We start from the raw sequence: 72089 nt of genomic DNA on the forward strand, positions 1-72089 counted from the left end.
ATACAAAAAACTGAAAAGGAGAAAAAACTTTCTAACTCATGAGGTCAACGCTACTCTGATACCAAAACTAAGGAAAGCTATTACAAGAAAAAGAAACTGCAGACCAGTATCTCTTATGGAGACAAATGAAATATTCTCTATCAATTTTTAGCAGAGAAAATCCAACAATGTATAAAAATGAGGATATGTAACAACAAAGTCTGGTTTATTTCAGGCATGCAGGTTGGTTTAACACTCAATAAAAAATCTATTTAATTCTTCATATTAACTATATATATATATATAATTGTATACAATATATGAACCTATATGACAATCTCAAGAAGCTCAGAAAAAGCATTTGTCAAAATCTAACCTCTATTCCTGATTAAAAAAAACTTTCAAGAAACTAGAATACTAAGCAAATTATTCAACCTGATATTTATCTATAGATTCAATGCACTCCCAATCAAAATCCTAACAGGCATTTTGAGGAGTTAAACTCTGATTCCAAATTCAAATGGAAAATTCAAGGGGCTTAAAATAGCCCAAAGAAATTTGAAAAAGTAAAACATTGGAGCACTAAAGAATACCTGGTTTCAAGACTTTTATGAAGTTAAAATAATAAAAACACTAATATTGGTGAAGCAATAGACGAATTTATAAATGTAACAAAATAAAGAGGCCAGAAATAAATGCACTTACATAAAGAAAACTCATGGTCAACAAAGAGATGAAGTATTTCAGTACACAAAGGTTGAAGTTTTTAAACAAATGATACTTGAAATAATGAATTCCATAGACAAAAAAATCACTCCATGATTCACACTCCTTAACAAAAATCAATTCAAAATGACTTTAGACTTAAACATAAAACCTAAACTATAAAATGGCTAAAGGACATTTGTGACTTTGGTTTAGGTAAAGTTCTTAAACATGACACCAAAAGCATGATAATTTTTTTAAAAACTTGATAAATTGAACTTTGCAAAAATTAAAAATTTCTACTTTTCAAAACATACTGGTAATAGAAGGAATATATAAGCCACAGACTGAAAGAAAATATTTTTAAAACATAATCTGACAAAATACTTGTATCCAATATGCTTTTCAAATTCTCAAACTTCAACATAAGAAAACAAAACCCCAATTAGAAATGCATAAAAGATCTGAAGAGCTATTTCACACAAAAAAAGACATATGGTAAATAGAGATTTCAAAAGATGTCAATATGATGAATCCTTAGCAGAATGCAAACTATAACCACAATGAGATACCACTAAACTTCTACTAGAGTTAGAGTAAAATTTTTAAAATCTAAGTATTGTGAGAAATTAGCCACTGAAACTTTACTTTGTTCCATTTCTTTCCCCACTTTGTTGAAGGCAGAATTCTCGATCCCACCGTACCAGCGCCAGGACCATCCATCTCTGGGAGTCAGAGCTCTCTTTTCCCGTTGTCAACAGAGCTCTCCAGGTGTCTCCTCAAACATCGCCTCGGGGAAGAACCTTTATAAAATCATAATATCTACTCCTTTCCTGGCTCTTATTTCTCCTTTCCCTACTTTATCCCCATTGTACTTACCATCACCTAAACTACTATCAATGTTATTTATTTTGTTTATTGCTAACATCAACTCTGTGATGGCAGTGAATTTTGTCTTTATTCACTGCTATAGCTCCAGAGACTAGAACGCAATAAAAACCTATTGAGTAAATAAAATGAACACAATATATAAAAAACAAAACACATTCTCACATGTCACAATCCTCCTGGAAAAGCAAATGATTAATATCTCTTGTTAGAAAGCAAAGAAAATCCAGCTGCCTTTGTTTCCCCAGAACAGCTTCCTGCTCTGACCAGCTGAATGTTCCCTCCATAGAACTGAGAAATGCCTTCCCTTTTGCAGCCCTTCTCTCAATAGGTACAATTCTAGTTTCTTTTGTTATATGGATAATTCCAGATGATTATCTTGACACTGGGTGGTTAGAGTTCCCAGAATTCTAATTTTTCCAAGTCATACCAGTTCTGGAAAGGAGTTCTCTGGCAAGTCTTACCTGAGTACCCATTCAGACCGCAACTTTACTCTATGGACCTGGGGTTGGATTAAATTATCTGCTCTACCAACTGGAAGTGTGAATTATTATTACTTTTTAAATTCTAAACTTTCTTCCCATGTTTGTCTATTTGCTACGAGGTACAATAATGACCACTCAGGTTTTTAACTATGTATCTGTGGTCAGTTACAGGACATACTGTTCATCATTACCTTCCATTTCCCTTCAATTAAGGGGAGGCTATGACTTCAAAGAGTGGAATGAAATAGAGTCTGTCCCTAGATCCCAAAAAAAGTGGACATTAACAGCTAATGTACATTTTTATGATCCTTGTGAGCCACGGAAAATTAAAAAAAGGAAATTACAACCCCCTTGGTGAAACAATGGGGAACCATATACTCCAAGAGCAGGGTAGAAATATTATTAATGGAGGAAAAGTAATTTCTAAATATGAGCTAACTGTATGCTGTCTATTAAAATTGGAATGCTTGTCCTTGGAAAAGTGGTGATTATTGAAGAAATTATGTATTAAGTAATAGTAAAAAGACCAACAGGCTACAGTTTCTACTGGAAGGAACACTAAAAGGGAGACTAAGTTGAAAGAAAAGTATTTCTCTAATTTGTGACAGTGAAAATAGAAGTCTACCACCTGTTTGTTCCCTGTTATCCCCACCCTACCCCAATTACTTCTGAAACTAAGAACCAGTGAACATTAGTGCTCAGTTTATCTTGAGATGATGCAACCTAGAGTAGAAGCTAGTACAGGGGGAAGGTAGAAGAAACAAGGAAGCAAGCTCTCTAGCTCTTAGAAAGGGTTTGAGTTCAGAGATAGGGGCTTGATATAAGGGTAATCTATGGTTTCTTAGGAAACCCATGCCAACAAAAGTTAAGAAATCCAGGTCAAGAGTGGGCCATGATGGCCCAACAGGCAGGGTTCTCACCTACCACGCTGGAGACCCGGGTTTGATTCCTGGTGCCTAACCATGCAAAAAACGAAATACATGTCCACAGAGATACATCTTCCTGTAGTCTAAGTAAAAACTAAATTAGGTGTAACTTCAGTTTTTAACTTCTTAGGATATAATTTCCTTCAGAAAATTTTCCTAAGCCTTCTGCAAAGAATGTGGAATGAATAAGTGGATCAAAGCAAAGAAACCTGGGAAACTGGAACAAATAAACCTTTTGGATAAATGCTAATTATCTGAATGTTAAAAGCAATATTTAGTCAAAGTCAAAGCTGAAACTGAATATTTCCATCACAGAATGAATTCTTCAGATATGCAAAGCTAAAGTGCATCCCCAAATTTTAAAATAGTATTGTATCATTATTATTCTTAAAAGGGTGGTATCAATCTAAGATTGTTTTATTAATATCATTATTACTATTGCACTAAAATACACACAAAAATATTTCTCAGAACTACCATTTGCTAATTCTTTATACACTACACGGAATATTTGTAAAACTAAACAGATGCTCACTTTAACTGAGATCAGTGGAGGAGCAAGACAGGTTTCAGTTCAGCTAAACCTCTACAAGTCACAATCAAAGGTGATGCCGCCAAAATTTTAAGTTTTCCTTTTTCTCTAAAGTCAACCAAATAAGGTAAAGACAATTCCTCTTTAACTCCTAAATCGAATTAGTTTGTTTGATGGTGATACTGCAATTTCATTAAAGCAATCCACAAACTTGAAAAAGACGCTGAGTATATCACCCTGAGTTCAAGAAAAAGACAAGGCTGTACAATTTCACCACTCTTACTAACACTGTACTGAAAGTCTAGCTAGAGAAATCAGTCAAGAAGAAATAAAACTCCTCCAAATTGAAAAAAAAAAAGAAATAAAACTCTCCCAGATTGCAGATGGCATGATCCTATATGTAGAAACTTCTAAAAAATCCACAACAGAGTTAATACACAAGTTCAGCAAAGTAGTGGGGTACAAGAGTCAAATGCAAAAATTAATGGTGTTTCAATACATCAGTAGGTAATGAACAATCTGAAGAGGAAATGAGGGGAAAAATTCATGTACAATAGCAATTGAAAGAACCACATATCTGGGAATGAATTTAACCAAGGATATAAAGGACTTTTACATGGAAAATACAAAACATTGCTTAATGTAATTAAAGAGGATCTAAATAAATGGAAGGATATTCTGTGTTCATGGACTAGATAACTAAACATTGTTAAGATGCCAAATCTACCCAAAACAATTTACAGATTCAACACAACCCCATTCAAATTTCCAATAGACTTCTTTGTGAAAATGGAAAAATCAATCATCAAATTCATATGAAAGAGTAAGGAACCCAAACTAGGCAAAACCATCAAGAAAAAGGAAAACAAAGTTAAGGACTCATACTTTCCCATTTTGAAAGCTATTACAAAGCTGCAGTAAACAAAAGGGTGGTACTGGCACAAGGACAGACATACAGACTCCAGACATATAGAATTCAGGACAACGGAATCAAATTGAGGGTTCAGAAATAAACTCTCAGATCTATGGCCAACTGATTTTTTAAAATGGTGCCAAATCCACTCAATGGTAAAAGAATAGTGATTAAAATTATTGATGGTCTATGTCTTACAACAAAATAACAAATTCAATGTTCAGTAAAATATTTCTATAGCATTTAAAAGTTTTACATGAATTAAAAATCAATATAGGATGCACATTAAAATCTATATATTATGAACATAAGATGGTGATTTTCAAAGTTCCTAATGTCTTAACAAAATGCTATCTTTCTTTAATGGACCTACAAGTATGATATTGGCATTTCACTTAGCAAATTCATTATTTTCAATATGTTCCAAATTGGCATAACAAAGTTCAACGAAAGATTATTAGGAATAAAATATGAATACATGTAATTTATTTCTGCCTAATATTGAATTAAGAAAAACAGTTTATTATTAAGTTAAAGGGGCAGTGCACTGAACAGATTTTACTGAAAAAAATAAAACCCACCTGTATTAGGGGAAAGTTCCTGTTCTGCATGTTTGAATAATTTAACATTTAAAATTCACTTTTAAAATAACCATTAAAAAATTTCCAAAGTAACATTAAAAATGCTTTATGCTTAATATATAGGTAATGAACACAATGAAATATACTCTATTCTTTAAAATAGCACAATTTCTGTTTTATGGGGAACAATGATTTTAAAAGTTAGTTATTAAAATGACTTCTTAAACATCAAAGCTTTTTTTTTATAAGCAACAAGAGATCTAATGATTTGCTATTTCCATCATTATAAAGCATTCAAGATTTGCTAGCACACACAGGAGACAGTTTTAAGTTCATTGGGTTCTGGTTTTCTCTGAATTTAGTATTGCCAGAAGATAAATGGACACCTAAATTGGTAGCTTAGTAAACATACTAGTTTAAACACAGAAATTTAAGCAATAATCCACTTCACATTCTCAGTGTTTTAATATACTTCCATATAATATATTCAAACCAAAGTTAATTCACTATAAATTTAATATAATAAAACTAAGAGCAAAAAGAAAAATAAAATAAAAACTTCTAATTAAAAAGTGAACTGTGGAGCGGACAATGGTGGCTCAGTGGCAGAGTTCTCATCTGCCATGCCAGAGAGCCAGGTTCCATTCCAAGTGCCTGCCCATGAGAAAAAAAAAAAGTGAACTGTAAACACCATATGTGGACTGAAATAAATTCCATTACTAATAATAGAAAGCATTCCCTACTATCATAGACTACAAATCTATTTTCATTCAATTTAATATTAATAATATGATACCTCTATGAGAAAATTTGTTTTCTCTCAACTACCAGTTTGCCCAACTAAATCTCTCAATTTAACTTAGTAATATGCCTCCAAGCACATGCTAACCCCTAGGAAACATCACCAGTATCTGAAAAGTTTAACTCCTATTTGGCCCACAAAGATGTTCCTTGTTAATAGCAAAGAGATGTTTCTAACTCCTAAATTAAAGTCAGAGAGTTCCAGAAAAAAGTTATATCTTTTACCTGGAAACTAGACTCCTTTTTGGATTAAACTCTTAAAAGGTGGGAGATCCTGCCACACAGTGATATATCTTAGCTGAATTCTGAGAAAAACTTTAAAAGTCAGATTTTAACAAAATACTTTCAATAGCAGATTTTGACCAACTGTGAATTAAGCAATTTATTGTCAAATCAACAGAAACTGTGGTGGTGCTCATCTACTTTCCTTCCGAAGCATTGTCAATAGGGTAACTATATTATTGCCTGTACTAATGTCATTTCTGCAACCTGTCCATTCTGGTTAGAATTCCAGTCTGGATTACCAATTCTACTAACCAGATGTTACCTCTAGCCAGTCTATTTATTCTCATTATCCCAGTGACAAACCCTCTTCCCTCCCCCTGACCCTACTTTCCTATTCCATGTGCGTATCTCAAATTTAAATACTTTCTTAACTATTTCAAGCAGCTAAACAGATTATTTTTCAGTCACACCACCTGAGATTATGTATGTTCCTTACTTAAGGAGTATTGTGCCTCTGGTCTTCTTTTTATGACCCCATTAGACTACTACCTTTTTACATGGCACTAAATAATGTTACTGGATCCAACTGACCTCTCTAGCATGACAACATCCCGAGTTGTTAAAGGAATCACCACATTTAAAATCTCAGCAATGTACATTAAATTTAAGTCATTGATTCTCAAAAGTTTTTAGAAGATACTCTTTAACATTTTTTTTGGGGGGGGGTGCATGGTACTCTTTAACTTTTGACACTAGTGAAATATATCAAGCAATAACCCAGAGCCAAAAGTCAGCATATTTGCTATTAATTCTATTTACTAAAAATTGCTATTAATTCTGTTTGCCTCTGGCTTTCGGCCTTCCAAGTACATGGTGGAAGTTTACATCCCTTCATCTCTGAAGTTAGGCATGGCCATATGACCTTTCTTTGGCTAGTAATATGTTAGCGGAAATGTCAATTACAGGCAGTAGCTTAAACAGCGAGTGCACATTCAGCACTCTTTCTTCCTACTACCAGATGATCACAAAAGAATGGATAAAGATTCTCAGTCAACTCGGTAACAGAGCCACTGCTGACCCACACTGCACATGAAGTATGAATAAGAAATAACCTTTTTTTTTAGAATTACACTACTGAGATTTTATGGGTGTTCAATACTACTAAAGGGACCCTCAAGGAGAGAGTTAGTTACATTTGTGTATTTGATAGGCTCTATAACCTAATCAATACCTATGCAATACTTTTAGCATGAAGCAATGAGACAACATTCCATGTTATCTCTATTTAATTTTACACAGAAAGAAATAGGTGATTTCTCCTTGTTTTTTTATGAAAGAAATTATGTAAACTTACTCTCCCACTATTCTCTTCTAAAATACAGGAGATCAAGGACAGCCATTAGATCAAGACCATTCTATGATATCCATAAAGACTGCAACTCTCAACGGACAAAATTAAACGTTAGGAAACATCAGTCAATTTAGATTTCTAACCACACAGTTAAAATTATCTATTAACTATCTATAAATTAATTCATCTGTATATTAAATATATATTCATTTAAAGATTAAAAGTGAAGATTTTATTAGAAGCATTCTGCTCTACTTAAAATCAAATAGCATGGATATGATTCTTATATAAAGAGTGTTTAAATCCAGGGTACAGGGGTAAAACTGCTATTGCATGCTATGAGCTATGTCCAAAAGGAAACCATCAGCACTACCACAGCAACAGCAGAGGTAGATAATGGGGGGAGGGACAAGAGTAAAGAGGAGGTTTAGATTTCCTATTTGGCATGGGTAGTTGTTTATTCATTTTCTTTCTCTTGGGAACAATCAAATTATCTAAAATTGAGAATGTTGATGGACTGTGGACTTTGGGACCCATACATGATGCGTGATTAATGCATGTGGCTGAAGGATGCACTGATGGAGAAGTAGATTGGCAAATGATGGTCTGTACTTATAAATGAAAGTTGTGCTGCTACAAAAAGGAACAAAGTCGTGAGGCATGCAACGATGTGAATGAACATGTGGGACATTTGCTGAGACAAAATAAGCCAGAAACAAAAGAACAAGAATGGTATGGTCACCTTTAGAAAATGTTTATAAGAAAACAGGGGCCTAGATTGTAAGCTTTTAGAGCAGATACATTAAGTGTGGAGCGGTGATTATTATTTCTGGATTTTGAGAGGTTGTTTTATGTACTTAATGTGATATTTAGAGATAAGAATGAAGCTGGACAGGTTGGGGTTAAAGTAATTCAGAACATAGGGGTAAGGAAGTCAGTGTCTATATTTTAGAACTACACATAATCTTTGAGACCATTGGAAGAAAGGTTTATTTGGTCTGGAATTGAAATTTTCGGTTTGAAATATGAGAGGATCATATGGTAGCCCATGACAAACTCTGGGATCTGTCCTGTAATAAATTGTTGAAGAGTGCTTTGAAAACTATTGTTTTTTATTTCTTTGCTTTGTATATATGTTATACTTTTAAAAAAGCTAAAAAAAAAAAAAAACAAATAGCATGACCATAATGACTACTAATAAAATACCAACATACTTTATTTATTCACATATTTTATGTTAAATAATTAACACTCTCATGAATAAACCATCCAATGTTCATATTTCTTATAACAATTGTTGCCTTTGACTAAATACAGTTCTATGAAAATCTCTTCCAAAGTATATTTACATTAAATCTGTACTCATGACTTGTTAAAGATACTGAAAACATCAACACAGGATGTTTTATCTTTTTTTTTTAAATGAAGAACATATTTGACCAGATAGAATGAGAGGGACACCAGCCGGAGGAGCATATTCAGTTTCATAGCTGTGCTCATTGAAGTAATACAATGAACTGCATTACTGTTATTTCTATTATATTCTTCAAACTTGGTTCAATTTTTTTTTCATAAATATCATTCAATACTTTCATTTAAATGGACTTACAGTGTACCTTCTCAAATGTACTCAAATTCATTTGTCTCTATGCATCTACACGTCATGGATATGTAGGTGTTTTTCACAGTAGATGTTTTTCACAGTCTCTGACTTTTGATTATTTGAGCTGCCATAATAAGGGGGAGGGATGACTACATGGTGAATATTGGGGAAATAGTTCATCATTTAGCATTGTAAAAATTTCACTCTCTCAATCAAATTTGAAGCAGGACACTGTCCTACTATGGCTAACATCATTTTCCAAATAACATCCCTAAAATTTTACTGACTAACTGTCTCTTTCTTGTTTTAAGATTTCTTACATACCTTTAAAGGCTCACAGCCACTAAAAATTGAGTGTGTTCGAATGGATTAGTCAAAACCAGAGCTATGATTTATGGAGGGGTTTTTGTTTTTGAGGTAGTATTTCTCAGTACTTTTTATCTGTAGTATTTCATCTTCATAACAATTCACTTAGAAAGTTAATACTATTCTTTCCATTTTACTGATGACAAAACTAAAAATTGGTTGGGCTACGTAACTTGCCCAAGATCATAAGAAGAAGCAAAAAGAAGAGCAAGGACTTTAATCCAGGGCTGATGCCAAAGCTAACCTTCATAGCCATTATTCATTCATTCATTCATTCAATATATATGAAGCATCTACCATATACTTGTCTGTTCTAGTTGTTGTAGACACAGGGATAAGGAAGACAGATAAGAAGTCTGGTCTCATGGAACTTACAAGTTGGTGAAGAAAGGTGGGAGAGACATTATAAATAAATATATGTGCTTGCAAATTAAAAAAATAAGAAAAATTTAAGAGAATATTGGGGTCCACTTCAAATAGGCTGGTGAGTGAAAGCCTTTCTGTAAAACTAGCATTAAAATTGACATGTATAATCTTTTTTTTTCTGTTATCTTTTTATTTTTCTGTTGTTTCTTTCTTTTTCTGAATTGATGCAAATGTTCTAAGAAATGATGAATATGCAGCTATGTGTTGCTATTGAGAATTACTGATTATACATGTAGAATGGAATGATATGTTAATTTTTTGTTTGTTCTTAATTTTTTTAATTAATAAATAAATAATTTTTTTAAAAATTGACGTGGAAATGAAAAGGATCTGACATTTGAAAATCAGACAATGAGCATTCTTGTGCAAATTTCTAATGCAGAAATCAACACGGTTTGCTCAAGGACCCAAAAGAAGAGCATACTGGGCAGCTATGGGGAGGGGTAGTGGAAGAAGGCAGAGGCTAATGTAAGGAGTTTCATTTAATTCTAAGTGCAATGGGAAACTACTGGTAGTTTTAAGCAGGATGGTGTCAAAGCAGAACATAGGAAGGCAGACTTTGAAGTAGGCAGGTGTGCTAGTAGTGCAATCGTACATGACTACAACAGGCAAACAGCTTGAACTAAGACTTTAGCAGTGGAGTTTCAATGAAGCAGACATATTTGCAATGTGTAGGTAGAATCAGTACACTTATTGTATTGATTTTCCTTTAATTGAACACCATAAAGATCATTATAGGAGACCAGCAACACACTCGTCAAGCATGAAACATTTCACTTCTAGTTACATATGAATAACTGGAATCCTATTGAGTTTATGTTAGAAATTATATATTTAAAGAAAGAAGCTATGTAAATTTATTATGATAATTTTGTCCTGTAAGAGTCATCCCATATTCTTTCCTTAGCATCCCAATTTTGTCATATCAAACTTGTAGAGAGAAAATTCAAGGAATATAAAATTCGAAAGTCCTCAAGTACAGTAGGACGAAAAAATTCTTTTGAAAGCCTATAACAGATCCTCCTCTTAATAAACATTACTTCTTATTAGTTTCTTGCCTCAGTTGTGGTGCACTGCTTTACTTAAAGAGCTTGATAAGCAAACAAAACAAATCTTCTTGAGAATCACTTGTTGAAGTACATTTCATAAAAGATGAATATCTTGAAAACCTCACTACAATAACATAAGTAATTATGTTGCAGAATATTGACCTCTTATTCTTGAATATTTTCAGAGGTCCCATTTTCTGTTACAGGATCTTAATGAGTTACAGTGAAGTTAATCCCAAACTAAGGAAGAAACTGACTGCAAAATATACTCTTTTAAGCAGGGAATCAAGTGTTTATATAAGTACTAGGAAAATACGTGCATAGAAAAAAAGTTCCGAGTTTTCTAACTAAGAAGGATATCTCAAAATTGTTTTTACAAGAAAATAAGATTAGTGAAGTTCATAGAAAAACAATTTCTATGTGAGGTTCTTGCATTTTTTTTTCATTATTACTATATTGGTAACATGGTGATAAAATTACTCTCACCAAATCCCAAGTTCCTTTGAAGTTGAGTGCTTAAGGCCATATTCTTCCAGTTTTCTCCATTTATTCGGTTAACTTGAGCTGCTTTATGGCAAGTTATCTTATAGAACTTCTGAACAGAGATATTCCCTGCACATATTCCTGAAGTTTAAAAATGCACGAAAATACTTTTGATCTTGTGATCTGAGTCTGCAGCTTATAAACATATATTCATGGCTTTATTTTTTATTGTTTTACTATTCATCTCTTTGCTACTGAAAACTGTAGTACTTAGACATAGCCAAATAATTTGACAAAATTTGTTCTAGTAGACACTTAAATATTTATTTGGCTCTTTGTTGCTTGACATGGCAGCAGAAAGCACTCATTTTTTTTTTTTAGCTTCTTTTATTGTGTAGTATAACATATATATACAAAGTAAAGAAATAGAAAAGCAATAGTTTTCAAAGCACTCTTTAATATATATAGTTACAGGATAGATCCCAGAGTTTGTCATGGGCTACCATATGATCCACTCATTTTTTTCTTCTAGCTGCTCCAGAATATAGGAGGCTAAAGAGCTTAAATCTTTTTTATCATCACAATCTACTTTCTTCCTTTTCTTTTTTGTAAAAAATAACATACATACAAAAAAGCTATAAATTTCAAAGCACAGCACCACAATTAGTTGTAGAACATATTTCAGAGTTTAACATGGGTTACAATTTCACAATTTTAGGTTTTTACTTCTAGCTGCTCTAAAATACTAGAGGCTAAGAGAGATTCAATTTAATGATTCAGCATTCATATTCATTTGTTAAATCCTATCTTCTCTGTATAACTGCACCATCACCTCTGTTCTTTCCATCCCTCTCTTTAGGGGTGTTTGAGCTATGGCAATTTTAAATTTTTCATATTGGAAGGGTCTGTCACTAATATGGGGTAGGGAGATGGAATTATCTGATGTTCTGGAGTGGCTGGGCTAGGTTTCAAGACTTAATCTAGACAGGGACCCATCTGGAGGTTGTAGGTTTCTGGAAAGTTACTCTAGTGCATGGAATCCTTGTGGAATCTTATATATTGCCCTAGGTGTTCTTTAGGATTGGCTGGAATGGTCCTGGTTGGGGGTTGGCAGGTTATGATAGGTAGAAAGTTCTAACTGAAGCTTGCATAAGAGCAACCTCCAGAGTAGCCTCTCGACTCTATTTCAACTTTCTCAGCCAATGATACTTTATTAGTTACACTTCTTTTCCCCCTTTTGGTCAGGATGCAATTGTTGATCCCACCATGCCAGATGCGGATTCATTCCTGGGAGTCATCTCCATGTCGCCAGGGAGACTTTCACCCTTGGATGTCATGTCCCACATAGTGAGGGAGGGCAATGATTCCATTTGCAGAGTTGGGCTTAGAGAGACTGAGGCCACATCTGAGCAACAGAGGTCCTCCAGTAGTAACTCTTTGGTATGTCTATAGGTAGTCTAAGCTTCTCTGCTACCTATATAAGCTTCACAAGAGTAAGCCTCATGATCGAGGGCATGGCCTATTGATTTGGGTATTCCTAAAGTTTGACACAGTATCAGGGGATTTCCTGACGGTAAGGTTTAATAGTTATATATTCTTTCTCCCCTCCCTTGGGGGACTTTGCCAAGACCTTTTGATTATCTGCTTAATATACTCTAGGATATATCCAGGCATTACAATAATCTATACAGGATTAAAGGACCTCTTTCTTATTCTGTGCTCCCTGTGTTTCAATTGTTCAAATGAGCTATACAGATAGGTTGAGTTGGATTATGCACTACCAAAAATTTCAGTTCCAGATCAAATATACCTGTCTTCCATTGTCTCAAAGAGTATGCATGGTTCTAAAACATAGATGTTATCTTCCTTATCCCTATGTTCTGAATTACTTTAACCCCAACCTGTTCGGCATTGTTCTTATCTCTAAATATCAGGTTATATACATAAAACAACCTGAAAATCCAGGAATAATAATCACCGCTCCAGACTCAATATGTCTGCTCTAAAAGCTTACAATCTAGGCCCCTGCTTTCTTATAAGAATTTGCTAAAGGTGACCATATCATTCTTGTTCTTTTGTTTCTGGCTTATTTTGTCTTATCACATGTCCCACATGTTCATTCACATCACTGCATGCCTCATGACTTTCTTTTTGTAGCAGCACAGTCTTCGTTCATAAGTATACACCATTGTTTGACAATCTACTTCTTCAGCCACTCTGCATTCATTGAGCATCATGGAGACAGCCCAAAATCCACAGTCCATCAACATTCTTAATTTTAGATAATTTGATTGTTACCATGTGAAACAAAACCAATAAACACACCCTCACCAAATAGGAAATCTAAACTTCCTCTTAACTCTTGTCCCTCCCCCCATTATTTAACTCTGCTGTTGCTGTGGTAGTGCTGATGGTTTCCTTTTGAACAAAGCTCATACCATGCAATAGCAGGTTTCTCCCTTTACCCTGGACTTAAACACTATTTATACAAGAATCAGATATTTGAGGTAATTCTTGCCAAAACTAATTCATATTTCTAGTGTTAATCAGTGGGACACGTAGGTCTATACAACCCCTTTCAATCTTGTTCATCTTCAATATGGTAATATTACTTATAGATCCACTAGAAAACCACCTTCACTCCTATCTATTCCATTAATTGTAGTTCAACCTCATTAGCTCACGGTTCACTCATCTCTAGCTTCTATATATCTCTAAGTCCCCTATATTCTATATTATAAGCCTGTGATAATAGCTTTATGCTATTCATAAAAGTGAAATCATACAGTATCTATCCTTTTGTTGTCTGCCTCATTTCACTCAGCATTATGTTCTCAAGGATCATCCATCCTGTCATGTGCTACAGGATGTCATTTTGTCTTACTTCTGCATAATATCCCATCATATGTATATATCACACTTTGCTGATCGATTTGTCTTTTGATGGGCATTTGGTTTGTTTCCATCTTTTGGCGATTGTGAATAATGCTGCTATGAACATCGGTGTGCAAATGTCTATTTTTGTCATTGCTTTCAGCTCTTCTGGGTATATACCAAACTAGTGCTATTGCTGGGTCATAGGGCAACTCGATATTTAGTTTCCTAAGGAACCATCAAACAGTCTTCCATAGTGGCTGCACCACTATACATTTCCACCAGCAGTGCATAAGTGTCCTAGTTTCTCCATATTCTCTCCAACATTTATAGTTTCCTGTTCATTTAATAGCAGCCATTCTTAAAGGTGTGAGGTGGTATCTCATTTTACTCTTGATCTGCTTTTCTCTTATAGCTAATGAAACTGACATCTATTCATGTGCTTTTGAGCCATCTGTATTTGCTCTTCAGATATTCATATCTTTAACCCACTGAATAATTGGGTTGAAAGCACACATTTTTAAAATGTCTCCATGTCTTGCACTATATGACACTGAGCTCTAATGAAACAATTTTACAACTCATGATAGAAGAGGTGAAGATGCCAGATGTATAGGTGCCTAAGTAGTCCCTTAAATCACAGCCATAGCTATAAATGAAAAGGAATGAGAGTACTAACTCAATGCCTGGTGAACTCTGTTAGTCTGCAGTAGGTAGTAATTAATCTCATACATCTTATATGCGTCAACACAGCATTTTCCATCAAGCTAGGTACAGAATCCACTTCTCTCTATTCTAACTGCTACCACCACCATCAGACCAGCATCATCTTTCACCATGATTAATATCATAGCCTCCAAATTGGTTTCTGTGCATGTAAACACTTCTATGTTCAACTTGCCTGACAATCTATCATTGCAAGCATCTCCTCTGGCATTACTGTAAAAGTTGGCCACAGCTTTGCTCACACACTTACGTAAAATGAAACTCGGGGCCATATATTTGGCTGCCATTTATTTTTCACTCAACAAAACTTGTTTCCAAATTTTCCTCCAAATTATTTTGTGCATTAATTTTAGTTCTACTCAGTAGAGCAACCCACATTAAAGTTGCTTTTACTATTTTACATTTGTGGAAACACTCCTTCCTAGTATCTCTTTCATGTTTTAATTCCCCTAGCTGTTACTCAGATGCCCTGGTGTTCAAACCCATTCACTATTCTTTTCCATTCTGTAAACACATTACACTTGTCAATATCTCAACTAACAAATGACAACTAAAGAGACAAATTCCAGAATGGTGGTGTGAAGAGCTGTACTGGTTTGAAAGGATGTATGTACCCTAAAAAAGCCATGTTTTAATCCTAATCCCATTTTGTAAAGGCAGCCGTTTCTTCTAATCCCTATTCAATACTGTTTATTTGAAATTATAATTAGATCATCTCCCTGGAGATGTCACTCAATCAAGAGCGATTGTTAAACTGGATTAGGTAGAGATCTGTCTCCACCCATTCGGGTGGGTCCTGATTAGTTTACTGGAATCCTATAAAAAAGGATACATTTTGGAGCATGTGAGAGATTCAGAGAGAGCAGAGAAGAATGACATAGCCACGAGAAGCAGAAAGGCCATCAGCCAGCAACTTTTGGAAATGAAGAAGGAAAATGCCTCATGGGGAGCTTCATGAAACAGGAAGCCAGGAGAGAAAGCTAGCAGATGATGCCATGTTCACCATGTGCCCTTCCAACTGAGAGAGAAACCCTGTGTTCACCACATGCCTTCTCACTTGAGAGAGAAACCCTGAACTTCACTGGCCTTCTTGAGCCAAGGTATCTTTCCCTGGATGCCTTTGATGGGACAGTTCTATAGACTTGTTTAATTGGGACATTTTCTCAGCCTTAGAATTGTAAACTGGCAACTTGTTAAATTCCCCTTTTCAAAAGCCATTCCATTTCTGGTATATTGCATTCCAGCAGCTAACAAACTAGAACAAGACCTCTGCAAATCATCCCCCCAACAAGACAACCGTAACTACTGAAAATCATATATAAATTAAAAAAAAATAATAAACTAAAGCTTCTAAATTGTCTTAAGGGCAAGGAGTACATTAAGATAGTGTGCAGGCCATGGTGGCTCAGGAGGCAAGAATGCTTGCCTGCCATGCCAGAGGACCTGCGTTTGATTTCCGGTGCCTGCCCATGTTAAAAAAAAAAAAAAAATAGATCCATTCAAGAAAATCTACTAAAACTCATATAAGCCATAATCTACTCCCTCCTCCTCTCCTCAGCTCAGCATGATGAAAAGTTTATCTCAGAGAAGATTCATCAATGGTCAACAGTGAGGACTGATTCAGATCAAATATGATACAACCTCCTTCTAACAGATCATCCTGAAACTCTCCCTCTTCTCAAACTAACCTTAACAAACCAGTGTGATGCAGCTTTGGAAGCCCAAAGGACAAAGACACAGAAATAATTAAATTGTTACTTTCTGAAGTTATTGCCTTTTTTCCTCCGTTTTGAAAGCTTTCCTCCCAAACATGTAAGAATCTCTTTTCCTTTGCAGTTTTCAAAAGAAAATTTACTGCACATCTGATGACTTTATTATTTTCAGCACTGAATTATTTCTCATTGCAGAATGAAAAATTCATGGTTTGCAAATTCTTTCTACAGAAAGGGAAAAAAAAGAGTTCCTTCTTACCCTAGGTCTACCTCAGGAGTGGCAGGCAGAGAACACTTTGATCACCCTCACTCAAGTTCACTAGTAGGGGAGAAGTTCCACACTGAGAAAGGAAAATCAAGAAGACCAGCACCCTGCTTCTAAAGCTTAGGTATCTTTTTGGGGGGTGGGCAGGCACCAGGAATTGAACCTGGGTCTCTGACATGGCAGGCATGAACTCTGGCTGGTGAGCCACCAAGGCCTACCCTAAAGCCTAGGGATCATTTTGAAAGAAGTGGGGCCACTGTCCCCATCCCAGCTAGCTCTGGAGCTGTGGCATAGCGCTTCTGCCCAGGAGAAAAGACAGATTCCTCCTTAGCTCTTTCCAAGGGTACTGGCTTTTATTCACAATGCTGAATTCATTCAGAATGACTTGCTATAGTTTCACACACTTGGCTACTTTCTCTTTAATATAATAGGATTGGTCAAGAAAATATCAGCGGCCCTTTAAGCTATTTATCATTCAGAGCAGTTAGGAGGATCCAATGAGATAATTACTATAATAATAGTAGTAGAATGAATAATTGATATTTTTTGAGTTCTGACTACTTGCCAAGTACTTCCTCATCTAATCCTGTTTCCTCAAACAAGGAAATAAAGGCACAGAAAGGTTAAGTAGCTTGTTCAAGTTCAAAGTGCAAGGGATAATTCCAGAGTCCAAGCAGTTTGATGAGCAATACACTATGCTTCTTCCTACAAGTACCATTCTTGAAAAGTTTTTGTAAACTATTTGTAAGCAATCATTCTTGTATAGATTACTACATACAATATCTGTGAAGATCTACAGAAGGGTGAAGGTCATGTTTTACACTTGACAAAGAAACCGTGTGGGTGATGCGGAAAGCGCATGGGCAGAAAGATTAGGTTTGAATCCCAGATCTGCCACTTATCAGCCATGTCACTTTTAACCAGTTACTTAACCTTTCTGAACCATGTTTCCTAAGCCAAAAAGTGAAAATTATGATATATACCTGTCAGACTTACAAGAAAGTTAAGAAAATGGAAATCATTTTCCTAGATATTAAGAATTCTCTATGTTCCAATCTCCCTATTATGCACCAGTAACATCAGTAGTATCTGGATAGCTATTGCCTTCACAGTTTTCCCGTCAGATTAAATTGGTGGAAATATACATGTATTTCACATGCTAATATGATGAGAAATGGTTAACATGGAAGCTTTGACTCTTACAAAGACAAGCACTTTTAAATTCAACTAATTAAGATTACCTTTCATTTCTTTTAAAGACATCTAAGGAAATAAAAAGTAAACATCCCTGCTGATAATAAATGCTAATTCTGAATACTCTTCAAATCACGGTATATGCAGTTTAACGGGACTTTAGAAACTGTCTGGTAACACCCTTTCCTTATGGATGATAAAAGTGACTGTGATACAGGGAAACTGACATACAAGATCAAATATATGATTAGCTCCTGGTAGAGCAAGTACTGATTCCTAGGTCATTTCTCTTTCCTCTACATCGAGAGGTCTCCTGTGGTTTTCCCAGGATCACAGGTTTAACAGTTTCCTGGAGCAATTATTTGGTTTGGAAAGAGCTCTTATTTCATTTTTGAAGAGTTTTACAAGTAGTTGTCTTCCTAACCAGCTTCCCATTTCAGCCAAAGTGCAACTTAATCTAAAACTTACTCTTTTTTTAAAATCTGCAATTTCATTTTCCAGAAGATTTTTTAAGAAGTCCTCACCACTCTGCAGTCAAAAATCTCATTGCTCAAAAAATACACATTTTCCTAATTGAAATACATAATATGTTTTAATCTAACAAACCAAGATCTATTGTATCTCAAATGATACAGTACAGATGAACAATTTTATATGTATGCACCGTAAATACTGCTTGAAAAAAGAGCAGGTCCCAAATACTTATCTAAAATGCTCTGTAAACTCACTATTTGTCTTAGTTTGCCATTCTGTTAAAATAAACATTACACACTAGGTCGGCTTAAGCAATAGAAAATTACTAGTTCACCATTTTGAGGCTAGAAGCGGTACAAAATCGAAGTATCAGCAAGGCATTCCTTTCACCCCAAAGTCTGTAACATTCTGGTACTGGGTGCAGTGATCCTTGGGGCCCCTTAACTTGTTTCCCTGGCTCATGTCACATGGTAATGTCCTCTCCTTCCATTTCCATGTTTTGTTGACTTCCAGCCCCCAGCTCCTCCCTGTGGCTTTCTCTATGCCTGAATTCCTTCAGCTTATAAAGGTTTTCAGGTATCTTGATTAAGGTCTACCCTTCTTCAGTTGAGTCATGCCTTAACTAAAATAACATCTTTCATTAGCCTCAAGATATTTATTGATCTCTTGAAATTTCTTCCTTGAGCCACTGATTGCTTAAGAGTGTGCTGTTCAGCCTCCATTTATTTGTGAATTTTCCAGCCTTGTACCTGCTATTGATTTCCAACTTCATGCCACTACGATCTGAGAAAATGTTTTGTATAATTTCAATTTTTAAAAAATTTTTAAGACCTGTTTTGTAACCCAGTTTATAGTCTACCCTTGAGAATGATCCATGAGCACTTGGGAAAAATATGTACCCTGCTGTTATAGGGTGTAATGTTCTGTAAATATCTGTTAAATCTAGTTTATTTTTCATATTATTCAAAATCTTTGTTTCATTATTGATCCTCTGTCTAGATGTTTATCCATTGATGAGAGCAGGGAATTGAAGTCTCCAACTACTATGGTAGAGGTGTCTATTTCTCCCTTCAGTGCTGTCAGCACTTGCCTTATTTTGGAGTACTATGGTTCAGTGTATAAATATTTATGATTGTTATGTGTCCCTGTTGAATTGCTCCTTTTATTAAAATAATGTCCTTCTTTCTCTCTTTTAATTGTTTTACACTCAAGTCTAATTTGTTGGATATTAATATAGCTACCCCTGCACTTTTCTGATTGTGGTTTGAATGAAATACCTTTTTCCAAACTCTCACTTTGAATCTATATTTCTCCTTGAGTCTAAGTTGAGTCTCCTGTAGACAGCATATAGATATATCTCATTTTTCTATCCATTATAACAGCCCATAGGTTTTGAATTGGGGAGTTTAAAACATTAACTGTTAATGTTACTTCTATAAAGGCAGTTGTTTTTTCAACCATTTTGTCCTTTGGATTTTATGTGCCTGTGATGGTAAAGTTCTGGTGTCAACGTGGACAGGTAATGTGCCCAGTGGTCAGGTCAGGCAAACACTGGCCTGACTGTTGCTGCAAGGGTATTTCATGGCTGGTTGATGACCCAGAAAGCTGGTTTATTAAATCATCCGTAAGTCGACTGCAGGTGTGGCTGATTACACCTGCAATCAAAAAACGGCATGTCTCCTGCAAATGAGATAATCCAATTGGCTAAACACCATTAAGGGGAAAGAGAGACTTTTTCACTGTTTGTACAGCCAGTGAGCCTCTCTTGTGCAGTTCATTAAGACCCTTCATTCAAGCTGTGAGCTTCACAGCCTGCCCTATCGACTTTGGACACTTCAATTGCCATAGCTTCATGAGACACCTTTATAAATTTCATATTTACAGATATCTCCTGTTGGTTCTGTTATTCAACAGAACTCTCTTTTTACCCTTACTGATAACCTTCATTTCTACACTCTTCTCCACTCCTCTCTCCTGATTTTTCCTATATGCCTGTAGCACTCCCTTTAGTGTATCTTGTTGTTTACAAATTCTCGCAATGTCTATCTGCAAATGCTTTAAAATCTCCCTCATTTTTGAAGGACACTGTTGCTGGATACAAAATTCTCCATTGGCAGGTTTTCTCTTTCAGTATGTTAAATACATCATACCACTGTCTTACACCTCCATGGTTTCTGCTGAGGAATCTTACTGAGCTTCCCTTGCATGTAATGGATCATTTTTTCCTGCTGCTAAATTTCCCTCTTCGTCTTTGGCATTTCACAATCTGACTAGTATGTGTATTGGTGTAGGTCTTCTTGATCTATTCTGTTTAGGGTATGCTGTGTTTCTTGGACCTATAATTTTGCATCTTTCATAAGAATTATGAAGTACTCACCGATTATACTCAATTATACCTTGTGCCCTTCTCTTCTCCTTCTGAGACCCCCACAATATGTACATTCATATGCTTCATGTTGCCATTCAGTTCCCTGAGGCCCTGCTTATATTTTTCCATCCTCCTCTGTATCTGTTGCTTGTGTGTAGAATTTCAGATGCCCTGTCCTCTAGTTCACTAATCCTTTCTTCTGCCTCTTCAAATCTGCTGTTGTATGTCTCCACTTAGTTTCTCTTCTATTGTCCTTTCATTCCCATAATTTCTGCCATATGTTTTTGCAAGCTTTCGAGTTCTTCTTTATGGTCATTCAGTGTCTTCTTCATATGCTTCATCTCTTTTGCCATATTTTCCTTCAACTCACTGAATTGATTTAGAAAAATTTTTAAACATCTTTAATTAGTTGTTTCAACTCTTCTATCTCATTTGAAATGTTAGTTTTTCTGTTGACTGGGCCATACCTTCATAACTCCTAGTATGACTTGTGATATTTTCCTGGTGTTTAAGCATCTGATTTTCTTGATTAGTTTATTCTGAGGTCATTATCTTTCTTTTGCCTAGGGTTTTCATATTGGTTGTCTTGTATAACTGTTCTTTGACATTCAATTCAACTATTCTAGATGTCTAGCACAGCTTCTGTTTCACTGATCAGAATTTTTCAGCTCTTATTTTTTCAATTTTTGTCTTTCCTATATGGAAGTTTCTGAGATTCCCTTTTGTGTGTGCAGTTATTTAATCCCCCAGGAAAAAGCTCTTTCTTTCCTCTTTCTCCTCAGGGACTGTTGATCTGCTGTTGGTTTTGTTTTGCTTCTATATGTTTTTAACTCCTTTCAATACCCTTTACTAACTTTCACCTGGAGATATGGTTCTGGAAGGAAGGACTCCGCAGCTAAAACTGAACTCTGTCAGATTTTTCCAGATAAGACAGGCCCAGGACTCAAGAGGAGGGTAAGCAGTATCAAAGTTTCCTGGAGTGAAACCCAAGAGTGTGCCAGTATTTCCAGTGAAGCCTGTTAATACTGTGCTTTTCTTGTCCTTCCCAGTAGATGGTGCTTGTCAGCCCACTTCTCCCCACAGGTGTAAAGTGGTACTGTGCCTTTAATTATCAGCAGATCTTGTCTCTGCTAGGGGTGTGACTGAGAAGCTGAGGCTGAAGGCAGGCTTAAACTGTTTCTGATTTCCAGCTCTTGGGATCTGAAGTCTCCAAATAATAGTCACCATCTATGCTTGGCCTTGCCCCCTCCTCTTTTTGTGTTTGGGGCTGGGAAGAGCACTCTTCAGCCCCCTGTTCCAGCAAACTGGAAAAGTACTGGACCCTCAAGCAACCCCCCTTCCCCTCTTCCAAAAATGTGTTTGAGACAGGCTGGGCTCAGCTTTTTGTAAGCTGAAACTGCTGTTGATATCCCAGTCCTGGGGTCTAAATCTCTGAATAAGAGCCATCACTTTTGCTGCACCCTACACTCCCCCTCCCCCACCACCATTTTGGGGGGAAGAAAATTCCTTAGGGATCTATCTCCTCTAACTGATTAGTTACTTCCTCTCTTAGTTATTCCTTAATTCCACCCTTGCCTGGAGCAGGGCCGAAAATTTAGGATGCCTCCTGAGTTCTTTAGTGGGCTGCTAAAGAGAGAGAGAGAAAAATATGTTCCTAGAGCTGGTCCCCAGCCACCCAAGTTCTCCAATCAAGAGTGGGAGTTGGTACTTGGCTCTCTGTGCTCCTTTTCTTGGTGCACAGCACTTTTCCAGTATTCTGAGCCTAGCCAACTCCACAAACCTGTTTTTACTGTGTGTGTGTTTTTTTTTAATTTTTTGTACTTATTAGCCCCGCCTCCTCCCTACTGGAGGTGGGGCTAATATAGATCTCCAGGTTTCTTTCTTTCTTGTCTGATTGTAGATTCAACTGTATTCAGAGTTGGTATTCAACAGTCCAAATTTGTTAATCAAAACGGGAACTGGAGCTCGGTTGAGTTCCTCTGTCTTGTTACTACTACAGATAGCTTCTGTTTCCCACCAGGGAGAGAGAACTGAGTCAGCCATCTGGGCCAATGGGGGAGGGGGGGCAGCCTCCAAGCATGGAGGAATTTATTTACAATTCTGTGCTGTAATCTATCAATCTTTGTGCTTTCCACCCATTCCAGGATGGTGTAAGAGGTGCATCTGTCTGGTCATGGAAGTCCCCCAAACAGCTGTTCCAGATAGTTCCTGGCTATTAACTAGCTGCCCTAGAGAACAAACTAAATCCCACACCTCCCTATGCCACCATCTTGCCCCACCGTGCTGAGCTTCCTAACACCTTGGGACATCAGAGTTTTCCCAGCCACAAAAATAGGATACTATGTAAAATACCTAGGTGTACAAAACAAGTGATGAATAAGTACTTAGTGTAGTGGCATTACCACCCACACACAGCTCTCTTGTGGGGATTATAGGAAAAAATCAGGAACGTACTTATTATCTGGCACACAGTTGGCACAAACAATTGTTTCAGTGTTTGCATTAACTTAGTCATTAAGTTGCAAAAGCTGTTTACTAAAACTATGGCTGCTTGCTGAGTTCAGAATTATTGAGCGATATAAATATCTCAGTTGCATTACAAACTTTTTAGAGCGGTGTCATAAGGAATTTGCTGAATAAAATGACCCTTCAGATATCAAGAAGACCCTTATTTCTCTCCCAGCAGAAACAAGATTCAACTATGTTGATTCAGGTCGTCAAACAGGACTTCTAAATTGTGCATTTCACCAACTTAGAGTAGAGTCAGGTTAAGTAAATGTAAACTGACTCATTATACACAAAGGAAATGCTATTCATTATTTTTGGTATGCATCAGTACGAGTTTGATTATACTCGATTCCAAATGTTTTCTTTTTTTTTTCCTTTTTGAAGATAGAATTTCAAAAAACATGACTTGATGATTCTGGGCAATGGGGAAATAGTTCCAAGCAACAAAATTCTAATAAAATTATCTGATTTGGAGTAAATACTATTTTGAAAACAACAAAGGAATTGACATTCTTACATGTTTGGGAAGAAATGTGTGCTTTTATTTCTTTCAAAACAGAAAAAAAAAGACAATACTGAAGAAAATGATCTATTTCCATTCTTGTCCTTTGGACTTCCAGAACCATATCAAATCAGTTTTTAAGGTTTGTTTGGGAAGAGGGAGACTTGCAGGATGATCTGTTGGAAGGAGATTCTATCATATTTGTTCTGAATCAGTCCTTTGCACTATTAGAGATTAGTCTTCTGTTGCATTACACTGTCAAATCATTTTCTCAAGGCTCATAAACCATTATGTACCGATTACCTAAGGAATAAAACACCTCTTTCTGTTTCATTTAGTTGGGGATGGATGGATTCTAGTTGTCGGAGAAGATTTTTGACCATTCACAGATATTGGAAGTTGTAGTTTGCTCCACACCCATTTTTTCTCCATTTCTTCTCATATTGTAAGAGGCTGGAATAACTTCTACTATGCCTATCATCCACAAAGTCTGAAGGCATCTCACACAAGTAATGCTCCCAATTTAGGGACAGAAATGCTCCATTCCAATTTTTTCCGTTCCAGAAGGAAATTCCTCTTTTATGTCTACTAATTGTGATATAAATAACTCAATATATCAGTAACTCCAAAGGAACAGTTTGATTAGGTGGTCATAAAGAAATCTTGCTGGAAAGTAAGGTCATGAATAGGGTATGAGGGTTAGGAGCTGGCAAGGATATTGAACTGTGCATCAGACTCAGAAAAAGAGGCTCAGGTTCCGCTCTCAGCCCTGGTCCAGATCTGCTATGATCGCAAGTGAGTTATTTACTTCTGTGTGTCTATGGGTTCTCATCTGATGATTCTCATTTTTTTCTGTTCAGATCTTAGAAATATAAGGAGAATCAATGAGGTCTTGCCAGCACTTCATGTGATTTTTTAATTTACTAATCTAAATGAAGGTTGTATACGTTATGATGCAGTCATGAAATGGAATACAATAGGATAAATACATTCCAAGACCCTGAAAATCATGAATAACAAACCCCATTATATAATAAGTATTTCTTATACAAATACACTGTTCTAGTTTGCTAGCTGCCAGAATGCAATATACCAGAAACGGAATGGCTTCTAAAAAGGGGAATTTAATAGGTTGTTATATACAGTTCTAAGGCTGAGAAAATGTCCCAGTTAAAGCAACTCTATAGAAATGTCCAATCTAAGGCATCCAGGGAAAGATATCTTGATTCAAGAAGGCCAATTAAGTTCAGGGTTTCTCTCTCAAGTGAGAAGGCACATGGCAAACACAGAATTTCTCTCATCTGGAAAGGCACATGATGAACACAGTCAAGGCTCCTCTCTCATCTGGAAAGGCACGTGGCAAACACAGCATCACCTGCTGGCTTCTTCTCCTGGCTTCCTGTTTCATGAAGATCCCTCCCCAGGAGGCATTTTCCTTCTTCATCTCCAAAGGTCACTGGCTGGTGGACTCTGCTTCTCATGGCTATGTTGTTCTGCTCTGCTCTCTCTGAATCTTTTTCATTCTCCAAAATGTTTCCTCTTTTATAGGACTCCAGAAACTTATCAAGACCCACCCAAATGGGTAGAGACATGTCGTCACCTAATCCAGTTTAACAACCACTCTTGATTAAATCACATCTCCAGGGAGATGATCTGATTACAGTTTCAAACAGACAGTATTGAATAGGGATTATTCTGCCTTTAGGAAATGGGATTTAGATTAAAACAAGACTTTTCTAGGGTCCATACATCCTTTCAAACCAGCACACTTCACCCTCTGGACCCTATAAAAGACATGTTCTCCCCATATACAAAATACATTCATTTCATAACAGTATCACAAACCCTTAAACCATTTCAGTAGCAATGTACATGAAAAACAAAGTTAGAAATGTACAAAACTCCTATCAATGTTAGTTACAGACATGGTCTGTTCTAAGGCAAAATTATCCTCTGGCTTTGGACCTTTGAAAACTCGTAACAAGTTATTTGCTGCCAATATACAAAGAAGGAACAGTCATAGGATACATATACCTATTTCTATAGGAAGGAACACAGGGATCATTGGACCCATACAGTTTTGAAAACCCATAAGACAAAGTCCATTAGGTTTCAAAGTCTGAGAATCATTTATCTTCGGGCCTTTAGAAAGTGGCAATCCTACCTTTTCCAAGGGCCTATGCAGAGGCCTGCCTGTCTCCAAATGCAATCTTGAGGGATATTTGGGAGACCAGCTTTTTCTCGACTCCACCCTCTCCAAGCATCGGGGCTGTACCCGGGCTCTCTGCCATCTCCAGGGGACCCACTCAACCCCTCCATGTGGTGGCAGCCAGGCTCTCCCCAAACCCCAAGGAATGTGCTTCACCCTCTCCAAGGCCTGAGGCTGCATGACTCTTTCACTGCAATGAGGTGGAAGGCCCATCCTCTGCCTTTGGGGCAAACTCACCCCATCCACAGGCTTGGGTGGGTCTGCTCTCCTGGCCCGAGGCTTCTTGACTTCAGACCCCAGCCTCCATGGTTTTGCCTCTGAAGTTATTTTTCCTCCAATATGTCCCTTCTCTGAAGCCCCCAGTCCAGACTGGCAGCATCTCTGTTTACACAGGTCCCACAGCACTCTCACTGGCTTTCTATGCAGTAGCCTTGGGTCATGCCCATAAGACATAAGGAGTTTCCACAAATACTTCCTGGATAACTCCATGTTCAAGCCTGGCTTTCTCTGAAGTATCTGGCTGTTTCCACATTTAGTTAAATCCTCACATGGGGCACTTTTCTCTAGGGTCTCCCTTCCTGGAAAACCCAGAATTTTCCAGAATATCAATTTCTAGTTTCTTTGTACCCAGAACTGAACAAGAGTTCTGAACAAGAGTTCAGTTCTCAGCTTATCTCTTTCCTGTCACATTTCACTGTAAACTGTGAGGAGAAACCAGACTGCACTTTTGACATTGAATTTGGAGATCTCTTCTGCTGAATATCCAAGTTCATGGCTTTTACAATCAGCCTTCCAGCCAAAGCCACTAGTCAATTTACCAGATTATCAGCCATTTTAAAACAAGGATCGCATTTCTTCCAGTCTGTAATAAAACATGCCCCATTTCTATCTAAGGCCTTATCAAAAGTATCTTTAGAGTTCACATTTCTACCAACAGTCTCTTCAAAGCATTTTATGCCTTCTCTATCAAGCTCCTCACAACACCTCCAAAATCTTCCCCTTATCCATTTAAAAAGCTGTCCCAACATGTTTGGTATTTGCAAGCTTCAGCAGCAGCACCCCACTCCTGGTACCAAAATCTGTTCTAGTTTGCTAGCTGCTGGAATGCAATATACCAGGAACAGAATGGCTTTTTAAAAGGGGAATTTAATAAGTTGCAAATTTATAGTTCTAAGACCGAGAAAATGTCCCAGTTAAAACAAGTCTACAGATATGTCCAATCTAAGGCATCCAGGGAAACCTTGGTTCAAGAAGGCCGATGAAGTTCAGGGTTTCTCTCTCAAGTGGAAGGGCACATGGCAAGCACGGTGTCATCTGCTAGCCTTCTCTCCTGGCTCCCGGTTCCATGAAGCTCCTTGGGAAGGGTTTTCCTTCTTTATCTCCAAAGGTAGCTGGCTCGTGGACTCTCTGCTTCATGATGCTGCAGCATTCTCTGCTCTGAATCTCTCTCTTTCTCCAAAATGTTTCCTCTTTTATAGGACTCCAGAAACTTATTAAGACCTACCTAAATGGGTGGAGACACATTTCCCCCAATCCAGTTTAATAACCAGTCTTGATTGTGTTACATCTCCAGGGAGATGATCTAATTATAGATTCAAACATACAGTATTGAATAGGGATTATTCAATCCCTATTTGAAATGGGATTTAGATTAAAACATGACTTTTCTAGGGGACATACCTCCTTTCAAACCAGCACATACACCTATCACATTTTTCTAGAAATAAGGCAAATAAGTGCTCTAGTAACAATAAGTAAAAAAAATTAATCACAGTAATAATTTTTAAAAATTTTAATTCTCTCTGTGCCTTTGATTGTCAATAGCATATACCTGAATTTGCATGTGTTAAGTTCACACAAAATAAGGTTCTACTGTACAATGTAGCCATATAAAATGTCATGGAAAGACAGGAAAATGCTTAACAATATAATAAATAAGAAAACTGAAAACAGAACCATTTTACCTTTATACAATACATATCAAAAGGAAAATGTACAAATATGTTACTTGTGGTTACTTCTGGTCATTTGATCTTTTTTCTTCATACTTTTCTGTATTTTCTAAGTCTTCCACAATGAACAGGTGATTAAGATGAAAAATGGCTACATCAAAAGTGAATGCAGGGCGGGTCACAACGGCTCAGTGGAAGAGTTCTCACCTGCCATGCCAGAGACCTGTGTTCAATTCCCGGTGCCTGCCCAGGCAAAAAAAACAAAAAAAGTGAATGTATTCCTGCCTCCCCACATATGCCAAGCCTCTTATCTGTCTCCAAATTCACCCCCTTTCCTGTCCTACTTCTCTTCTATCTAAATTGATAGGTTCAAAACATGTGTTCTCAAAAACAAACTTCTTGACCAATTTCTGTTCAAGAAATTCAGATTCAGAGAACCTGAATTTGACCAGATTAGTAAAAAAATAGATTAGCTCTCTGCTTCAAGGAAAGTGAGGAAAGACAGATCACTTGGTTAGGTATACTTGGTTAGCTATACATTCCATCTTAGGCTCTATATCCAATCAAGGAAAGTGCATCCCTTAGAAGAATCCATGTCTAAGAATGTTACATCAAATATATTTTCCTTTCTCTGTTAACTACCTACTCTTGAAAGATAAATGATGATAAAACTGCTCCTTCCTTACCTACCACCCAATTTTAATTTTAAATTATATAATTTAAATATAATATATTTATATCCAAGCTATTCTCATTCATATATAGATTTATGACCAAAATAATAAACAGTAATTAATCTCTGTGCTGATTTGAAGCTATTATGTACTCCAGAAAAGCCATATCTTTTAATCTTCATTCACTATTGCTGGATGGGATCTCTTTGATTGTCTCCATGGAGATGTGATCCACCCAATTTTAGGTGGTAACTTTTGATTAGTGGATTTCTATGGAGATGTACCTCTACCCATTCAAGGTAGGACTGCTTACCAGAGCCTTTTAAGAGGGAACCGTTTTGGAAAAATCCCATAACTAGATGAGCCCACACAGCTAGAGACCTTTGGGAGATGAAGGAAAGTGCTTCCAGGGGAACTTTAAGAAACAAGAAACTGGTAAAGAAAGCTAGTAGATGTGGCCATGTGCCTTTCCAGCTGAGAGAGAAACCCCAAACATTATCGGCCTTCTTGAGCCAAGGCATCTCTCAGGATGCCTTAATTTGAACATTTTTACATCCTTGAAACTGTAAACTTTCAACCTAATAACTTCCCTTTTTAAAAGCCATTGCATTTCAGGTATATTGCATTCCAGCAGCTTTTACAAACTACAGCAATTTCCAAGCACCTTTCTGTGTAGTACTTCCTAGAATATTATCCCCCTATAGTCCCACACTAGATTCTCACAGGTTATCTTCAAAAACTTGAGGTGGAATTCTTAAGGTAAGTTCCAGGTCCAATTAATTAGGAAAATGACAAAATTAAATAGTTTTACTGTAAGCCTTCCCAGGGACATTAATTTGCTAAATATACCTTGATAATAGGAAGGCAGGGAGTAAAAACAACCTGTGACCTTTCCTCTCAAGTATTGAATCAAAACTTCTATCCACAGAATTTTGTTATTCTCCTTATCGAGTCTAGTTTTCTGAGGAACATAGTTGAGGATTTCTATTCTAAGACACAAGGTTGCATCACTTTACCTGCTAAACAAACTGTTTGGATTATCTCGGTAGATGCCCACAGTAAGGGGCTACTCTCTGATGGTATCAACCGGAATTAAGCTTCTGCCCAAACCTGACTCCATATTTCTGGTGTAGAGACTCTGACTGCATGCTGAAATGAGACACTTGACACAAGTTGACTTGTTTGTCTCACATGAAGGAGGCCACATCAGACTGAGTGTTCCCCACTCCTGCTCATAGCAGATTCACTATCTAGGATATTCAAACCCCTCTCAGGGCTATCACAGTACCTCACCACTGTTAACATGTTTTCAAGTTATTGATCAGCTTACTCCAGCCCTATCACTGGGGCCCTTGAAATGCACCTGTACCATATGTTCAGTTTGTGTGACCACTTGCAGTTTAACAATAATGGAAAAGGTTACAGCAAAAGTTACTTGATAATGAACTCACCGTCAGAATCGATCCCCTTCATCTCTTTCTGGTCCACACACCGCAGTAAGGCAGCTTGTTCACTAGCTATTGCAGAAAGAGATCATTTCCTTTATTTATTTATTTATTTTTGGTAATGGCCAAAACAGAAAATGTAGAAAATTATATAGGCCTATTTTCAAAAGTCAGTACTCTGGGGGTGCAAGGGTAATTCAGTGGTAGAATTCTCACCTGCCATGCGAGAGACCTGGGTTCAATTCCCGGTCCATGCATTTCCCAAAAATCAAACAAATAAGCGAAAACAAACAAGCAATGCAAAAAATTCAACACACGATATTGCAATAATGGGATATATACATGGAAAATAATGAAATATGACCCCATGATACAACATACAAGAAAAAAAAAAAGTCAGTATTCCATCCTGACCATTCCTGGGAATGATGCTTCTTTCATCCCTAACAGCAACTTCAACCCGTGTAATTGGCACATTTTCTGGGTAGCAGCCTGAGAAAAACTGAGCCCAGGGTATTCAAACTCAATTTTAGTAACATTTTATTTTTAAAATGTCATGTCCCACTTATACCTAGTCCTTCCCTTCAAAATATCTGGGTACAAGTAGGGGATGACCTTTTTAGTTTAGCAGAAGCAGAAGAGTACAACCAGGTAAAAGATTGAAAAACAACCTAGAAAGTGGAGTTTGTGCCGGAACCAACCCATGATGTTGATTTCTATCCTGGGACATGTCCACACTGATCACAAAAATCTTAACCAATAAAATCACTGATTATGGTCAGAAGTAAATATGTACCTCCAAGGCAACAAGTGAATGAACATAGTCTCCAAGGGACTTAATCCAAGCTCTCTGATCTACTCCATACCAAGAAAAAAATAACACTGTCCAGCTTAAAACAGCATTTGCCAGGCAATGCCAGAACCTGTTGGTATGGAGCAGGGCTGTTGGAGAGGGTTGAGTTACAGAGAATAGAAGAGCTCAGTGAGAAAGGAAAGAAAACAAATGAATGTATTTAAACTAGGTATCATAACCACTAAATCCAGCTCTGATACAGTTTCAAAAAACAGCATCATAACTAACTACAAATAAGTTTAATAACTTAGAAATTATCCTCATCAAAGCACTGGACTCTAATCAATGTCTAACAAAGCAACAAGCAACCCAGGTCCATATGAGAAAATAACAAATTACTAGGTTACATCACACAAGGGAGAAAACAATATGAAAAGATACAATTGCAAAGAGAAAATAAATTGAGTAAATATTGTCACAAAATAATATTTTCCAGAGGATTTACCATATGCTGCCTTTTAAAATATAATCTCATATAAAATTATAAAAGTTGAAATGCTATATATATAATTTAATTTATATTACATAAATGTATCCTATAAAATAATTTATTACATGCATAATCATATTTGTTTATTCATATTTCTTCTATAAAAGTTTGTGCACTGTATAAAATAATGTGCATTTACATATTAAATCATCTCATATATATTCTTTAAATTTATGCATATATGCGTATGTAATAAATGAACAGGATATCATATAATCTAATTCAGTTCTACATCTCAGATATATTTCATCCCATATGCTATTGCTAGGGACATTTTTAATTGAAAAGATCAAGGCTTCCCACTTATTTTTTTATCTCCTTTGAATGCTTTACATGACTCTTTCTGCATTTTAATCAGGGTTTCGTGCTAAAAGGCTACAATCTGCAATTCTAAAAGAGAATCCTTTTTCAGGCTTATTTGAACCTTTTACCCAACGATCACCACCTCCGACTTGAGAGACTGTCAGGAAATGTATAACAATTGCCAATGCCTTTGGTCAGCAAACACATTCTCAGATTATATGATCAAAAGTACTGAGAAGCCAGGAAAATCTAAAGGAAAGCCCTTGTTCTAGTTGCTAGCTGCCAGAATGTAACATACCAGAGACAGATCACCAGCTTTTAATAAAAGGGGATTTATTTCATTAGTTCTTCAGAGGAAAGGCAGCTAACTTTCCACTGAGGTTCTTTCTTATGTGGGGAGGCACAGGATGGTCTCTGCTGGCCTTCTCTCCAGGCCTCTGGGTTCCATCAACTTTTCCTGGGGTGGTTTCTTTCTGCAGCTCCAAAGGCCTGGGTTGAGATGCAAGTGCTGAGATGAGGAATGCCGAGCTGCTTGGTCTGTGCTATGTTGAGCACTCTCATTTAAGCACCAGCTAATTAAGTCAAACATCATTCATTGCAGCAGGCACATCTCCTAGCCAACTGCAGATGTAATGAGCAACAGATGAGGTTCACATACTATGTCCGCTACAATGAAACTAGTGACTTCACCTGGCCAAGTTGACAACTGAATCTAACTACCACATCCCTAAACTGGAAAGACTTAGGGACACCTCCTCTACAATCCTCTGTGCCATCCTATCTAATGTTTGTGAGAGGGCTCCTCTCTTTCTGCTCACTGCCACCCTGCTAATATAGCGTTGCCCCAGTGTACAAGGCAAGAGAGAGTTACAAGTTTTCATTTCTGTTTACCCGCCATGTCTATTTTCCTCCTTGAGGACACTTGTGCCAAAAATTTCAAAGGAAAAGATTTTACGAAAAATGCTTTGTACTAAGGGCAAAATTATCCACAGTTATTAACTGTAAAGTGAATTTTATAAGCATGTCTGAAAATACAAACTCTGTTCCAGTTAATCCTAGTTAATATATTTGAGTGAGAAACATTTCAGACAGCTCAATTGCTGAGGTCCTACAATCCTTCAGTGTTCAGTTCTGTTCAGGATAATTGCCCTTATCCATTACATGGATATTTCCATCCCAAAGACCAAAACCCCTTCTTTTATTAAGCACTTGCTCTGGCACCTGCCCAATAAATTCTATCTAATTTTAGTTCTAATAGGGTCATCTTTTTTACAAGAAAGTCTGACAAATCCACTATTTTATTTTCTCACTTTCAATGAACTGATATTACATTATTGGCATATTGATTTATTTCACTTAGCTTTCCTTTATGTTCATTCAAACTGCTTTGACCACAAGTAGGTATGAATAGTAGAGTATTAACATTCAAACTCACACAGCTGAGAAAAAGATGTAGCCTTTTGAGAATGCTTATGGGTCTTCATCCTTTCCTATGTATCTGACAGGTTATGAGCAACATTATATTTTTAGATAAAAGGATAAAATTACAGAGACACCATAAACATACTACCTCTGACCTCCCTGAGACTTCGGTCTGTCTCATCCCACTGACAACTGCATTCCTAAGGCCCAGGACATAGCTTCCCCTCTGTGAAAGCCTGTGCTCTGAAATACTTGATTAGCGTAACTTCTAGCTATGGATAATATTTAGCCTTAATAAGTTACATGAACTAAGGTGTTTTTGCAATCATGATGCTATCTCATAAAATGAAAGAAATTTCTAAGTGGAAAAACTGGCTGATTCTTTAATATATACTTAATCTCTAATACAGACAAATAAAACAAAAGGCAAACAAGTATTTAACTGTAACTCCAATAGATAAGTGAGGGCTGCCTGCCACACAGCAGAAAAGCAAGGACTCAAACCCAGGGCTGCTGGTACACAACCTCATCTAGTTCTGCCACCAGTGCTTCCCTGCACATCTTTGCCCAGAGTGTTCAACTACTATAAGAGCAATAGTAACAACAATACTAACAATAACAGTGACAACACTGATATTTATTAACCACTTACTTATATAACAGATAATCTGTTACATGTTTTGCATTGTGCTGGTTTGAAATTATTATGCACCCCAGAAAAGACTAGTTCTTCTAATCCTGATTCAATATTGTAGGATGGAACCTTTTGATTAGATTGTTTCCATGGAGATATGATTCACTCAACTGTGGGTGTGACCTTTCGAGTGGGTTGTTTACATGGAGATGTGACACATCCAATTGTGGGTATGACTTTTTGATTAGATGGAGGTGTGACTCCACCCATTTAAAACAGGTCTTGATTAGTTTATTGGAGTTTTTAAAAAGGGAAACAGTTTAGAGAAACCTCAGAAGTGGCAAAGCCAACAGGAGACCCAGACATCCAGAGATAGATGCAGAAGGAAAACACCCCCAAGGAAGCTGTTTGAAACCAGATGCCAAGGATACCAAAAGTCAGCAGCCACATGCCTTCCTAGGTGACAAAGATGTTCTGAACCCATCGACCCTTTCAGAGTCAAGGTATTTCTCTCTGGATGCCTTAGCTTGAACATTTTATTGGCCTTAGAACTTTAAACTTGACACTGAATAAATCCCCTTTATAAAAGCTGATCCATTTCTGGTATATTGCATTCCAGCAGCTTTAACAAACCAAACAAAACCATAAATGCATTTTCTCACTTAATTTTTACAGCATTAGTATGGGATAAGTATTAAGTATTATTTCCATTTTCTGAAGAGGAAATTAAGGTTTATGGAAGTTAAGAAATTTACTTTAGGTCACAGATCAAGAAAATACTGTTAACTGCATTTAGAGGGCAATCTGTGACTCTCATCATTATGTCATTTTCTTTTTTTTGCTGTATGGCATGGTCACATTTCATTATTTTTTCATTATTTTTCCATATGAGTAGCCCCTTATTGCAGCACCATTTGTTGAATTTTTTGTTTGTTTTGCTTATTTGTTTGTTTTGGGGGAAGTGCATGGACTGGGAACTGAACCTGGGTCTCCCATGTGGCAGGAAAGAATTCTACCACTGAACTATCCTTGCACCTCCTTTCATTCCTTTCTTGATGAAAATATCTATTTTCTCTTCCTCTTCTTCCATCTCCAATAGCTAAAATACCCACTAACAGAATATATCCTAATTACTTCCCTTGGGATCATTCCCAAATGTCAAAAACTGAAAATTTTAAGTCATAAAAACCGTATCTGTCAAGAGATTTTTTACATGAACATATTATTTACATATCCAAAGGAATTCAGCATTGTGCCACACAAAGTATTTGAAACTTCAGCAGAAAGCCGCAAACTGTTTCATAAAGCAAAGATGCATATATTATTATACCACAATCTGAAACAAAAATGATTCCCCTAAAATTCCTAACAATGATAATGGCCAACATTCAGTAATGCTAAATTCATTTCCTTGGGACTGCTATTCAATACTGCAAGATTCATTTTCTTGGGTGTACCAATTCACATTAGATTTTAAACTCAAAACAAGCCACAAAAAAAGGCCAGAAGTGGGAAGATGCAGCAATTCCGCTGGGTTTGAGTGGGGCATGCTGGCAAATCACTGCTTCATGCTAAAGATAATTCACAAAGAATTACTATTATGAATATTAAGAGGCATGATCTGTTGGTCTGCACACAGAAATCAGAAAATATGGTGTTTTGATGCATCAACTGGTATTGAGTCACATCAGTTAATAAAGACTGTTCATCATTTGATACCTGGAACTTTCTTGACTAATTCATTCCACTCTACTTTCACACAGACCAGTTATACACAAATTTGTTACCTTTAAAACTTAGACTTTTACACACACAGCATCTATTAAAAAGTAGAGTCATAAAAGGTTCTAGAATGTCTCATTAAGATCTCTTTATATGCATCAGATAAAACCTGTGCTGTCAATTGTTAATGATAAAATATGCCTGAAAAAAAATAAAAGGAACTAGACATTTTAGGCAAAAGCACAGACTCAGCTTTTGTTTGGAACTTTGAGGTAATGAAGGCCTGTCTCCTACTTGTGCCAGAATTCCTTCCATGTAATCATCAGTTGACTAACTCTAGCTATGGGAAGACACCTGGTTAATTTAATTGCTTATGGCCCTAACTGTCAGAAAGTTCTTTCTTTTATGATGGGGAACTCTTGGGAGATCATTTGATAGCTAATAAGTTTTCACTGCCATGGAAACCAGACTAAGTTTACTATCTATGGGTTTAAGACACACAAAGATCTATGTGTCCCTTCAAATAGGGTGCCACATACAACTAGGGACAGGAAGGCAGAATGTCTGAAAACTTCGGGCTTTAAGCCCTTTTGTCTAGAAACAATGTGTGCTTTATATTTATATTTCCATGCACCAAATGATGAATGGGAGTTAAGCTTAAATATGGCCATATGTACACAATTTCTTTCCTGAGACAAGAAATACAAAGATGTATTGCCTTCCACCTCCTGCTGAACCGACTGACCAATGCTGGAAAAGTCCCAGTTGCAGGTGGCAGACACCCAGTAAGTCATCTTTCTCTCCCTATTGATGATTGAGCCATACCCCTGAACCTAGGTCAGGTTAGACAATTGAAGAGCAGCACCTTAAGGCAGTGGGCATGTGTTGTATAAGTGGCACCTATATATGTCTGGTCACAAGATTTTATTTTAAAAAGTAAACAATGAAGTATGTGGCCAATCTTGGTTTCTTCGCGTCTTGAAATGTCTTTTACAACCACGAAAATAATCAAGATTCTCTTTTGTAGAAAGCGGAAGCTCTTGTCCACTAAGATAGTTTGTGCAGCAGTAAAAAATTATAAGCAGGCTACAGAGGCTTGGTAGGCAGAGTTCACACCTGCCGTGCTGGAGACCCGGGTTCGATTCCTGATACCTGCCCACGTGAAAAAAAAAAAATTAACCCCAAATATACTAAGACTTAAATATATAATGAAATATAGATCAGTATAGTTACACAGAGACCTAAGGTAGTGGAGAACTCCCTGTTTTAGTTCGCTAGCTGCCAGAATGCATTATACCAGAAATGGAATGCCTTTTAAAAAGGGGAATTTAATAAATTTTAGTTAACAGTTTTAGGCCATGAAAATGTTCCAATTAAAGCAAGTCTATAGAAATGTCCACTCTAAGGCATCCAGGGAAAGATACCTTGATTCAAGAAGGCCAATGAATTTCGGGGTTTTTCTCTCAAATGGAAAGGCACATGGCAAGCATGGTCAGGGTTTCTCTCTAGGCTGAAACGGCACATGGCAAACACAGCATCATCTGCTAGCTTCCTCTCCCCAGGAGTCATCTTCCTTCTTCATCTCCAGAAGTCACTGGCTGGTGGACTCTCTGCTTCATGATTCTGCAGTGTCCTCTGCTTTCTTGTGGCTCTGTAGTTCTTCTTTGCTCTCTCTGAATCTCCCACTTTCTCCAAAATGTTTCCTCTTTTATAGGATTCCTGTAAACCTAATCAAGACCCACATAGAATAGGTGGAGACACATCTCCACCTAATCCAGTCTAACACCCACTCTTGAGTGAGTCAAATTTCCATAAAGATAATCTAATTAAAGCTTCCAACATACAGTACTGAACAGGGATTAGAAGAAATGGCTGCCTTTACAAAATGGGATTAGGATTAAAACATGGCTTTCCTAGGGGACATACATCCTTTCAAAGCGGCACACTCCCCAATTTAAACTGTACCATCTTGAAAATGTTGCCTCCTTGCTACAAATGGTAGGAGAAAAGAGTACTGGTGTGTCTCACAGCAATCAGTCATAGACCAGAAATAATGATGACCCTTCTACTGATGTCCCATTTTCCACAACTAATAGAATCTTCCATCTGCTAAGAGGAGAAGCATACTTGAGAGGGTAACCTATCACATTATAACTCAGTTCCCTGGAATTTTTCATTCTAAAATGTAAATATTCCTAATTACGTCATGTGTTTTTCAAATGGTATGATTTTCACTGTTCTTCTCAACCAGGCTTCCTTGAACTGGTTTTCTACTTTAAAGATTTTTAAGCTGGGTACATGAGCCCCTTAAATCCATAGGCAGGATTTTGTGACCATACCATTTTGCAAAGGAAAAAAAAAAATAGAGCTTTCAATAGATCTTAGAGGTGTACTCCTAAAAAAAGACTAGGAACCACTATTCAGTTCTCTCCTCACTCTTTCTAGAATGCGGGAGACTAGAATGAAATTGCCCAACTGACACAAAAGTCTAAACAACATAGTTCTATTACCTATTCTGATACTTAAAGACCATTATTAAGTTAACCAACATCTACGTTCAATTTTTTTTTGACAGATTTTTGGCATACACTGAATTTTTGGACCAAAAAAAAGGAAAAGAAATAAAGTGTATATCACTTGCACAGCTAACGAATTTTGCCTTTACTTACACAAATGCTTTCAAGCTATTTTAATTGTTCTTCTGGTTTACATCCAAAACTATCTATATCATTTTCAAGGGTTCAAATCACATCTTTTTGAATACTTACTGATTCCAACATAAAGCATATTAGCTATCCTTCCCACCAAACTTTGAGTCTTCTGCATACCATCTACATATGCATATAAGTACACAAGTATAGGACAGGGAACTGCAAAGACACATACCACAGAACACATCACATGAAAGTTCTTTCCAAGATGATGTAACTGCACATAAACATACGTTGGGCATTCTCCCCCTTTTTACTTCTGCTCCCATATATGCAGCTGTTCTTGTTTACTTTCCTAATATGGTGGCTTCTCACTTCTATTAGTGGATCTTAGAAGTAAGCTCTTTAAAAGTCCCATCCCCTAAAGTCTGTGTGATACCTCCAAGAGTTCTGACTTCTACCCCGTAGGAGCTTTTTTAGATCTTGTTTTTTTCCTAATTTCCTACAACTAAAATATGCTTTTTAATATTGAGTTTTCTACAGCTCTATCACAAAATAGGATGCAAACCAAGATAATTAATATCTCTGGGACTCACTTCCTTCACCTAATAAATGAAATGATAGACTAAATTATCTTAAAGTTCCTTACTCTAGGACTGTATGAATCTCTGGCCTTTGCTAGCCCTTTTCTTTCAAGGAGTTCAAAGAATTCCATTGTTGGAACTGTACTCATGCAGATGAAGAAACTAATGTCTAAAGAGATTATGGGGTTTTCTACATTGAAATTCCTAGTTCAGTGTGGAACCAGGAAGATTACTCCAATAATATTAATATTTCCTCTGAAAAATAGCCAACCTCCCCTTGAGAGGTTTTAAAATGTTCCGTGTGCTAAATAACAGTAATAATTATTTAATCTTAGCTAATGCTTACTATCAATACATTACATTTGCTGTTGGCTATAGAAGTGTAAGTGGGTCCAAAAATTTGCCAAGATTAATTGTGCAATGATTCAATGACATTTATGTTACACCATCCCACAAATCAAAACAAAAAAACCACTGATGTCACTTGAAAACACCATATTTAACCAGACACAAATAGGTGTAACCTACTGGCTAAACATGTTCAAAGTACATGACCCTACTGTAATTTTACATGACCAATATGTTCCAACACCTTCATGTGAGCTGAAGATCACAGGTAATAGCAGAGCCCATTATTTAATTATTATTTTTATACAAACATGACTATCATTATTTTTATAAATAAGGCAAAAACACTCCAGTAAGTAAATAAAATATATTAATTTTTTTATTTTAATTCTCCTCTACCTTTATTTTTTTCTATTGCCAAAAGCATATACCTGAATCACCATGTGTCAAGTTCGCATAAAAGGAGTTCCTGCTGTTATTTGTCCCAGGCAGGCATTGCCCTTGATGTAATAAGTCCCCAAACTACCTGTTCAAGTCTCATAGCAGAAAGTTTTCCGTATTTCCCCTCTTCCCTCATAAAGGGCATGTCAAGGGACACAATTTACCAGAATAGTTCCCTATTTAAAGTATCCAGAAATCATTTCAGTTACGAGATGCTCTCATTTCAAGAAAGAAGAAAAGTCATTAATTTTACTTTACCTTATTAAAAAAACAAAGGATATGAGTCTAAAAGAGCAAGTGGCTTTAAATATATTTTGCAATATGCTCCTTACTAAAGACTCATTAAAAGCTTTAAATCAGCCCTAGTCCAGTCCAGTCAGTGGTAAAATGGGAATTGTTCCCAGAAGAAACCTGTATTGACCATTCTCCTCTTGCCTTACCTTACCTAAACCTTGCTTGTAATAATGCAATCGCTAATGAAAATCCATAATCTTCAAATCATTTCATTTAAAGATAAGTATAAATAAGATCCAAATCACAGGCCTCAACACTCTCAGACAAGGTAGATTTCCAACCCAGCTGCGCTCAGCTCCAGAACTTTCCAGAAAGTGCCACCACTCTCTGCTAGGCAGGGATTAAGTTGCGTCATTTCAGGGAAGGGGCAAAGGGATGATTCTTTCACCTGACTGGCAGTTTAGAAAAGCCTCGAAGGGCCTCCTTTTTAATTCCAGCTGCTAGTCCCGGGTCAGCATCCGTCTCTGTGCTGCGGGGAGGAAGCACGACAGGCGCAGGCGCAGACGCGGGCGCGCCAGGCTCGGCAGGTGTGGGCGGGCGCCTGCGCACTAGGCGGCCTTTTCCCTGGTCCAGTGTCTGGAGGCTTGGGCTGCACGGCTCTAGTCCTCGCGGAGCCCAGTACAAGTTAAGGGAGCTGGACGCGTGGCAGAACAGACATCTAGAGAGTGTCTTCCCCTCTTTGACCAAGTCTTGGTTTAAAGGAGCGCAGCCAAAACTGTAGCCAAAGGAGGCATCATGCTTCTGGAAAAATCTTAAGGAAAAATATTGTAAGAAATAGTAGTAGCTGTTGGATCAAGATCTAAAGGAATGGGTGGAGAGATTCAACCATTTGTCATGAGAGTTGAGAATGTTCCTCTCCCGTAATATGGAGGAACGAAAATGGCTCCAAATAACAAGGGTATTTCTTATTTAGAGATGGTGACATTCGTGAGAAGTATGTAGACTGAAATAAACCACTATTGAAGTGGCATCAGGTGAAGCTGCCCATTCCATTGAAGTTCTGAAATCTTCCATTATGTAAGTAATTTGTGTCTCTCTTCTATAATAAACTAATGCTATGCAAACTAATGATATCCAGTGTCCCTAAAATTTAGCTTTGCTGTGTTGATATAAACATTTTCAAGTAAAGATATGTAAACAATAAAGTATAAATAAGGTCATCATTGGTGTATTTTTCATGGGGATTCTCCCTAAGAAGCGAACTTCAGCTGAGTGCTTGAGTTGAGTTTTGTTTCTTCTTTCCAATATTCTTGTTTTTGTTCTTGTATTTGCTTTGAACAGGCTTTCTTTGTGCCCCTCTAATTTAGAAACTTAAGACACCGTGGAGAGGAAGTCCATCATTAAAAAGACCTATATGAGCTAATTAACCATTTCGGAGGACCTGCTGCTTTCTTCCAAATGAATCTCCTTACCTTGTTAAAATAAATAAAGATCATTAGTTACCATTTCATCTATTATGGCATAAGTGACTTACTTGCCCATGGTAGGTCTTCAGTAAATAGCTGTAGATATGTTGGCTTAAAAATATTTATTTAATCAAATAGTATGTTTTTAGCACTAGAAGGAATTGCTTAAAATAACATGGCATGACATGGGGATGTTTAAAATATATCTTGGAAAAGAAATAATAAATATTATATAATTGTCAAACAATATAAGGGAATACATTAAAATTTCTGAATTATTTTTATAATTTGGAAACGTTAAAGACCAACCAGAGCTAGGATTTATATTAAATGTTCGTGGAAGAAGTGATACAGAACTCTTAACTCACACTAAGTTAAACTGTAGTTAATGCACACACATACACACAATATCTCAGTAGGTTACAATGACAATATTTCTTGCCCACATATATGGCAGCTAATCGCTTCAGATTGACTCCATCATTTTTATTCCAGAACTGAAGCCAAAGGAGCAACTTTTGTCTCCATCTTCTAACAGAAGGAAAATAGAAATTGGTGAAGCCAATCCTAGGTTTTTAAACTTCTGTTCAATCATAGCATGCATCCTGCTCATTCACATCCCTCTGACTGAAACAAATCACATTGCCAAGGTGTCAAAGGGATGGGAAGTTACTCTCCCTCTGAGGGACACACTGTAAAACCATGTCAGTGAAGGAGGATGTGTAATCCTATTGTAAAGACAGAGAATAACTGGAAATAATATACAACCCACCATCTTATAGGACAGAAAGAACAAAGGAGAACTCCCTGAGAGCATATACAGGAGCCATGACTAACTCCAAGGATGTGCACATTTTACTTTTCAATTTGGTGGAGAATGCCAAATTGACCTCTGCATATGTTGCAATACTTTACTTTTTCACCAAAAATTCATCTGAGGACCTTTGCCACCCTGGCATTGTCAAGCTTGTTAAATTTTACCTATTTAATTGGTTGGAAAAATATTTCATCACTCTCAATTTATTTGTTGATGAGAGGATTTGAACATTTTATGTGTTTGCTGGTCATTTATTCTTCCTATTTACTGCACTACCTGTTAAGAAGAATCCAATTTTAGTATAAGCAAGGAACTTACCCACGCTATTGCTATTCTTGGTTCTTTGATTATGGTCAGAATTGGGGCTTAGCTAATGTGACTGAGGCCATTTGAAAAGTTTATAAAAGGGTTTTGAACATAGAAATTATGTTTGACACAGCATATGTTAGGATTTATTCTCTCTCTTCAAAGATGTACCTACTAGAAATGGAAGTAGATCATCTTGGAAGGAAAACTAGGTGCTGCAGACTGTTAAATCATGGGCCTGTAATAACATTCTTGACCCCTGAGTTGTGGGAAGAGCCTCCTGTTCGTGGAGGTATTGCACCACCTGTCTCCTGTGACTGAGAAAATGCAAACAGTTCTGCAGCATTCTTCCCAGCATTCCTCCATACAGTTTCCCCTAAAACAATGTTTCCCGGTTTCCCAGACTATATCCCCTATAATGTTAATTTCATTAAATATCACAAAGAAAAAAATGATGGAGTGAGAAGGTGAGGATGGTAGCACAACATTGTAAATGTAATTGATAGCACCGAAATATATATTTGAATATGGTTCTTGAAGTGCTTGGGTCAGCGCAGCCCCCAGGCCAAAGAACACACTAGCCACGGAGTCAGTCTTGAGTTGTATTAGGATTTACAAGCAGGAGTTTTTCTTGGTGGCAGCCATCTAGATAATGGAAGTTAGCACTCTGTAAATGCGGGGAGTTCAGGGGGCAGCTTTATAAGGGTTTAGGACAAGGACATTCTATAAGGTATGAGAACAGAATTCTAGCAGAGTCTCATGACATAGGGGTCTGGAGATTTGTTGTTAACGCATCAGGGGAGAGGAATTTTATGCTTTACAAGAGTAGTGGTTTACAATACCATCTGTATATTATTTTCTCCTTGAGGAAGTCACTTGACTATTAACTTCTGTCCCAATCACATAAGCAGCTGTGTGCAGTAACTTATTCTTAATATAGAGGGAAAGCCTGGGCCCTGGGTCTCTGCAACGGTAAAAGAAAAATTTTGGATTATGTATCTGGTACTAGAATAAAAGTTAAAAAGAAAATCCGTAGTACTGTACAACACAGTGAATCCTAAGGTGAACCATAGCTAGAGTGGTTATTATAAAAATATTTTTTTATCATTTGCAACAATTGTACCATACTAATGCAAGATGTTAATAATAGGGTGGTATTTGAGAACTCTGTGTTTTATGAGTGGTTGTTCTGTAAAGCTATATTTTTTCAATTAAAAAAAATGTAAAAAAATGATGAAATTCTGTGTAATGGATCCTTCCCTCAAATCACTATGTGGTGGTTGGCTAGCTGTATAATTCTGGCAAGTTTTGCTATCCCTCTGGCTTTGATTCTTCACATGAAAAAACAATAGCACCCACTCCTTAGAGTCCTTATGAGTATTAAGTTCATGTATTCGTTAAGTATTGACTATTATTTTTATGACTGGTATGTTGATATTTAAAGGCTCTGAAAAACTCTGCAGTAAATAAACATGTTTGGCTCCATTCAGTCTGCTTTCCTTAGACAATTTGACACCAGAACAATTTTTTTCACCAATAATCCTGCACTTTGGGAAGTGCTATATGGTTCCTTTTACCTAACGCCAGAGTCAGAAAATAGGATGGCAGTAGGAATGAGTTTGAGGGAGACCATCCTCTTCTCTTATTTCAAGCTCCCCCTTAGGTACCAGCCCCCAAACCTGCTTGGCCTCTTTTGCTCTGAACCTTACCAGAAACATTTGATGTAACCTGTCCAAATGTAATGTCAAGTATTAAAATTATCTCTGTCTTCTAAAAGGTAGTAGAAAGGAAAAATAAGGCCATCTATTTTCTTATCTTCCACATTCCTCTTATTATACCAAGATAATTTTTCTGTGCCCTTCTTTGAATAATAAATAACCCGTGGTGGAATATTTCAAGGAAAGGAGGTCAATTCTTTCTCTTGCTATACTCTCCTTGCAAAATAAGTTGCAGATTTCTATTTTCCAGGAGTGCGATGACTTCCCCTATATTTAGACTTGAGGGTAGGATTAAATTTAAAATGTGTTTCCTTGATATTAATAATTGCTTTATGGTACTTCTTAAATAGGATATAAAATTATACTCCCCTGTTGCTATTGCTGCTGTCACTTAACAGTGTTAGTTTAATGAAGAGTAAACGAGGTCTGTCCTTAAGAAAAAGAAAAGCGCATCAGAACCCCCTTGGAAGGAGCAGTGGTGCAGAGTCTTAGTGCTTTCTAATAAAGTGCACCTGAAATCCAGCAGGCCTCCCATCACTCATTGTAATACAGTCTTAAATATGGCACTTTGGGGCAATCCTGTTACCCAGAGTGAAGAAATAAAAAAACTGCATTTTGTGTTTTATCGGAAAATACTTGAAATATAAATTAAGTACAAAATTTTAATCTACCAACACTATCGAAATATTGGACAAGTGAATTTCTTAATCTGAGTTGCTAATAGTAAAAACTAAGTAAGTGATGTTACACATCGCAGCCCATAAAGCCCAGCTTAATAGCTCTCAATATCCCTCAGAGGTAAAGGTGTCCTGGTTATAACATTGATGCTTGTCTACTCAAGAGCATAGACTGGATTAGTATTAATTTGAAGGTAGACTGTTGTCACTTCATGGAGAAAATGTGAATTTTACTCTAAGGAGAATATGTACAGCTTTGATAGTTGAGAAATCATACCTATGTTTTCTTAAGTATCAATGGGAAAGGCCGGTTTTCCATGTAGGCCATACGTACTGCCATTTCTCCTTCCTTAATACTCTGGCTCCTTTTCCTCTTCTCCATCCTACACTATGGTTCTTGTTCAGACACTGCTCAGATCTCACCTCCCAAGGGATCTCTGGCTTGTCCACCATTCCCAAAACCCCGTCAGTACACCTTATCCATTACTCCCAGAAAGAGTTTTCTAAAATATGGCAGATTGCTTTAAAACTCTCAATGTTTCCCCATTACTGTCTGGGTAAAATTCAAACTCATTTTTCATACAAGGCCTTTTGTGACCACTTGGACCCCCACCTATCTCCTCAGCCTTATCTGTCAGCCTCTTCATTTAGCATTTTCCTTTCCATGCCTCTTTGCCTTGCCTGCAATGCTGTCTTTTCTACTTCTTCCCATGGCTAATTCCTACTTACCTTTCAGGATTCAGCTGAGATTACCTTCTCCAGAATGAGATCTCTCTCTCTCTCTCTCTCTCTCTCTCTCTGTCGCTCTGTCTCTCTCTCTTTCTCCTCTTTCTCTCTCTCTCTCTCTCTCTCTCTCTCTCTCTCTCTCTCTCTCTCTCTCTCTCATACACATACACACACACACACACACACACACACACACACACACCCCTCTAGTTTGAGTGCCGCTACCATGAGCTCCCATAGAACCTCATACCACTGTGAAGCTTCGTAAATACCATTATGCATTTCAATTACCTGCTACTTCCTCCCACCCCTACTAGATGATCAACTTCTGGAGATTGGAGACCAAATATTTTGAACCCAAACTTCTGGCATAGATTTGGCCAGTACTGGTTTCTTTTATGAATTAATGAAATTTATTCTGAGCACGGGTTTAGTCAGTATTTGCTTATCCATTTTGTGCCTAATGTGATGTATCACATATAAACAAATAAGGAAATAAGCCAGAAATTGACTAGCCTTTAAGTGAATGACCCGTTCTTCCAATGAAACTGTTCAGCTAAGCAGTCCTCCAAATCTGTGCAATAGGCACATATATGTACTCAAGAACCCAAATGCATGAACTGTAACCATGCCTTGCTTCTCTTAGCTATTCTATGCTTTTGACTAACTGGGAATAAAGCTGGGCTGCCTCACTCAGCATTACAATATTGGTAGCTATTGTAATGTCATAATGAGCACAAATGTTTCTTTCATGTTGTGGTCCTCATGAATCCCCCAAAGATTTGTTGAGAAATCAAGAGTTGATGGGCTTCCAATGTTTCTGATTTTCACTAAGTCACCCTGCTGAGCATGTTTTCAGAGGTGACCCCCCTGGTGATCCATACCAGCTGTCTGCACTCCAGTTCTTATATAGAGGCTCCGTGACTTCATTTCTTTTCTCTGTGGCACTGATCATAATGCTGCAATTTTAGAGGAAGCTCTGGAAGTGATGATGAGGAAAATATTGTCATGGTGGTGGTTTTCATATCCACCAGGGAAAAAGTAGCATATGACTCAAAGAAATCAGCAATTAATTTATTAAAAGCTGTAAAGGTGGATGTAGAAAAGGAAAGAAATGATGATGACCACCAGGACAAATAAAAGACTGAAAAATAAAATAAACTATATTCCTTAGTGAAGGAGAGTGTTAATTCTTACCAAAAGAAAAGCTCCATTAATATAAAGACTTTGTCCTGATGACTGTTTAAACCTGAATGCCCAGAAAATGTCCAACACATGATGACACATACTTGATGAGTAAACCAATGCATGACAAATGAGAGTATGATTTTTTGGACAAAGGAAATATGGACTGGATAATGAAAGAGAAATGGTGGCCCACATTTTTATTATAGAAATTAAATTTAGCTAAGGTGAAATAATGGGTCTCAGAGTCTGCAGATTTGCCTTTTTTGTAAAAGAGCTACCTAAGGCCACTTCTTATCAAAAATTATTTCAGTGTCATTCATGAATATTTACATCATGATGAGCTGAATGTCCTCCCCTTCTCTAGAAATGCTTTTAACTTGGAAATCAAAGGTAGAGGAGAATCTTCAGATGCATAAACCATATGGTGTCCCAGAGCTGAGCTGAGATCAGGGACAGAATGAGTATAATTTGTTTTAAGAGAAATTGTGAGTTTACAGAACAATCATGCATAAAACACATATTCCCATATACCACCCTATTAACACCTTGCAATGGTGTGGTACATTTGTCAAAATTGATGAAAGCACATTTTTCATAACTGTACTATTAACTATAGCCATGGTTTAATTTAGGATTTACTATGTAGTGCAGTTCATTGGATTAATTTTAACACTTGTATTTATTACCATATAAATAATCTAACATTTCCCCTTTTAACCACATTCAGAAATACAAACTCCTTATTCCCTGGTAAATTATACTCTAGATTCTGACTCTATGAGTTTGCTTATTCTAATTATTCATGTGAGTGAGATCATACAGTATTTGTCCTTGTGTGTCTGGCTTATTTCACTCTACAGGATGACTTTAAGATTCATCCATGTTGTAGCAAGTACATAAGTTTAATTCTTAATACTAAGAGCTGACTGGGATACACAACTGTTTCTTCCCCAACATCCAAACACCCAGATCAAGCTGACTTCTACCTCCTCATACCCAATAAGCTCTCAGATCATTGCGCACCCTCCAAGTCCCAATTTGGGCATGGGGACAACGGTAGTTTTTAAAGTATAAGTTTTTAGACTTGTATCTGACTATACACCATTGGCCAGTTGTGGAGCCTTAGGCAATCTACTTAAAATCTCCTGGTCTCCCTATTAAGTAGATAAATGGGGAAGGTTACTAACACCTGCCTCATCATATTGTTGTGAGATTTATTTAAATCTTTAGTGGGATTTCTTTAGTATAGTATTCCTGGCACAAAGTAAATGCTCACTAATTAGTAGCCACTACTGTCATTTAAATGACATTATATGACAGTAGTCATTTCTTATGGAAGGAAGCCCAAACAAAGTGATAAAGAAACAATGAAACCATTCATATTAGTTTTCTATTGCTGTGTAACAAATTGCCACAAACTTACTGGCTAGAAACAACAAAATTTCATCTCAGAGTTTGCATGGGTTGGGGGTTGGCTGAATTACATCCTCATCCAGAATTTGGAGTCCTCTTCCATGCTCATTGAAGTTGTTGGCAGAATTCAGTTCCTTATTAGGTGTGGAACAAGGTTCCTATTTCCTTGCCAGCTATTAGCTAGCAAGGAAATGTGTTGTTCCTAGTCCTAGATGTTTCTCTCAGCACCTAGACGCTGGCCCTCTTGCAAGATGTAGCTGATTTCTCAAAAGCCATCATGGGAATCTCACTCCAGTCTGCTACAATAGAACCTTATTTATTGCAACATACTCACAGGAATAACTATGCCACCATCTTTCCCATCTAACATAACCTAACCTAACCTAGGACAGGATTATTCTATCACAGATCCTACACACAATGAAGGGATGTTAGCATGCCAGGAATATTGGGGCCATCTTGGAAGTCTGTCAACCATACCACTTTTCCATTGTTGCTAGTGCCAGGGTCCTGGTTAAGAGCAAAGTTAGTTATCTTGAAGCAGCAATCACCAGCATTGCCAGAAAATTGTCTTTTCTTTACCCTTAAAGAGTAGAACAGAAATCTTCAAGGATGAATGCATCTGGAAGTAACTTCAGTTATTATCCGTGGTGAATACCCATTTTCTCCACAATGACATCCTTTCTAGGATTTCAAGGTCAGATTTGCACAACAGTTCACTACTGGGTCTGTAACATAGTCAACACCGCACGTGGTGGGGGGGGGACTAGGTGGGAACATACCAAGATCCTCCTGTACACCTAATTTCCAGATTCCGTTTTTGAAAAAAAAAAACTTTACTTTTTTATTATAGAAGTTGTGGATTTACAGAAAAATCATGCATTGGTGTGGAAAATTTGTTACAATTGATAATATTTTTTAATTATATTTTTTAGCAATAGTTACATTTAGCTACAATTGATGAAAATTATTAAAGTAGTACTATAACTGTTGTCCTAGGTTTACATAGGGATATTTATACTATTTTATTTTTTCATGCATGTCTTTATTGCATTACTCATCCACCCATATGTTGTAGAAAGGAGTGTCAATCACAAGGTTTTTATGATCACACAGTCACACGATAAAGCTATATAGTTATACAGTCATTATTAAAGTCAAGGCTCCTGGATTATAGCTCAACAAGTTCAGGTATTTCCTTCTGTCTATTTTAATAAACTAGAAACTAAAAAGAAATATCTATATAATAAGTCAGTAGTCATGATCATTTGTTAAATTTCAGTTTCTCAGATAGACCTCCTCCCTCTCATTTAATCATTCTCTCAACCTTCAGAGACATCAGGGCAATGACCATTTTATCTTCTTTATGTTGGAATGGGGTGTTGACTTTATAGGGGAGAAATGAAACTGGTTGTTATTCTTTAAGAGAATGGTACCTCTGGGTTTCTGGGCTTATCTGGCCTGGGAACAATCTGGAAGACTTAACTTTCTGAAAAAGTAAACTTACCAAGTAAAATTTTTATAGAGTCATAGATTGAGCCCATGGAATTCTTGAAGATTGTCAGGAATACTGTTGCTTGGGGCTTATCATACTGTGGCAATTTGCAACATCTGGCTGAAGCTTGCATAAGAGTAACCTTCAGCGTTACCTCTCAATACTATTTGAAATCTCTTAGTCATTGAAATTTTATCTTGTTTCATTTTTTCCCTGTTTTTTGTAAAGACGACATTTTCAAGCCTAAAGTACAATGGCCAGGCTCATCTCTGGGAGTCATGTCCTGCATTGCCAGGGAGACTTACATCTCCGGCAGTAATGCCTCTCATAGGGGACAGGTTAACAGGTTTATTTGCAGAGTTTGGCTTAGAGAAAAAGGCCACATCTGAGCAACAAGAGGTTTCTGGGGGTGACTCTTAAGCATAATTATAAGCAGGCTTAGCTTCACATTGCAGAAATGTTTCATAAAGACAAACCTCAAGATCAGGGGCTTAACTTATTAAATTGGGAGTCCCTATGCTTGAAAGAATATCAGTGTGCTGGTTTGAATCTGTGGTGTACCCCAGAAAAGCCATGTCCTTTAATCCTCATTCAATATTGCTGGGTGGGAGCTTTTTGATTATCCATGGCGACATGACCACCCAATTGTGTGTGATTACTTCTGATTAGGTGATTTCCATGGAGATGTGTCTCCACCCATTCAAAGTGGGTTGCTTACTGGAGCCTTTTGAGAGGGAACCACTTTGGAAAAAGCTTTAAAGCCAGGAAAGCCCATGCAGCCAGAGACCTTTAGATATGAAGAAGGAAAATGCCCCTGGGGGAGAAACTGGAAGAGAAAGCTAGCAGACTTCACCATGTGCCCTCCCAATTGAGAGAGAAACTCTGAACTTCACTGGTCTTTCTTCAGTGAAGGTAACCTTCTGTTGGTGTCTTAATTTGGACATTTTCACAGCCTTAAACTTCCAACTTAATAAATTCCCCTTTTTAAAAGCCATTCCATTTATGGCATATCACATTCTGGCAACTTTCAAACTAAAACAATCAGTAAGTCCCCAGGAGGGGAAGTTCAGTGGGTTCTTATTTTTCCCTCCATTCCCTTATGGGGACTTTGCAAATACTTTTTTTAATTTCTGCCCCCAAATACTCTGGAATGTATCAGAGGATTACAATAAACTATAAGGAATAACATGATCTCATTCCTTAGGTTGCATGTAATTAGGTTGTTTAAATGCACTGACAGGACAAGTTAAATTAGTGTGCTATGGAAAATTTAAATTTGGGACAAAATTAACATCTCTTTCTTTAGTCTCACGCAGAAGTTGAAGTTTTAAATTACAGACAATATCATGCTTTACCCTGTAGTCTGATTTACCTTAGTCCTAACTAGATCCACTTCATTTATATCTGTAATTGATGTTTATCTCTTTTTCAGCTTTGTTGTATGGAGTAGTACTGAATTTCAGAGCTGCAGAACTCTAGCTCTGAGTCTCAGGTATCACAGAGATATCTAAAGTTCCAGGGAACTATCAGGTTGTATGCAAAGAGTGCAGCAGTTCAGGATTCAGAAATAGCAGTTAAAACTCAGGAATAAATATGAGTACTGTAAGAGCTTACAGTCCAGGAACTTTTACAATGAGACTAACTGAATATTCTGTACTCCTTAATCATTGATTGCCCAATCTCTGACCACTTTCTCTACCCTGATGCCCTGTGCTCTCAAATTCAATTCTCAGAGGTTATTCATTATAGTTAGTTTATATTATGGAGACCGTACAATATTTGTCCTTTGTTTCTGGCTTATTTCACTCAGTATAATGTCCTCAAGGTTCATTCACCTAGTTACATGTCTCATAACTTCATTCCTTTCTGCAGCCACTCAATATTCTGTCATACGTATACACCACAGTTCACCCTTCCATTCACCAGTCAGTGTGCCCTTAGAATGCCTCCATCTATTGGCAATCATGAATAATGCTGCCATAAGCCCAAGTGTGCAAATATCTATTCTTATCCCCGCTTTCAATTCTTCCAAGCAAATACCTAATCATGGGGTTGCAGGGTTATGTGGCAACCCTATATTTAGCCTCTTGTGAACCACTGCCCTCCTTCTACTTCATTTCTACTTCACTACCAGCAGTGAATAGTGATAGCTCTATCTCCACATATTCTCTAGCACTTGTATCTTTCTATTTATTTAAGTTTTATTCACACACCATACAACTCATCTTAAATGTATAATTAATGGCTCTTACATAATTATGCATTCACCACTACAATATATGAGAATATTTCCATTTCTTCTGCAAAAAAAAAAAAGAAGAAAGAAAAGGAGAAAAACAATAACAAAGACCTCATGCCCCTCTTATATCCCCCTCTTACTGATATTTTGCCTTGGTATATTGCCTTTGTTACAATTAAGTAAAGAATATTACAATGTTACTATTTACTGTAGACCATAGTTTATATTAATTGTATTTTTCCATATACTGCCCCATTTTTAATGCCTTGCAACAGTGATATTCATTTTTTCTCCCTCGTGTAAAAACTTTTTTATATTTGTGAATTTAATCACCATCATTGTCCACTCTAGGTTTCACTAAGTTATACAGTCCTAGTTTTTATACCCTATCTTTCTTTCTGGTGACATACATACGCCCATCCATCTCTTTAAACCATTCACATTCAGCTTTGTTCATTACACAGTGCTATCATCGCACTGTATTGTGGTATCTAATTCTGAATCTTTACTATCAATCTTGTTAAACATTCTAAACTCCTTCAGCATAAAATATCCAATCTCTAGTCTCTTTCTATCTCACTCCGGTAACCTGTCTCAACTTTAACTCTCAGAGTTTGCTCATTATAGCTAGTTCATATTAGTGAGACTATACACTATTTTCCTTTTGTTACTGGCTTATGTTGCTCAACATAATGCCCTCCAGTTATTTCATGTATCATGACTCTATTCCATCTTACAGTTGTGTTATATGTATATAACCACAGTTTGTTCATCCACGTGTTCTTTGATGGACACTTGTGATGTTTCCATCTCTTGGCCATTGTGAATAATGTTGCTATAAACATTAGTGTGCAAATGTCTTGTGTCCCTGCTTTCAGTTCTTCCAAGTATACACCTTGTGATGGGATTGCTGGATTATGTGGCAATTCTGTACTTAGCTTCCTGAGGAATTGCCAAACCGCCTTCCAGAGAGACTTCACTATTCAACATTCTCACGAACAGTGAATAGGTATACCTGTTACTCCACATCCTCTCCAGTACATGTCCTGTTCTGATTTTTGGATAATGCCCATTCGGGTAGGTATGAGATGATATCTCCATGTGGGATTTTTTGTTTTGTTTGTTTTTTTGCATTTCCCTAATAGCTACTGAAGCTGAGCATTTTTTATATGCTTTTGAACCATTTGCATTTCCTTTTTGAAAAAGTGTCTGTCCGTGTCTTTTGCCCATTTATTAATTGGGTTGCTTCTCTTTTTGTTATTGAGTTATAGGATCTCTTTATATACTATGGTTATTAAATCCTTATCTGATATGTGGCTTACAAATATTGTCTCTCATTGAGTAGGACTTTTTACTTTCCTGACAAAGTCCTTTGATGTGTAAAAGTATTCAATTTTGAGGAGATCCCATTAATCTATTTCCTCTTTCACGCTTCTTTCAAAACTTTGGGTGTAAAGTCTAGGAAATTACTTCCCACCACAAACTCTTTAAGATATTTTCCTACATTTTCTTCTAAAAGTTTTATGATCTTACCTCTAATGTATAGGTCTTTGATCCATTTTGAGTTAATTTTTGTATAAGGTATGATATTGGGGTGCTGTTTCATTTTTTGGATATGGATATCCAGTTCTCCAAGCACTGTTTGTTGAAGAGGTTGTTCTGTCCCACTTGAATGGACTTGGACCACCTTATCAAACAATTGTCCTAGATGAGAGGGTCTATTTCTGAACACTCACTTTTATTCCATTGGTCAGTAGATACATATATATACAGAATGCTGTTTTGACCATTGTAGCTCTGTAATATGTTTTAAAGTTAGGTAGTATGAGACTTCCCACTTCATTTTTCTTTTCTGAAAATATTTTTAGCTATTTGAAGGACCCTGCCCTTCCAAATAAATCTGATTATTTGTTTTTCTATTTCTGCAATGTAATTTGTTAGGATTTTAATTTGTATTGCATTGAGTATATAAAATCAATTTGGATACAACTGACATCTTAACTATATGTAGTCTTCCATTCCAGGAACATGGTATGTCCTTCCATCTGTATAAGTCTTCCTTGATTTTTTTTTAGCAATGTTTTGTAGTTTTCTGTATATAGGTCTTATAGTTCCTTGGTTAAATTTTTTCTAAATAATTCTTTTAGTTGCTATTATAAGTTAATTTTTTTTCTTGATTTCTTCTCCATATTGTTCATTACTAGTATATAGAAGCACTACTGATATTTGCAGGTTGTTCTTATATCCAGCCACCTTGCTATATTTATTTATTAACTCTAATGCCTTTTCTGTAGATTTTTCAGGATTTTCTACAAATAGGATCATGTCATCTGTAGACAAGAAAGTTTTACTTCTTCTTTTCCAATTTGGATGCCTTTTATTTCTTTTTCTTGCCTAATTGCTATAGCTAGAACTTACAGCACAATTTTGAAAAATGCTGGTGACAGTGGTCATCTTTGTTATTTTTCCTGATCTTAAAAGAAAAGCTTTCGGTATTTCCCCAATGAGTCTGATATTAGCTCTGAGCCTATTATATATTCCCTTTATGATGCTGAAGATGTTTCCTTTTACTCCTATCCTTTGAAGTGTTTTTCAAGAAAGAATGCTGAATTTTGTTAAACGTCTCTTCTGCATCAATCGAGATAATCATGTGGTATTTCCCCTTTGATTTATTGTTGCGATAAGTTACATTACTTGATTTTATTGTGTTGAACCAGCTTTTCATATCTGGAATAAAAGCCACTTGGTCATCGTATATATTTTTTTCATATACTTTTGGATTCAAATTGCAAATATGTTCTTGGGGGATTTTTGCGTCTATATTCATTAAAGAGATTAGATTGGTCTGTTCATTTCCTGGACCATGAGCCCAAAAAAACAAAAGAGAGAGAGATTGGTCTGTAATGTTCTTTTCTTATAGTATTTTTGTCTGGCTTTGGTTTTAGGGCGATGTTCACTTCATAGAATGAATTAGGTAGCTTTCCCTTCTCTTCAATGCTTTTGAAGAGTTTGAGTAGGATTCTTTCTTGAATGCTTGGTAGAGTTCGCAATTGAATCCATCTGGTCTTGGACTTTTGGGGGAGATTTTTGATGACCAATTCAGTCTCTTCACTTGTGATTGATTTGTTGAGGTCTTCTGCTTCTTCTTGAGTCACTGTTGGTTGTTTATGCTTTTCTAGGAAATTGTCCATTTTGTCTAAATTGTTTAGTTTGTTACCATATAGTTGTTCATAATATCCTCTCATGATCTCCTTTATTTCTGTGGGGTCAGTCATTACATCCCCCTTCCATTTCTGATTTTATTTATTTGCATCCTCTCTCTTTTTTTTGTCAGCCTAGCTAAGGGTCCATTGATTTGGTTGATTTTCTCAAAGCCAACTTCTGGTTTTGTTGGGTCTCTCTATTGTTTTCATGTTCTCAGATTCATTTATTTCTGCTCTAATCTTTGTTATTTCTTTCCTTCAATTTCCTTTGGTTTTATTTTGTTGTTCTTTTTTCTAGGTCCTCCACGTGAGCTATTAAGTCCTTGATTTTTGCTCTTTCTTCTTCTATTGTATGTATGTATGTATGTATGTATGTATGTATGTATGTATGTATGTATGTATGTATGTATGTATGTATGTATGTATGTATGTATGTATGTATGTATGTATGTATGTATGTATTTTGCACAGGCAGGCACTGGGAAATGAACCTGGGTCTCCGGCATGGCAAGCGAGAACTCTGCCTACTGAGCCCCCATGGCCCACCCCCTTTCTTCTTTTTTAATATGAGCATTTAGAGCAATAAATTTCCCTCTCAGCACTGCCTTTGCAGCTTTTCATAAGTTTTGATATATTGTGTTCTCATTTTCATTTGCCTCAAGATATTTACTGACTTCTTGTAAATTCTTCTTTGACTCACTGGTTGTTTTAGAGTATATTGTTTAGCCTCCATATATTTGTGAATTTTCCAGCCTTCTGCCTGTTATTTATTTCTGACTTCATTTCATTATGATCTGAGAAAGATCATACAATTTTGTACAATTTTGATCTTTTTAAATTTATATGACCTTCTTTGTGACCCAATATGTGGTCTATCCTGGAGAATGGCCCATGAGCATTTGAGAAAAATGTATATTCTGCTTTTGTGGAGTGCAAAGTTCTGTAAATGTCTGTTAAGTCTAGTTCATTTATCATATTATTTAAGACCTCTGTCTCCTTACTGATCCTCTGTCTAGATGTTTTGTCCATTGATGAGAGTGGTGTATTGAAGTCTCCAACTACTACTCTAGAGGTATCTACTTCTCCCTTCAGTGTTGTCTGTGTTTGCCTCATGTATTTTGGGGCACTCCAGTTCAGTGCATAAATATTTATGATGTTATTTTTTTTTGATGAATTGTCCCTTTTATTAATACATGGTGTCCTCTTTTCTCTTGTAATTGTTTTAAATTTGAAGTGTAATCTGACTGAGATTAGTAAAGCTACCCCTGCTATTTGTGTTTGTTGTTTGTGTGAAATATCTTTTTCCAATCTTTAACCTTCAATCCATTTTTGTCCTTGAGTCTAAAGTGTGTCTCTTGAAGACAACATATAGTTGGATCCTGTTTTTATCCATTCTGCCAATCTATATCTTTTTATTAGTGAGTTTAATCTATTAAAATTTAACTATAGCCATTTTGTCCTTTGGATTTTATATGTCATATATTATTTTTTTCTCTTTTTATCTTTTAATTACCTACACTGATAGTCTTCATTTCTACATACTTCTCTTAATCTCTCTTTCCTATATTTTCCTTTCTGCCTGTAGCATTCCCTTTAGTATTTCTTGTAAAACATGTCTCTTGTTTACAGATTCTCTCAGTGTCTGTTGGTCTTACATGTTTTAAGCTCCATTTTTCAATGACAGTTTTTCTGGATTTATATCTGGAAATTCTTGGTTGGCAGATTTTCTCTCTCATTATCTTAAGTTTGTAATACCACTGCCATCTCACCTCCATGGTTTCTGCTGAGAAACCTACGCTTAGTCTTATCAAGCTTCCTTTCTTTGTGATGGATCAGTTTTCTCTTGCTGCTTTCAGATTTCTCTTTTTGTCTTTGATGTTTGACAATCTTATTAGCCAGTGTTTTGGTATAGGTGTATTTGGTTCTTCTGTTTGCAGTATGCTGCACTTCTTGGGCCTCTAACTTTATATCTTTTGTAAGAGTTGGAAATTTTCAGTGATTATTGTCTCTATTATTCTTTTCGGTTCCTTTTCCCTTCTTGTCTCCTTCTCAGTCACCCATAACACATATATTCATGTATTTCATTTGTCATTCAATTCCCTGGGACCCTGCTCATATTATCCATTCTTTTCTCTGTGTGTTATTTTGTATTTATTGTGTTATTTTGATTTCAGATGTCCTGTCTTCTTGTTCATGAATTCTTTCTTCTGCCTCTTCAAATCTGCTGTTGTATGTCTCAATTGTGTTTTTCATCTCTTTTGTTGAGCTTTTCATTCCCATAAGTCCTGTCATTTGTTTTTGCAAGCTATCAAATTCTTCCGTATGGTCATCCACTGTCTTTTTTATGTCCTTCAGCTCTTTTGCCATATTTTCCTCAACTTGTTGAATTGATTTAGAAGATGTTTGAACATCTTTAATTAGTTATTTCAATTCCTGTATCACATTTAGAGTGTTAGTTTGTTCCTTTGGATCACATCTTTGTTCTTCCTATTATGACTTGTGATATTTTGCTGGTGTCTAGACATCTTATTTCCTTGCTTAGCTTATGTTGTAGGTTGTTTTGTCTCTTTTGCCTAGGGTTTTCTTGTTCATTAGGTTTATTCACTATCTGTTCTTTAATATTTAGCTCAATTTATTCTAGACCTCAGGCATAGCATCTGTTTAACTGATCAGAATCTTTCAGCTCTTGTTTCTCTAGTTCTTGCTCTGCCTGTATGGAAGTTTTCTGAGATTGCCCTTTTAGTGTGTGTGTGCAGTTGTTTCACCACCAGGAGAAAGCTTTTTCTTTACTCTTCCTCCTCAGGGACTGTTGACCTGCTGTTTGTTTTGTTTTGTTTTTTGCCTTTATACATTTTAACACTCCTTTTGTTATCTCTAGCATCTTTTCCTGGAGTTCTGGTTCAGGAGGAGGGTGTCCCCACATAAAATCAACCCCAATCAGATTTTCCAAGACAAGACAGGCCCAGGGCTCATAAAGAGGGTGCAATCAGTATCAAGGTTCCCTGGGGCTGAGACCCAGCAGAGTGCCAGTCTTTCCAGTGAAGCCTCTTAATTCTGTACTTTTCCTGTCCTGCCCATTAGATGGCACTTGTCAGCCCACTGCCTCCCACTGGTATAAAGTGGTGTGGGGCCTTTCTCAGCAGACCTTGTCCCTGCCAGAAGTGTGGTTGAGGAAAAGGCTGAGGCTGACTGTGGGCTTAAACTGTTTTATGTTTTCACTTCCTGGGGTCTGAATTCTGTAAATAACAGTAACTGCCTTTGCTTGGCCTTGCCACAGCCGCCCACCCCCCGCCAGGAGAGTACTTGAGACAAATGTTGGCTCTGCTTTTTGCAGATTGAAACTGCTGCTGATATCCCAGTTCCTGGGGTCTAAATTCTCTGAACAAGAGCCACCACTTGTACTGGGCCCTAACCCCTTCCCTTGGGAAAAGTACACCTTTTCAGGAACTGTCTCCTTCAGGGATTAGTTGCTTTGTCAATGAGTCATTCCTTAGTCCCACCATTGCCTGGGGGCAGGGCTGAAAACTGAAAATGCCTGCTGCTTTCTTTAATGCGCTGCTAAAAAAAGAAGGAAAAAAAGGAAATGAAAAAAGGATAGAAAAGGAAAAAGACCCATCTCAGGGAAAATATCCGTCTCAGAGGTGGTTCGCAGCCCTCAGGTTTATCAATAAAAAGTCGCAGTCGGCACCCGGCTTTTTGTGCCCCTTTTCTTGAAGCACATCTCTTTTCCAGTATTCTGAGCTCAGCCACACCAGAAACTTATGGTTTTGTTTTGGTTGTTTTTTTTCATCAACCCTGCCTTCCCACTTTTGGGGGTGGGGCTGCTAGAGCTACAGTTTTCTTGCTTGTTTGGGTAGTAGATTTTTCTGTGCTGGAAGCTCGTATTCAGCAGTCTGAATTTGTTAATCAAATCCACAAGTAGAGCTTCGTTGAGCTCTCGTTCCCTTGCTCCTAGTAGAGAGGGTTTCTGTTTCTTTCTGGGGAGAGACCTGACTCATCCTATCATGCCAGTGGGGGAGGGACACCAAACTTAACAGAGTGGAAAAATGTACTTAAAGTTCTGTGCTTAGAGATCTCTGCCCTTGGGTGCATGGGTAGTTCAGTGGTTAGAATGCCCACCTTTCATTCAGGAGACCTGGGTTCGATTCCTGGACCCTGCACCCAAAAAATAAAGAAAGAAATAAAATTAAAAGAAAAAAAGATCTCTGCCCTTTCACCTGTGCCAGCCTGTGTACAATGTCCATCTGGTCACAGAAATCCCCCAAACAGTTGTTCTAGAAACTTCTTGGATATTTACTAGCTGCCGTAGAGGGTGAACTAAATCCCACACTTCCCTACGCTGCCATCCCGCCCCCAAAATATCCAGTTTTAAATTTTAATTTATTTATTACCCTGGGAATTTTCAAATTTTGGAAGTCTCAATTCATCTAAAACACGTGTAATTTTTGAAATCTGTACATTCATACATTCAAGAAAAATATACTGTATATTCATAATGAATAATAAAATGTGATTACACAACATTATTTGTTAATTCCATACTAGATTGTAATCTCCATGGAGGCAGGGATCATATCTTTCTCCTTCACTGGTATCTTAAGTAACAAGCATATTCCCTGGTCCATTATATAGGCTTATAGGCATTGAAATAATGAATTGATAAATTTTTGTTTTCAGGAAGTGTGGAAACATAATTGATAAAAGTATACTGGGTATAAATTTTTATAGGTCATTGGATCATTTACTAAACAAAAAATCTTAAAGACTTCATTTGCTCTCCCATTAGGCTCACTGTGTGTTTAAAGATAAAAGTGGGTTAACTGATTTAGATGATATTTGTATTATTATTCTGTTCATTCCTATTCAAACACAGAATTTGTATCTGAATCAACTCTGAGATCACGTCTGTTCCACAGTACATAGTATTTCCACAGTGCAAATACACATGAGCCCAATTTAAGACATCATTTTCATTTTGCTTGCTATAAAATTCAAGTTAGCGGAATAATGAGCAAATGTTTGGCTTGCATTGTTAGAGATGTATATCGAAGGTACAGATTCATTCCCACAAAAATTATGTTAAGATTTCCTTAATACTAGGTATCAATCATCTAACTTCACATTACTGAAAGATAAATACTCTTTTCTCATGTTTATAAAGCATGGAGTCTTGCCAACATTTTAAGAGTGATTTCTGAAGTTGATGAAGAGAGGAGCATTCAAACCAAAAACACTGTGAGAAAAGTATTGAGCATTAAAGTGCCAATAAATTTTATCCTGAGTTATATAAAGAAATGCTTTTGGCATCAAGAAAGATAAAGATAATCATAATACTAATAGATAGCTCTGCCATATGTGCCAATTTAAATTCAGTTATGTGAAAAAGATGGGTTGCTTAAAGCAAAATATATTCCATGCTAGAGTTTGAAGAAACACTTGAGAAAATAAATATTTACATTATGAAAATAAATTTATGAACAAGTGAATTAATGGTGAAAATAATAGAGCTACTTTTTTACACTAACAGCCAAGTAGAGCAGAAAATCCAGTTTAGATTCATGTACATATACTGATGCAAAAAAATATTTTTGATACATGTTTGGTACATGAGTTTGGTCTATGGAGTGCATATTTTATTTCTTCTTCATCTGATTACAACTCTTCTTATCTTGCAATAAAAAACTTTTTAAGAGCCGAGCCGCCTGCCCTCCTTCTCCCCTCTCTTTCTCCGCCGGCCCGCCGCGCGGCGCCCACGCCCCGCAGCAGCCGAGCCGCCCGCCCTCCTTCTCCCCTCTCTTTCTCCGCCGGCCCGCCGCGCGGCGCCCACGCCCCGCAGCAGCCGAGCCGCCCGCCCTCCTTCTCCCCTCTCTTTCTCCGCTGGCCCGCCGCGCGGCGCCCACGCCCCGCAGCAGCCGAGCCGCCCGCCCTCCTTCTCCCCCCTCCTCCCCCTCCTGCTCCGGCTGCTCTCCAACCACCACGGTGCCCTCTTCCCCCGCCTTCACCGTGCTCCTCCGCCACCAGCCTCGACAGCCTTGCCGCCCTCACCTTTCCTCCTCCAGAACAGCTACTGGGGGAGTGGAGATAATACAGAGCAGCTCCCGGAACCACGAGGGAGATCAAAGGGACAGCGTACCCCATCCTGGAACGGCTGACTATCTGGGAGAACCAGCTCCGGTGAGATCACCAAGGGGCACGGGCTTTCCTGGGTGGGACGGCAAGCGACCGGAGTCCCTCCCTTCCACCTTCCTGGGCCAGCTGGTAGAATTGGACAGGCGGTCCCCTTAGGCCGCGGCGGCTGGTGCCCCCACCACACGAGGCCCCCCGGAACAACTGAGATAGTTGGGTCGGAAATCCCCAGACTGCGGAGAACAGTGACCGGGGGATCCCTTCCAAACACGTGACTCCCCCGTCGGCTGGGAACAGTGTACTCTCCCGGGCTGCGACAGCTGGCGCCCACCCGCCACGCTTGGTGCCCCGGGCCGACTGGCTAATTTGGCCGGACGCTCTCCTGTGCTGCGACGGCCGGCGACCCTCCCCGCGTTTGGAACCCCGGGCCGGCTGGCATTCTTCCAAGACGCTTCGGTTGCCGAACCTCCCCTACGGCGAGAGTTTTCCAGAGTTGAGGGACCCACAGCAACTTTCGCTGGTGGAACCCACAGACAGGCGTGTGCCACGAGCGCCACCTACTGGGCAGGATAGGAAGAACAGAACCCAGAGATTGCACAGAAAAATCTTTCAACCTGTGGGGTCGAACACCCGGGGAAATCTGACTAAATGCCCAGACGCCAGCAGAAGATAACGGATCACGCTCAGAAAATTGAACATATGGCCCAGTCAAACGAAGAAACCAATAGTTCAAATGAGATACAGGAGCTGAAACAACTAATGCTGAATATACGAACAGAAATGGAAAACCTCTTCAAAAACGAAATCGATAAATTGAGGGAGGACATGAAGAAGACATGGGCTGAACATAAAGAAGAAATAGAAAAACTGAAAAAATAAATCACAGAACTTATGGAAGTGAAAGATAAAGTAGAAAAGATGGAAAAAACAATGGATACCTACAATGACAGATTTAAAGAAACAGAAGATAGAATTAGTGATTTGGAGGATGAAACATCTGAATTCCAAAAAGAAACAGAAACTATCCAGAAAAGAATGGAAAATTTTGAACAAGGTATCAGGGAACTCAAGGACAATGTGAACCGTACAAATATACGTGTAGTGGGTATCCCAGAAGGAGAAGAGAAGGGAAAAGGAGGAGAAAAACTAATGGAAGAAATTATCACTGAAAATTTCCCAAATCTTATGAAAGACCTAAAATTACAGATCCAAGAAGTGCAGTGCACCCCAAAGAGATTAGACACAAATAGGCGTTCCCCAAGACACTTACTAGTTAGAATGTCAGAGGTCAAAGAGAAACAGAGGATCTTGAAGGCAGCGAGAGAAAAACAATCCGTCACATACAAGGGAAACCCAATAAGACTATGTGTAGATTTCTCAGCAGAAACCATGGAAGCTAGAAGACAGTGGGATGATATATTTAAGTTACTAAAAGAGAAAAACTTCCAGCCAAGACTCCTATATCCAGCAAAATTGTCCTTCAAAAATGAGGGAGAAATTAAAACATTCTCAGACAAAAAGTCACTGAGAGAATTTGTGACCAAGAGACCAGCTCTGCAAGAAATACTAAAGGAAGCACTAGAGTCAGATACAAAAAGACAGAAGAGAGAGACATGGAGAAAAGTGTAGAAAGAAGGAAAGTCAGATATGATATATATAATACAAAAGGCAAAATGGTAGAGGAAAATATTATCCAAACAGTAATAACTCTAAATGTCAATGGACTGAATTCCCCAATTAAAAGACATAGACTGGCAGAATGGATTAAAAAACAGGATCCTTCTATATGCTGTCTACAGGAAACACATCTTAGACCCAAAGATAAATATAGGTTGAAAGTGAAAGGTTGGGAAAACATATTTCATGCAAACAACAACCAGAAAAGAGCAGGAGTGGCTATACTAATATCCAACAAATTAGACTTCAAATGTAAAACAGTTAAAAGAGACAAAGAAGGACACTATATACTATTAAAAGGAACAATTAAGCAAGAAGACATAACAATCATAAATATTTATGCACCGAACCAGAATGCCCCAAAATACGTGAGGAATACACTGCAAACACTGAAGAGGGAAATAGACACATATACCATAATAGTTGGAGACTTCAATTCACCACTCTCATCAATGGACAGAACATCTACACAGAGGATCAATAAAGAAATAGAGAACCTGAATATTACTATAAATGAACTTGACTTAACAGACATTTATAGGACATTACATCCCACAACAGCAGGATACACCTTTTTTTCAAGTGCTCATGGATCATTCTCAAAGATAGACCATATGCTGGGTCACAAAGCAAGTCTTAACAAATTTAAAAAGATTGAAATCATACACAACACTTTCTCGGATCATAAAGGAATGAAGTTGGAAATCAATAATAGGCGGAGGGCCAGAAAATTCATAAATACATGGAGGCTCAACAACACACTCTTAAACAACAAGTGGGTCAAAGAAGAAATTGCAAGAGAAATTAGTAAATACCTAGAGGCAAATGAAAATGAAGACACAACATATCAAAACTTATGGGACGCAGCAAAGGCAGTGCTAAGAGGGAAATTTATTGCCCTAAATACCTATATCAGAAAAGAAGAAAAGGCAAAAATGCAGGAATTAACTGTCCACTTGGAAGAACTGGAGAAATAACAGCAAACTAATCCCAAAGCAAGCAAAAGGAAAGAAATAACAAAGATTAGAGCAGAAATAAATGAAATTGAAAACATGAAAACAATAGAGAAAATCAATAAGACCAGAAGTTGGTTCTATGAGAAAATCAACAAGATTGATGGGCCCTTAGCAAGATTGACAAAAAGAAGAAGAGAGAGGATGCAAATAAATAAGATTAGAAATGAAAGAGGAGACATAACTACTGACCTCACAGAAATAAAGAAGGTAATAACAGGATACTATGAACAACTTTACGCTAATAAATACAACAATTTAGAAGAAATGGACAGGTTCCTGGAAAGACATGAACAACCAACTTTGACTCAAGAAGAAATAGACGACCTCAACAAACCAATCACAAGTAAAGAGATTGAATTAGTTATTCAAAAGCTCCCTAAAAAGAAAAGTCCAGGACCAGACGGCTTCACATGTGAATTCTATCAAACATTCCAGAAAGAATTAGTACCTACTCTCCTCAAACTCTTCAACATAATCGAAGTGGAGGGAAAACTACCTAATTCATTCTATGAAGCCAACATCACCCTCATACCAAAACCAGGCAAAGATATTACAAAAAAAGAAAACTACAGACCAATCTCTCTAATGAATACAGATGCAAAAATCCTCAATAAAATTCTAGCAAATCGTATCCAACAACACATTAAAAGAATTATACATCATGACCAAGTAGGATTCATCCCAGGTATGCAAGGATGGTTCAACATAAGAAAATCAATTAATGTAATACACCATATCAACAAATCAAAGCAGAAAAATCACATGATCATCTCAATTGATGCAGAGAAGGCATTTGACAAGATTCAACATCCTTTCCTGCTGAAAACACTTCAAAAGATAGGAATACAAGGGAACTTCCTTAAAATGATAGAGGGAATATATGAAAAACCCACAGCTAATATCATCCTCAATGGGGAAAAATTGAAAACTTTCCCCCTAAGATCAGGAACAAGACAAGGATGTCCACTATCACCACTATTATTCAACATTGTGTTGGAAGTTCTAGCCAGAGCAATTAGGCAAGAAAAAGAAATACAAGGCATCAAAATTGGAAAGGAAGAAGTAAAACTATCACTGTTTGCAGATGATATGATACTATATGTAGAAAACCCAGAAAAATCCACAACAAAATTACTAGAGCTAATAAATGAGTACAGCAAATTAGCAGGCTACAAGATCAACATTCAAAAGTCTGTAGCTTTTCTATACACTAGTAATGAACAAGCTGAGGCGGAAATCAAGAAACGAATCCCATTTACAATCGCAACTAAAAGAATAAAATACCTAGGAATAAATTTAACCAAAGAGAAAAAACCTATATAAAGAAAACTACAAAAAACTGTTAAAAGAAATCACAGAAGACCTAAATAGATGGAAGGGCATACCGTGTTCATGGATTGGAAGACTAAATATAGTTAAGATGTCAATCCTACCTAAATTGATTTACAGATTCAATGCAATACCAATCAAAATCCCAACAACTTATTTTTCAGAAATAGAAAAACCAATAAGCAAATTTCTCTGGAAGGGCAGGGTGCCCCGAATTGCTAAAAACATCTTGAGGAAAAAAAACGAAGCTGGAGGTCTCGCGCTGCCTGACTTTAAGGCATATTATGAAGCCACAGTGGTCAAAACAGCATGGTATTGGCATAAAGATAGATATATCGACCAATGGAATCGAATAGAGTGCTCAGATATAGACCCTCTCATCTATGGACATTTGATCTTTGATAAGGCAGTCAAGCCAACTCACCTGGGACAGAGCAGTCTCTTCAATAAATGGTGCCTAGAGAACTGGATATCCATATGCAAAAGAATGAAAAAAGACCCATCTCTCACACCCTATACAAAAGTTAACTCAAAATGGATCAAAGATCTAAACATTAGGTCTAAGACCATAAAACAGATAGAGGAAAATGTTGGGAGATATCTTATGGATCTTACAACTGGAGGTGGTTTTATGGACCTTAAACCTAAAGCAAGAATACTGAAGAAGGAAATAAATAAATGGGAGCTCCTCAAAATTAAACACTTTTGTGCATCAGAGAACTTCATCAAGAAAGTAGAAAGACAGCCTACACAATGGGAGACAATATTTGGAAACGACATATCAGATAAAGGTCTAGTATCCAGAATTTATAAAGAGATTATTCAACTCAACAACAAAAAGACAGCCAACCCAATTACAAAATGGGAAAAAGACTTAAACAGACACCTACCAGAAGAAGAAATACGGATGGCCAAGAGGCACATGAAGAGATGCTCAATGTCCCTGGCCATTAGAGAAATGCAAATCAAAACCACAATGAGATATCATCTCACACCCACCAGAATGGCCATTATCAACAAAACAGAAAATGACAAGTGCTGGAGAGGATGCAGAGAAAGAGGCACACTTATCCACTGTTGGTGGGAATGTCAAAGGGTGCGACCACTGTGGAAGGCAGTTTGGCGGTTCCTCAAAAAGCTGAATATAGAATTGCCATACGACCCAGCAATACCATTGCTAGGTATCTACTCAAAGGACTTAAGGGCAAAGACACAAACGGACATTTGCACACCAATGTTTATAGCAGCGTTATTTACAATTGCAAAGAGATGGAAACAGCCAAAATCTCCATCAACAGAAGAGTGGCTAAACAAACTGTGGTATATACATACGATGGAATATTATGCAGCTTTAAGACAAGATAAACTTATGAACCATGTAATAACATGGATGGACCTAGAGAATATTATGCTGAGTGAATCCAGCCAAAAACTAAAGGACAAATACTGTATGGTCCCACTGATGTGAACAGACATTCGAGAATACACTTGAAATATGTCATTGGTAACAGAGTTCAGCAGGAGTTAGAAACAGGGTAAGACAATGGGTAATTGAAGCTGAAGGGATACAGACTGTGCAACAGGACTAGATACAAAAACTCAAAAATGGACAGCACAATAATACCTAATTGTAAAGTAATCATGTTAAAATACTGAATGAAGCTGCATCTGAGCTATAGGGTTTTTTTTGTTTTTGTTTGCTTGTTGGTTTGTTTGTTGTTGTTGTTTTTTACTATTACTACTACTTTTATTTCTTTTCTTTATATTAACATTTTATATCTTTTTCTCTTGTGTTGCTAGTTCCTCTAAACCGATGCAAATGTACTAAGAAACAATGATCATGCATCTATGTGATGATGTTAAGAATTACTGAGTGCATATGTAGAATGGTATGATTTCTAAATGTTGTGTTAATTTCTTTTTTTTTTCTTTCTGTTAATAAAAAAAATAAAAATAAAAATAAAAATAAAAAAAACTTTTTAATTTGTATCGCAGATTCTGAATTGTAATAATTTATCAAAGCCTAGCCAACATTTACTTTGTACTTGCTATGGAAAAAATAAGTAAATTAATATTATAAACATGATTAAAACAATATTTACCTAATTAAAAGAGCAAATTATCTCAATAATTTTCAACATTTACGGATCACTTACTGAGCTAGGAGCTAGAGATTCAAAAACAGAATAAAATACAGTCTTTGCAAGCAGTGAAGCCACATCCACTGGGAGAAATGAACCTTTAAACAAATAAATAGAATACAGTGTAAATAGAAATGTTGCTGCACATTATGTAAACACAGAGGGAAGGGTGGGCAACAGTATCTGTTAAGGGAAGGATTACTTCTCGTGTACATGACAAGTGGTCCTGGCAGACAGAAGAAGAAATAGCATATCATGTGCAAGTGGCAACTCCTGAAGTCCAGGGGTAAACTCCCAGCTCCCTGAGGGCAGGGTTTTGTCTTACTCATGGGTACATTCCCTGCCTCTGCACAGTACTTGGTGCACAGCACCTTCCCTCTTCTTTCTCAGACTCTGGACTATTAAACAGGAAGGAAGGTCCCCGCACCTGTCAAAGGCCTTTGAATATCCTAGTTTTCTCATTCCTGTCCTCTGAAGCCTTCTCAGTGCTTTGCGCCTTATTTATCGCCTCTCTCTATTGTGTCATTCCCCCTCTGCTGGATCAGTTCCATCAGGATACGAATATGCTTTATTGTCTCCAATGTTCAAAAGAAAAAAACAAAAACTCTTCCTTACACCTCCGTCTACCCAGCCATCCCATTTTTACTCTTGACAGAGAAACCACCAAGGAAGTTGCCTGCACTTACTCTCTCCACTTCATTAACTCCTATTTGCTGTTGTAATTTTCAACGAAATCTTTCAAACGTGAAAGTACTTAAAATGCTCTAACAACCTCTTATTAACCTCCTAGGTGAGTCAAATAATACTATGCCATATTAGCTTCCATCTCTTTCTTGGAGAAATAAAATAATACAAATATTTCATTCATCTTCTCTTTCCAGAGGTCGCCATTTCTCTGATGAGGGTGTGGATCTTCCACATGCCGGATTTTATGTATTTATTGCATATTCAATCATAATAAGGCATATTTTCCTTTGTTAATATACATTAATATTGTCTGTTGTATGTGACCATCTCAACTGGACTTTTTCATTCACTTTGCTTAAAAAATTTCCCAATGCCAGTACATAGGTAGGGTCATTTTATTACTGTACAATATTGCACTTTATAGTTTATCAATTCCTCTGTAGACATTTGTTATGCCTTGCCTTCAGAAAAATAAAGAATGCTATCGGAACCAACCTTCATGAATTCCTGTGCATATGAACAAAAGTTCTCTAGATTAAAATCCAAGACTGGAATTGCAGTAATATCATAAATATATATCTTCAGCTTAACTAGATAATTCCAAATCATTCTGCAAAGTGATTACTATTTAACAAATCCATCAGTAGTGTATAAAATTCCCATTTGCACACTGCCTACCAACATATTATATAACCTGATATTTGAAATTAAACAGGAGATGTTATTTCTTTTTATGAAAATTCTCCGTCTCTTTGATTACAAGCAAAGTTGAGTAAATATTTGTCTGCCTCTGGCCTTCTAATTCCCACTTTTGTGATTTGACTATTCATATACTTTTCCAAATTTTCTAACTTTTTTTTTCTTTTTTTATTGCTTTACAACTGTTCCTTTTTCTTTTTTTTTCCAGGGGAAGGCAGCTAATAATTATTTGATGATTATATTCTGTATCATTTATGATGCTTTCAGTTGCAAATAATGGAAACACAATATTTAAAAATGAAGAAATTTCTACAGCTGCAAATCTACGAGTGGCATTTCAGGCACAGCATTGACAAGCCCATGGCTCAGTTCTCTTCCGCTTATGACCTTTGTGGTCAAGGCTGACTTCCTATTTGAACACAGAGCTGAAAGTAGCAACTAGGTTCCTTTTCCCCACCTCTTCCTACTGTAGACTGAAAGTTCTTGTCTTCAACTTAATTGGAGCAGCCTCACCCTCACATACAAACAGGAGCCAGATAATGGGGAGGAATGGAATGAAAGTAGGAAAATCAACTACAGTCCTACCACATATCCATTGCAGATATTTTCTTGCATCTTATAAGTTAACTTTTGTTTATGGTGTTTTCTCTCACGTAATTTTTAATTTAAATTTGGGTGAGTTTTCAGTATTTTCTTCATTCTGTTCCTTGTGTCTTATTTAAGAAATCTTCACTACCCCAAAGCAGTAATGTTATTATATTTTCTTAAAATTTTAATTTTAATATTTATTTATCTAATCCACCAAAAATTTGAGCTATGTTATTTACAATGAGGTAGTGATAAAACTTGTTCTCTCTGGATAATAGTCTTCTAACATTTACTGAGTTATCTGGAACTCATTTTAGATACATTTTGCACTCTCTCATTCTGTCACCCATCTCTTCATACCACTTTTACATATTCCATCACCGTACCTTTCAAATATATGAGTCTGTTTCTTGCCACTCAAATCTATTCCACTGATATATTTTCAACCCCCATGCCAACACCACAGTTTTAATTATTATAATGGCATATCTCTTTAATGAACCCCCATAATTATTCTTTTGCTTCAAACTTTTCTCACTTATTCATAGCCTTTTATTCCTCCACATTAAGTTTAGCATTCATAACCATGTTCCATTTTTAATAAGTAACAGTCTACAGACATTTTGCTTGGAATAAAATTGACTGAATGAATTGAAGGCCATAACATGGCTATACTGATTCTTCCCATCAATTAATATAGCATATATGATGTTTATTTTTGTCTTTTTGTCCTTCCAAAAAATTTTAGACTTTTATCCAGAGATAATTTACATATTTCTTGTGAGATGTATTTCTGGATGATATAAAGATATTGTTGCCTTTAACAATAGGCATATTTTTGTATTTTCCTTTCTATCTGTTGCTTGAGCTTTAGTAATCTTACTGATTTGGGTATATTGACCTTATTCAACAAGCTTCATGAACTTTGTGTTTAGATTTATAGTTTGCAATTTCTCATAGGTTTTCTATACAGGCAGTCATATCCTCTGCAAATAATGAAATTTTGGTTCCTCCACTTTAACTTTTAAGCTTCTAGTTTTATCTCTTTACTTTTTCATTATGCTTATCATCATCTTCTCATTCCTCTCTCTCCCTCATTGTTTTCTCACATTTGTGCATTTTAGTTGAATTTTCAAATAACCCATTTTTAATTTTGTGACTTTTGAGTCTTTTTTTTATATACATATTATTAACTCTTCTTGTCACAATTTTCTTTCTCTAGTTTTCTTAGTGTCCACTCTGTGGTTCATTTCCCAACTCATTAAATTGGATATTTAGCTAACTAATTTATAGTAATATTTTTCTCATGTGCATTTAAGACCACAAATTATTTTCTGTGTACCATTTCATTTGCAACCCTAGGTTTTAATTAGAAATGTTTTATTATAATTTCTTCATCAATCTGTGATCCATTTCAAAGCATGGTTTTACATTTTTAAACATGTGGGGTGGTAGTTTGAAACATTATTGCTATATTTTTAGAGGACGTGGCCTGTATATTCTTTCATATTTGCAGAGAATGGTTTTGATGCCTATGATATAGCCAATTTTTATGTGTTAATAAATACTTGAAATAAATGTCATATGTACTTATATATTCATCATCTTTTTTCCATTCTTTTTATTGCTTCCTACTTTTATTGTTACCAGACAAAGGCCACAGATTCTTTTGCCCAATAACCAAGAATATTCTATTGCTCAATAACCAATTCCTGAGATATTGGGGTTTCAAAGAGAGAAAGAGTTTATTACTACACATATAGTAGGAGAGCAGACAGCCTAACAGCCCAAAATCTGTTTCCCCAAACTACAGTAATTAGGGTAGTTTTATTAGAGAAAAGGTGGCCAAGGTTTAGGATAATGAGTACAGTTGTCCCAGATGATATTATTATAGGTGATCTAATTTACTGAGCATGCGTAGATTGATTACATGCTTAGTAATGAGTGTGTGAAAGAAAATGACAGAATGGGGTATAGATGACTTGTAGGTTAAAGTCTAAGCTACTGTGCATGTCAGGTCAGCCCACGTAGGTTAAATCCAGTTTCGGTCATCAAGATAATTTGGGATTTGGAGTGGGTTAATTCCGGGGGGACCTAAGACCTTTCATTAACAGCCATTAGGGGATGTCTTTAGTAACTCTAAAGTTGAAAACTGTATACCTAAGTACAGATGAAGGTTAGTCACAAGGTTTTTATAATCACAGGGGCAGATGATAACGGCTATACAACCGTTATCAGAGATCAAGGCAGCAGCTGCATTGCAATGAAGAGATTTCAAGTATTTCCCTGTCTACTCCAATATTCCAGAAAGCAAAATGGAATATTTATATAACAATTCACTAATCAAAATCATGCCTTGAATCCTGATTTCTCAGTTACATTATGTCTGCTTGACCTATCAGTTTGTTTTAAAATTTCCTCTGAAATGGCATATTTTTCCTATTTCTCTTTATAGTCCTTTCAATTTCTGTTCTATCATTTTAAGTCCATGTTGTTATGTGAATAAAAGCTAATTACTGTAGTATCTTATTAATGAGGTTTTCATTTTTATCATTATTTAATAACACTTTTAGACTTAATATATCTATTCTTATTGTTAATGTTGTTGTAGCAGCTTTCTTTTATTTAGTTTTTGTCTGTTATGTGTTTTTCCATCTTTATACTTTCAAATCTTCTATGT

At 36.9% G+C, this 72089-nt stretch overlaps 1 long non-coding RNA gene and 1 pseudogene across 1 annotated transcript; one reads left to right on the forward strand and one right to left on the reverse strand.

The window, feature by feature from the left end:
* Nucleotides 1–28242: 28242 nt before the first annotated feature.
* On the reverse strand, nt 28243–35214 carry LOC143653117 (uncharacterized). The gene is made up of 3 exons (XR_013161109.1): nt 35149–35214; nt 30223–30288; nt 28243–28340 (listed from the first exon to the last, which is right to left on the reverse strand). It is a non-coding gene; the product is annotated as an uncharacterized LOC143653117 (long non-coding RNA).
* A 4198-nt stretch (nt 35215–39412) lies between these two features.
* On the forward strand, nt 39413–40905 carry LOC143653379 (10 kDa heat shock protein, mitochondrial pseudogene; annotated as a pseudogene).
* Nucleotides 40906–72089: the final 31184 nt, after the last annotated feature.

This window comes from Tamandua tetradactyla, chromosome 13 (genome assembly GCF_023851605.1).
Source record: "Tamandua tetradactyla isolate mTamTet1 chromosome 13, mTamTet1.pri, whole genome shotgun sequence".
Taxonomy (NCBI): Eukaryota; Metazoa; Chordata; class Mammalia; order Pilosa; family Myrmecophagidae; genus Tamandua; species Tamandua tetradactyla.